At 36.4% G+C, this 69,753-nt stretch overlaps 8 protein-coding genes, 1 long non-coding RNA gene and 1 other non-coding gene across 13 annotated transcripts; 3 read left to right on the forward strand and 7 right to left on the reverse strand.

The window, feature by feature from the left end:
• Window positions 1–4,457: 4,457 nt before the first annotated feature.
• Window positions 4,458–6,618, reverse strand: LOC137718804 (uncharacterized). Its single transcript, XM_068458340.1, has 2 exons — window positions 6,338–6,618; window positions 4,458–5,222 (listed from the first exon to the last, which is right to left on the reverse strand). The coding sequence occupies exons 1-2, from the start codon at window positions 6,503–6,505 to the stop codon at window positions 4,680–4,682; spliced, it is 711 nt and encodes a 236-aa protein (XP_068314441.1). The 5' UTR covers window positions 6,506–6,618; the 3' UTR covers window positions 4,458–4,679.
• Window positions 6,619–19,630: 13,012 nt separating this feature from the next.
• On the forward strand, window positions 19,631–20,421 carry LOC137718734 (protein SMALL AUXIN UP-REGULATED RNA 51-like). The gene has a single exon (XM_068458273.1). It carries the CDS (start codon window positions 19,739–19,741, stop codon window positions 20,258–20,260), a length of 522 nt encoding a protein of 173 aa, XP_068314374.1. The 5' UTR covers window positions 19,631–19,738; the 3' UTR covers window positions 20,261–20,421.
• Window positions 20,422–23,409: 2,988 nt separating this feature from the next.
• LOC137718573 (uncharacterized) lies at window positions 23,410–24,451 on the reverse strand. Its single transcript, XR_011065900.1, has 3 exons — window positions 24,229–24,451; window positions 24,004–24,135; window positions 23,410–23,644 (listed from the first exon to the last, which is right to left on the reverse strand). It is a non-coding gene; the product is annotated as an uncharacterized lncRNA (long non-coding RNA).
• Window positions 24,452–25,330: 879 nt separating this feature from the next.
• On the forward strand, window positions 25,331–26,926 carry LOC137718556 (uncharacterized). Its single transcript, XM_068458109.1, has 3 exons — window positions 25,331–25,520; window positions 25,734–25,977; window positions 26,436–26,926. The coding sequence occupies exons 1-3, from the start codon at window positions 25,449–25,451 to the stop codon at window positions 26,783–26,785; spliced, it is 666 nt and encodes a 221-aa protein (XP_068314210.1). The 5' UTR covers window positions 25,331–25,448; the 3' UTR covers window positions 26,786–26,926.
• A 729-nt stretch (window positions 26,927–27,655) lies between these two features.
• On the reverse strand, window positions 27,656–27,781 carry LOC137718914 (small nucleolar RNA snoR77). Its single transcript, XR_011065993.1, has one exon. It is a non-coding gene; the product is annotated as a small nucleolar RNA snoR77 (small nucleolar RNA).
• A 1,471-nt stretch (window positions 27,782–29,252) lies between these two features.
• LOC137718816 (L-arabinokinase-like) lies at window positions 29,253–37,563 on the forward strand. Of its 3 annotated transcripts, none has more exons than XM_068458353.1 (29): window positions 29,253–29,699; window positions 29,798–29,905; window positions 30,664–30,732; window positions 30,897–30,980; window positions 31,108–31,184; window positions 31,347–31,413; window positions 31,610–31,667; window positions 31,785–31,852; window positions 31,939–32,001; window positions 32,108–32,161; window positions 32,256–32,358; window positions 32,438–32,547; window positions 32,975–33,094; window positions 33,181–33,237; window positions 33,439–33,605; window positions 33,686–33,848; window positions 34,140–34,223; window positions 34,443–34,568; window positions 34,811–34,941; window positions 35,015–35,096; window positions 35,298–35,385; window positions 35,478–35,521; window positions 35,604–35,699; window positions 35,797–35,873; window positions 35,992–36,192; window positions 36,476–36,641; window positions 36,746–36,817; window positions 36,962–37,165; window positions 37,279–37,563. In XM_068458353.1, the coding sequence occupies exons 1-29, from the start codon at window positions 29,268–29,270 to the stop codon at window positions 37,402–37,404; spliced, it is 3,297 nt and encodes a 1,098-aa protein (XP_068314454.1). In that variant the 5' UTR covers window positions 29,253–29,267; the 3' UTR covers window positions 37,405–37,563. The 3 variants fall into 3 exon arrangements, with proteins under 3 accessions (XP_068314454.1, XP_068314455.1, XP_068314456.1); XM_068458354.1 differs by having other exon boundaries at window positions 34,443–34,562; XM_068458355.1 differs by having other exon boundaries at window positions 33,439–33,599; window positions 34,443–34,562.
• Window positions 37,564–37,833: 270 nt separating this feature from the next.
• LOC137718818 (AIG2-like protein D) lies at window positions 37,834–39,547 on the reverse strand. The gene is made up of 5 exons (XM_068458356.1): window positions 39,315–39,547; window positions 39,125–39,197; window positions 38,919–39,011; window positions 38,407–38,490; window positions 37,834–38,171 (listed from the first exon to the last, which is right to left on the reverse strand). Exons 1-5 carry the CDS (start codon window positions 39,470–39,472, stop codon window positions 38,028–38,030), a joined length of 552 nt encoding a protein of 183 aa, XP_068314457.1. The 5' UTR covers window positions 39,473–39,547; the 3' UTR covers window positions 37,834–38,027.
• Window positions 39,548–40,034: 487 nt separating this feature from the next.
• On the reverse strand, window positions 40,035–42,396 carry LOC137717422 (proteasome subunit beta type-6). Its single transcript, XM_068456788.1, has 8 exons — window positions 42,202–42,396; window positions 42,027–42,103; window positions 41,871–41,926; window positions 41,706–41,778; window positions 41,482–41,593; window positions 40,906–40,979; window positions 40,507–40,581; window positions 40,035–40,379 (listed from the first exon to the last, which is right to left on the reverse strand). The coding sequence occupies exons 1-8, from the start codon at window positions 42,311–42,313 to the stop codon at window positions 40,248–40,250; spliced, it is 711 nt and encodes a 236-aa protein (XP_068312889.1). The 5' UTR covers window positions 42,314–42,396; the 3' UTR covers window positions 40,035–40,247.
• Window positions 42,397–44,247: 1,851 nt separating this feature from the next.
• LOC137717424 (gamma-glutamylcyclotransferase 2-1-like) lies at window positions 44,248–46,851 on the reverse strand. 2 transcript variants are annotated; one of them, XM_068456789.1, is made up of 9 exons: window positions 46,598–46,851; window positions 46,065–46,188; window positions 45,869–45,945; window positions 45,713–45,769; window positions 45,472–45,528; window positions 45,301–45,347; window positions 45,088–45,159; window positions 44,909–44,988; window positions 44,248–44,755 (listed from the first exon to the last, which is right to left on the reverse strand). In XM_068456789.1, the coding sequence occupies exons 2-9, from the start codon at window positions 46,171–46,173 to the stop codon at window positions 44,577–44,579; spliced, it is 678 nt and encodes a 225-aa protein (XP_068312890.1). In that variant the 5' UTR covers window positions 46,174–46,188; window positions 46,598–46,851; the 3' UTR covers window positions 44,248–44,576. The 2 variants fall into 2 exon arrangements, with proteins under 2 accessions (XP_068312890.1, XP_068312891.1); XM_068456790.1 differs by having other exon boundaries at window positions 46,065–46,197.
• A 16,166-nt stretch (window positions 46,852–63,017) lies between these two features.
• LOC137716854 (L10-interacting MYB domain-containing protein-like) lies at window positions 63,018–64,271 on the reverse strand. The gene is made up of 2 exons (XM_068456218.1): window positions 63,845–64,271; window positions 63,018–63,769 (listed from the first exon to the last, which is right to left on the reverse strand). The coding sequence occupies exons 1-2, from the start codon at window positions 64,175–64,177 to the stop codon at window positions 63,194–63,196; spliced, it is 909 nt and encodes a 302-aa protein (XP_068312319.1). The 5' UTR covers window positions 64,178–64,271; the 3' UTR covers window positions 63,018–63,193.
• Between the last annotated feature and the right edge of the window lie 5,482 nt (window positions 64,272–69,753).

Raw genomic sequence — 69,753 nt, forward strand, 5'->3', positions numbered from 1 at the left:
TTCTTGCACCACCATATACCCAGACTTCACCGAATATACTTCATTTCTTGTATAATGCCACACCAATCGATCCGGTCATCCAAACCGACTAAGTGGCATACATAAAATTGTCCGAGCTTCAACTTCATTGAAACATAACTCAGCCACCTCCCGCTTCCACTGACCCCCAGTGTCCACTAAATCGGCAACAAGAGTGGGCATCTCCTCATGACGTGAGATGGAACGAAAAGTCCTTGGTATAGGCAACCACGGGTCTTTTCCAATTTGAATACACCTTCCATCCCCCACCCTCCATCGTACACCCGCCTTCAAAACTTTCCTTCCTTGTAAAAGCCCTTTCCAACCCCAAGATGTACCTCTCCCTACTGGTGCATCCATAAATGACGAAGAAGGAAAATATTTAGCTTGAAGTACTCGAGCCAAAATTGAGTCAGGATTACATATGAGCCGCCACCCCACCTTAGCTAACATAGCTAAATTGAAATCAATAATCTCCTTAAACCCAAGACCACCAAACACCTTCTTTTTTGCAACTTTATTCCAAGCCATCCAATGGATACCCTTTCTTGTCCTCTAGTCCCTCCACCAAGATCTTGCAATAATTTGTTCAATTTCCTTTGCTAATTGGATAGGTAATTGAAAACATGACATAGTATATATTGGCAGAGCAGCCGTAACACTTTTAATCATAATCTCTTTCCTAGCCACCGACAAAAATTGTTCTGCCCAGCCATTGATTCGCTCATCCAATCTATTTCGTACTTCTTCGAACATTTTTTTCTTCGATGCTCCAAAGTCTGCTTGAATCCCCAAATACTTCCCAAAACCTTCCCGGCGCTTAATCCCCAAAAACTGTGATAATTGATCTTTCAATCTCTTCGAACATCCCATGCTAAAATGCACTGAGCTTTTATTCATATTAATGAATTGTCCTGACCCCATCGCATATTGTTGGAGCAGCATCTTGACCGTAAGAGCCTCACACTCCGTAGCTCAACAAAACAGTACTGAGTCATCGGCAAATAAGACATGAGACAAAGGATCGGCCCCCACACTTACAGATATACCACGTAGTCGTCCCATCCTCTCTTCATTATGGAGCAAGGAAGAGAACCCTTCTGCACAAATAAGGAATAGAAAAAGTGACAGCGGATCGCCTTGTCTAATTCCCCGTCGAGGCTTAATATAACCCATGGGCTCACCATTGACAACCACGCTATAAGAGACCGTTTTCACACAGGCCATCACCCATTGGCAAAATGTATCATCAAAACCCAACTTCAGTAGCACTGCATTCAAAAAAGCCAATTCAACCCGATCATAAGCTTTTGCCATGTCCAATTTCATTGCCAAATAGTCAACACCTACCTCAGTCCCATGTTGCATAGAATGAAGAAGTTCATGCACGACTAGAATATTATCAGAAATTTGTCTACCCGCCACAAATGCTGATTGATTCTGACTAATAACTTTGGGAAGCACTCTCTTCAATTTATTTGTTAAAACTTTAGAAATTATTTTATACACCACATTTCAAAGCGAAATTGGACAAAATTGGGACATTTTCCGGGGATTATCTACTTTCGGGATAAGCATAATATTAGTATGATTCACTTCATCTAACATTCTTCCTGAAACAAAAAAAGACTTGACCATACCAAGAACCACACCACCAACTGTCTACCAGTGATGATGGAAAAAGCCCGCATTAAAAAACCGTCTGGGCCTAGTGATTTCGTAGGATAAATCTGATAAAGAGCAGATTCAATCTCCGCTGACTAGGGCAATCAACATAATATTATCCACCTCACCCACCCTAGTCGGCACACAGTGCAAAATTTCCCCAAAATGCGAAAGTCGATCCACGGTGAATAGAGAAGTAAAATAATCAACGGCAATGCCATTGATTTGGTTCACATCCGTACACCATGTCCCATCATCCGCTTCTAGTCCTCGAATCATATTCCTCCTACAACGTTTCAACGTTTGAGCATGAAAAAACTGAGTGTTCTTATCAACATCTCTCAACCACTGTACTCGAGATTTCGTGCGTCAAAAAATTTCCTCCCTTCGCAATGCCTTAGTAAGCTCTTCTTCCAAACCTCAAATCCGGCTACCATCAAACACCGGTTGTTGATACGCATCACGGATTTCTTCTTTCAACCGGCAAATCACCTTTTGTTCATTACACCCCTCTTTTTTCTGCCATGTCACTAACCCATGCTTAACCTTTCAAAGAGTGTGCATGATATGAGAACCTCCACGTAAATCGCCCCAGCATGCACGCACAACCTCCTCATTGACAATTATTAATATGTGGAGGCGTGTTTCTTAAGATGAGAACAAGAAAAATGATAACTTATTACAATGTGAAGTTTATTTCTAGACATAACTAGTCTCAAGTTGGGACCAGAAATTTTATGACTTTAAGAAAGTTTATTTCTTTATAGAAGATTACTTTAGAGATGTTTAACTGTGAGATATAAAGAGTAGTTTATTCTTACTTAAATTAGGGTTAAATAAGAAAATCCTAATTTAGTTGAAAATAATATCCTAATAAGAAATTAAAGTAAAACAACAAACTTGACTCTGCCAAAACCAGCTCGGGACAATTAGTCCAACTTTCTTGGTTTTAGTCGTCCAGTGGTTGGGAATTCTCTCCAAATCAAAAAATTGTTCACTAAAGATCATATACCCACTTGTTATACATGATTGTTCTCGGCAATGAAACATTATATCGCTTCTGTCAAAAATTTGACAACCTTCCGGCTAACAAACACAGCTTTCTTGTAAACACAGCTTGTTGAGCTACTTGATAAAGCTTCACGTCGGAAAGTTCATCAGAACAAATAAAATATAAACTCATTAGCTACCAATGAATCACTTTTTCAATAAAAATCCTTTCTTAATTGTAATTTTACACAACTAAAAGTCTAAAAATCTCGACCTGCATCACTTCTTAGGAATAAAAATGAATACATTTGTGATTTTCGTGAGATTATATTAATCAAGAACTCCACAAGTTTGTGGAAATCTCACTTGATTTGTGGTTCCATTTATGAGATTATAGGGATTGTAATCGAGATTTACAAAGGCATCTTAGCATTCTCATAGTCATATTTGTGTGATTCGTTAGTGTCAAAAATTAACTTATAACGTGTCATGTGAAATACGGATCTAAAATTTATTCCCAATCTCTTGACGTGCCATGTGAAATACAGATCTTAGCCTCCTCGTGATCACCTTCGTGTGATTCACTGTGGTAAAAGAATTTCTTGTTTTGATTCTTAGGTTTTTTTTTTTTTACCTAACAGGATCCTATTAGAATTCTTTTGGTGAGAATTCTGGAGATTTGTAAATCGTGTTCGTTTATCGTACATCGTGCGATAAGTTTTTATCAGGTACTGTTTGTATTTAATTTAAATAAAAATATTTAAAATAATTTCTGATCGCACGATATACGATAAACGGATATAATTCATAAATTTTTGAAATTCTCATAAAAAGGATTTGACAAGAATTCGGATTTTTTTATGACGACTACAAACGAAGTCATTCTAGCTAGTAGCCTAGCCTATTATATATACTAATCATCTGTCTGTACAAGAAATGATGACTGATTGAAGTGGACATGACAAGAGCTATAGATGGGACGATGAATGACTAGTTGGAAAGATCCGAGATGCTTGTCCCATATCGTGGGATTATGCAAAGCTATTCTGATGCTCTTATCCTTTATATTTCCTGGATTTGTCTGTAAATTCTTTGGAGGAATTTTAGCGAAAAATTCTATGTATTATTTAATTTAACGAAAAATTATATTTTTATATTAAAATATTAATTCTAATACTATTTATTTTATTTTTGTTTATCTTTATCATTAAAATTCATAGTTTTTAAATTTTTTTCATTATTTTTCTTTTCTTTTAAATGAGATAAACTTACACATAGCTTTAATGATATCAGTGTACATAATTTAGTACTCATGTAGTTGAGCTAGATATATGTAATATATAGGCTATCTGTCGTCTTGATATGTATTTAATGATAATGTTTTTCCTATTTATTACATATAATTAGCGAAAACAATTAAATTATAGCCATTTTTTATTTAAAGAATACAACTTTAGTTAAATTTTGATAGCTTCTCAAGCTGAACTTGTACCCCAACAAATAGTATTTGAACTCTTTCAAATCGACAGTTTTTCTAAATTTGCACCTTTTTCAAAAGGTAATAAATGAGATCATTTGCATCAGCCTTGACCTTTACATTATTTAATTTCTCGATCAATTTATATGTTTCAAAAGGATCAATTAATTTATATGATTATGTATCGGCTAAAGAGAAATTTTTTATTATGATCAGAACACAGATAGTACATCACATGTTTTTATATAAGTTGTGGAAAATTGTATTTTTTAAGTTATTAACTTTTTTAACACATATAACCTACCATTTGTATTGTGATACGTGATGTATCACTTCGTATTCCGATCACATTAAAAAATCTCTCCTAACAAAAACTAAAATGAATAACAATATGGAATTCGTTAATATTTCATATCAAGGGGATCATCAAACTTCAAAGTTGATAATTCTTGGATTTAATTTCTACAATTTCTTCAGCATGATTGAACCATTCATGCACCAAACATTTTCACTTTGGACTATGCCGAATTCATACAAATTCATCCCTATTTTCATTACCAATATCCATTTTTCTCTTCTCAGTGCTACTACTAAACACAAAGTCCAAATTGTAAAGCACGGGAACCATTGTGACAGAACACAAAAACACCAAAACCGGTCCAAATATCCATAGCACAAGAGGCAGTGCTGCATAAAACAACCTGTTCCCCGCAGTGTTTAACAAGTAACCCTTTTCTAAAAGCTCAGACACATACTCTGGAGTCACCAAGGACATGGGGTCTTGTGGAGTGTTAATTAGGATGTTCACTTGGTTTATGAACCTGATTGAAAGCGAGTGACACATGAATGAGAAGAGGAAAATTGTGAGTAGGGTAACGTATTTTAAAGCAACCATGAATTCCCCGTGAGCTCCGTAAACAGTGTCATTGAGCGGTTTCTTCACACTGTATGTGCTGCTGATCACGGCTGCTAGGCCGGAGCATAAGAGGATTGATGTAGTGGCCATTAGGGTTGATCCCATGATCGTGTTACGGAGGGTTTGGACGGCCAGGATGTTCTTCTTTTCATTGTCCTGTCAAGGATGAGGGAAATAAAAAAAAAAAAAAATAGATATCATTTTAGAGTAGTGATCGACAATTTAAAACTATTGACTGCTCATTATCTTACATGTTATATGTGCTAATATTAGACTGTTAAGTTTACACTACATACTAAAATAAGAGGAACTGTATCGGTAATCAGGACTGACAATTGACGCAATAATATCATAACGTTGGTAAAAGATCAACTTTATCAATAATCAAGTTGCAACCACATAATATAAATATTTTCCAATGATTATTTTTTTTTTTTTATACCAACGATTTACTCTATGCTAAATTTATTTATGCTACCAAAAAAAGAACCCAACTTAAGTGCAGAAAAATACACTTTTGTTTTTTTAACAAATAATATTATCTACACTAAAGGGGTGAGGATGTGGATTAAGCCTTATAATAGGCTAGCAATAATGTGGCTCAAATTTACCTTTAACAAGAATCGAACATAAAACCTCTTACTTACAAGTAAAGAGAAATATCAAGTAACGAAAAGTACATTATTTTAACCATCTTAACTAAATATAAATCTGCTTCAATGATTAATGCTTAGTTACTGACTGTTTCACGTTACCATAAATTGCCATGTGGATACAGCATTACTAATGTTGGAGCTGACGTGTGATACAATATATAGAAGCTGAGTGGGTTCTTGAAGTGGAAGAAAGGTGATGCAATATATAGAAGCTGAGTGGGTCCTTGAAGTGGAAGAAAGGATATACGTATGGTGGCATGCAATTAATCTCACTTATCCAATATATGTTGTTAGTCACTTTGATTTCCCTAATTACCATGTCATATACTTCCGGTACCATAAAATAAAAGTGAACTATGTGATGCTCGAGAAAGCACTTCTAAATAGTTTTTACTTTTTTACTTTTTACTTTTGGCTAAAAATGATAAACCAAATCTCCACCAATAAGTCACCTTGTGTACGTTCTGTTGGTTACATCTCACGTTGGATTAATGAAATATGCAGGGATGTTCTTTATGTTAGAGCAAATTAAAATTCACCCCCTTCTCCACCATAATTTAGCACAGAATGCAAAATATAAATGCGTACCTTAGAATGCAAGATATAAATGCGTACCTTCATCATTGCCGAGACCCAAAATCGTCGTCCGCTGGTGTTTATGCCGATGATGGTTGATCGTGGGTCAGTCCGAACTTTATGCCATAACCAAGCATGATAAGAAACAGTTATGAGAAACCCTAGTGGTACAAGAATGACATCCAAGTAGCATTTTCTCCATTCCATCTCTCTCTCTCTCTCTCTCTCTCTCTCTCTCTCTCTGCGCCTTTGTTTGTTTAGGGCTTTGGCTGCTCCTTAGGTAGCTCTTATAATAATATTAACTTTCTCTCCACTTTGGTTCTTGAGGAGCTATATATATAATAAGTTTACAGAAGGAAATGAATGTGGACTTGATTAAATACGTAATGCAGTGCACAAACCTGGAAAAATAAAATAAAATAAAATAAAATAAAAAATCCATGGCCAACAAGGACAAAAACGAACAATATCAAAGCAGGGAAAGCAGACCCCCCACTTTATTGCTAAATTACAGGCATGAGCCTAGTGTGGATGTGCTTTATTTTCCAATCTGCAAACCTCCTTTTTCCCTTGTGTTTCTTTATTGGCTTTTTTCTTTTTAATTATTGGCTTTCTTTTTCCATTGAATTTTTTTTTAGAACCCGATACGCCAATTTGGTGGGATATATTGTCCATATACGTTTCTTTTATGGCTGATCATCAACTGCTGAGGTATGTCAATTATGATGGTATTAAGTTGGACGCAATTGCGTAATTGTTGCTTGAAAAAACAGAAATACATGTCACAAAGACAACTAAATTGGTTCAGAAGTTGTAGTAGCAACATGTCTCAACTCCTTGCATATGTGACTGAATATGTAGTAGTAACATGGCTCAACTCCTTGCATGCTATCTTTGTATGTTTTGCGTTTTGAAGTAATAAGTTCCATTTGCTTAAAAGGCCTAAACAATGAGCACCAACTATTCTTGGCATGCATCCCAATAAAACTAGGGCAACTCAACTGCTTGATGATGAGACTGGATATTTTCGGATTTGTGTATACAATTCTCAAGTGGATTTTTCGTCAAATTGTAAATTAATTTTCTGTACCACACAAAATAAGAAGGGTGTTAATGATATTTAGACCCAAATGCAGGACTAACATAAAGAGTGGAGGGGCAGCACAAGATTGTGAGAGTCTGACAAGGCGCAGGAAAGAAAAGAAATGATAAATTGTGAAGTAACGAAGGAAGAAAGAGCACGCCTTCTTCATGAGTCGAGAGGAACTGTGCACGCACTGCCCACTAATTTCAGGGATAGATTAATGTTTTATAGAGAAATCCGTTTTCTTTTCGGAGTAGGATTTTTTTTTTTTTTCCTCTAAATTTCTCTCCCTTTTAGTTTCCTCTTATTTGAACAAATTTAGACACGTTAACATCTGATTTTGACTTCTTTATAGAAAAAAAAAATAAAAGAAGAAAGGAAGAGAGGAGGGAACATGAGGGGAGGAATTTAGAGGGGACATATATCTACTACTCCTATTCCTTTCAACTTTGATACGTAAGGTCTACTTTTTAACCATGATCATAACATATGCTGATTCACATCAAGGATCATTGTTGGTCATATATAACAAGCTAACAATTAATACTACGGGTGCAATTTGGACGGATTGGAAGGTCAACCCAATCCTAATCCAACTTTTACAATTTGGGATTGGGTACGGGTTGGGTTTTAATCGGATTCATTCAGACTCAGGTTTAATCGAGTTTGGGTTTACTTGGGTTGGGTTTGGGTTACCCAACTTTTTCAAGTTTTAATCGGGTTCATGCAAAGTTTGAATTAAAATACAAGAAATACCAAAGCTAGTACCAAAAGAAAAGAAAAAAAAAAAGAGAGAGGAACACTTCATTGTCCAAGGCTAGTACCCAACTCAAGTCTTGTCATTCGAAGCTCTTGCAGAAAAACAAGGCTAGTACCCAACCGGACATAGATTACAAGCTTCCTTCGAGAAAAAATCAAAGTGTGGCTGCCAAAAAAACAATTGCTTTCTGCAACTCCATGCACTTTTCTATCATAATCCATCAAAAGTCATTAGTGAATCCTCCACGAAGGTGCAAAGGTCGTTGAGAAGCATGTTGCACAGCTCAACCCAATCGGGTTTGGTTAATCAGGTTTGGTTGGGTTGAGTTGGGTTGCGCAAATGATCAACCCAACTCAACCCAATCAATGAACGGGTTGAAATTGGATTGGGTTCGGATGAGTTATAACTAAAAAAAAAATCCGCTTGTTCGAGTTTAAAGTCGGGTTGAACATGGACGGGCTTGAGTTGGCCCAACCCAAGTTGCACCCTTCACTAATACTGATCCTTTTCTGTTGGATTGCTGAATGTTAATAATTGTTGGCCCATTTTTACCACTGGTAATCAATCAAAATAAAATAAAAAATTAGTCGCATGATCACTGATATTAAATACTAATCTTATAGTGATATTGCTGTGTAGAAAAACATGAATGATACGCTGAGAAAAGGAGTAGTGCTAAAGTATGATTAGGACATTCCCAATTGCATTATATTAGCTGGTCTAAAAGGAAAAGGCTAGGTTGAATTGTTTATGGATGTCCTGTTCCATTTGGTGAACGAAGCTCTCACTCACTTTGTCAAAATGTGATTGTCTGTTTGTCCTTTTTCCAGTCTTATTTAGCAAGGAGCTGTCCAAACATTAGTAGTGGGATATGAGCATGATCAACTTAGGATAATAAAAAGATATTCAAAAAGCATCATCTGCATGCATAGACACCAAAATAAAAACCTCCGAATCCTTGCTGCACCAAAATTATGCAACCTACATTACAAAAGCAAAAATTGAAATGAATTGCATCTATATATGGAATTCGTTTTCTGATGAAGACCAGAAAGATGTCAAATCAATGAAATATGTAATGGGGAGCGTTAAATAGTGGGGGTGGCCAACAAGTATTGGTTATGTGGCTTCTGTCATCCACATAAGACCACTGCATATGTACAAGTAGTGCTCTCAGGGTACACAACATTGGAAGAAGCATTCAAATAAATCTACAGGTTCCTAGCACTCCTGCACTGAAAAGAAACCTAACCTCAGAGACTTTTGTTAGTTTCTTCTCATAGTTATCTTTCAATTTCCATAGTTTGTACATGTAGATAACCATTAATATATTTAGTGCTCCAATACATATTTACCTAACTTGGGATCATGGTTTTGTTGGCATGGGTTGACTTTTCTGTATTTTACTGATTCGAACAGTGTCTGTTAGAAATTACATGCTCTATTTTTGTAATTAAGTTTCATTAATTACCTCTGTTATTGGACACCCAGTTACAATTTAGCAGTGTTTAGCTTCAAAGTTTGATAAGATTGACAGATGTGGACGTACCCATTTAAAAAGAATATGCTACTTGAAGATTCTTAAAATTCTTATTCATGTGTGGTAGTTAAATTTCTAGAAGTTTTATCAGAATTTTTATGGATTATATTCCGAAAGGGTTGTAACTTGTAAAACAAGCCATGCCAGAAGATAATTTTATATCTGAATTCTGAACCAATCCTTGTAAACTTGTCTTAGTTTTTGTTAGCATAACATATATATACAAGTAAAGAAGTTAATAAGATATGTCTTGGGATCAGCTACCTAAAATCCATAGCAGATGTTCTTAGGGATCAATCATGACCATGACAATAGCATTCTGCTGGTTATTCGGATTCTCTGATACCTTTAAACTTCATATTGGCTATATATGCATAAGGGGTATAAACCAACTTTTTAATCGTACAATTGTCAATCGTGAGATTTAAATTTAGAATCTCTAATGGTTATTACTTGCTAAGCTAAATAGCATCTTCCACCGAAGATTCAAGTACGCATGAAAATTTGATTTGACTACTTATACTTGTCGCCAGTTCATTACATGTGGCAAGCATTTACATATTGAATAGTTAGTTTACTTTTTAAATACGTAACAAACATTTATTGGAAAAATGACGCCATAAAAATTATATCTTGGTTGCAAAAGAGAATCTCATACGTAGGCACTGGTGGAACTAGTTAAAGCTTAGGAGACCATATGAACCTTCTCACAATTCGAAATGTTGTATTAATATATGCGTATTAATATATGCTAGAGATTGATGTAGCTTGGCTTTTATATTTATAGTTGACCCTCCTCACAAATGTAATTTACTCATGGTTGAGGGTTCAACACTTAATTTCATTCTTTGCCTCTTAATCAAATAAATGATATATAAGTTTATGTCCTCATACTATTTCCAATTATCTTAATCAAATAAATGATATATAAGTTTATGTCCTCATACTATTTCCAATTATTTTTATTCGAATTCGCACCAAGGTGCATATAGGTATGATTGTTTTTCGTCATTGTTATAAAGCATCATCTCCTATAATGTGATTAATTAAATCATACCGATATCAAGGTTGGCAATTTGGAACATTTTTTATGCTAGATAGGTTGATACTTATGATCATGTTCTAAGTAATTTTCATATATAAGCTCAATTATCATAATTTTATAGTCACTTAAAACTGACACTCCTTAACAGAACTTTTGATTCCACCACTGTACGTAGGATGCTCTATTAAAGTTAAACCATGTGTTGTGTGCGACTCATTTTACACATATAGCCTTCATCATACTTCTAATATCTTGTTACTAGACACGCCATCTTCCACCAACAATTTGGCGAACTAAAATTTGTTACCTGCATGATATGGTACGTGGGTTTTATATATTCCAAAAGGGTTGTAGCTTGTAAAACAAGAGATGCCAGAATAGAATCCTATATCTGAATTATGAACCAACCCTTGTAATCCTGTCTTAGTTCTTGTTAATATAACATATATGTAAAGACGTTAATAAGATATGCCAGATATGCCTTGTGATCAGCTACCCAAAATCCACACCAAATGTTCTTAGGGATCAATCATGACTATGACAATGGCTTTTTGTTGGTTATTCAGATTCTCTGATGCCTTAAAATTTCATATTGGTTAATATGCATGAGGGAGACAATCCTTTTTTTTTTAATTTTTTTATCTTACAATTGTAACTGTGAGATTTAAATTTAGAATCTCTTGTAACAAAATAGATGATTACTAGACTAATGGTTGTTACTTGTTGGGCTAACAAGCATCTTCCACTGAAGATTTAGTATTCATGTCGATATGATTTGACTAGCCACTGACGCTTGTCGCCAATTCACTACAAGTGGCAAGCACCTATTGAATAATTGGTTTACATTTTAAACACGTAGAAAACATTTATTGAATGAGTGACGCCATTAAAACTATATCCTAATTCCAAGAGAGAATCTCTCGTACGTAGAATACCTTATTAGGAGGATTAAATCACGTACATTGTGCGACTTATTTTACTTGTATAGCCTTCATCATACTACTAATCATTATAATGCCTTGTTTAGTTACAAAATTACTCTACTAGACTCGCCATCCTCCACCAACAATTTGGCAGACTAAAATTTTGTGACCTACATCCTATGGTACGTGGGTTTTATCTAGTTTCCAGCCCAAACTGTATTTTGGGCCGTACAAAGGTTTTATCTTAGTTTTCAGCCCATACTTCATCTTATTATTAGGGCTTCGATCTTTATAATTAGAGGAGGGCAAATTGATTTATACGCTTGCCTTTTGGTCATGAAAACAACAGAAACAAACATGGAGCTTAGCAACTGAAATCAGAACCCAAGTTTGGGGGTGACTGAGTTTTTACCTGCAGATGAAGGAGTCTTGGACGAATGCCCCTGGATCTGTGAAGATTGGGTGTTGATGCATGTCTCTTGTTGTTGATCAGAGAACCCTCGAAGAAAAAATAGTTGCATGTGTTAATTCTTTTGTTTTTCCATGAAACTCGTAAAAAATGGAACTCAATGGTAGCAAGGAGAGATATTTACCTTTGAGGATTTCGTGTTTCGCAGCAGAGATCCAGCAATGGTGATGAACTTTCAGACTGGGACCGAAGGAAATAGGAGGCATGTTTTGAATTAATCAGATTTTTAAATTTAGTTTATTATTTATAAACTAATAATGAAGAAAAATTTGTTAATTAAATAATGATTATGGTATACGATAAGTTTTTTTTTTTTTTTTTCCTTTTATTTTGTAAATTAATTTAAATGATTTAGCTCTCTACATCAGATGCTAGGCATAAAAATATAATATGAATACTGTTACTAAGAAAATAAGGAGGCGCGGCTAGGTTTTCCAGAGTTTCTAGAGAGAGACAGGCCTAGGATTCCTATATAATCAGAAATGAGGGAAACGAGGCTGTGTTGAAATGGTGAGATAAAGAGCCATTTGGCTCTGGGCTGGAGGCTAGAGAGTGACCAGGATGGGTTTCAAGGTTTTGAATGAGGTGACATTAGGGTTTCAGTTCATTGTTATTTTATTTTTTCTTTTATTGTTTTTTTTTATTTCTATTTTTCTTTTTCTTAGGTTATTTTCTTTCTCTTTGATAGTAGTTTTACGTTTTATTTTAGGATTTCATATTTTTGTTTCTTTTGTTTTATTTATTTTCCACACCTTGACAAAGTGTGAAATAAGTTTGGGGGTGAGAAATAAAATTTTAGGATTTTAATTTTTGTGTCAAGTTAAAATTTTTTCATTCTTTTTAAGTTAATATCTATAGATTAATTTCAACGTTAGATAATCTCATAGTAGAGTCTTTTCTATTTATCGTTATTTAGACACTAGTTCATGAGTTATACTTTGATAATTTGCACATTCACATCAACATGATTTGTGGGGAGTGAGATTAGAACACTTGCTTTTCAACTAAGTTAATTTTGAATTTTTGTTGTAAATAAAGTAAAGTTAGTTATTATCCTATAAAAAGTAATAATTGTTCCACCCGAGGTTTTGCTTAGTAACCGGGTCAGTTCTGTCTAATTAGCAGTGATTCTCGCGTCAAACAGTAGAGTTTTGGCATGGAACATAGTGGTTAGTTGGTTTCGTAGTTTTTCTAGCTCAAGTTAGTAAGTTCTTAGGGGTGTTCTACACCTAGTTCCCTAAGGCCCTTGTGGTTTGGGAGTTATTGACCTAAAACTTGCTACATGGGTTGGATCAAAAGCTTAAGTGAACCGACATTGCACGACCACTACTATTACTGGAAAAAAAAAATGGAAAGAAGAAAAAATAAAATAGTTATATTTGAATTTAGTATGTGTGAAATAAGGGTTTTAGTCGAGTCTCCTTAACTATGTTGATTCACTTTACACCAAAGGAAGTTCATGAATTCTTTTCTAATTGATTCTAAATAGGTTAGACTCTGTGATGGGATTAGTTGGAACTTTTGGAAAGATGTTCTAATTTTTAACGTTTTCTATGGATTGCAACTTGGAGGTGAAATTTTGTGTCTTAGTTACTTTTGTTTAAGTTTTTAGTTTGTTAGTTTTTTTTTTTTTTTTTTTTTTTTGAGTTTTGTTTTGCTTGAGGACAAGCAAAAATCTAAGTTTGGCGGTATTTTGATAAGTCGATTTCATATTATATATTTTACCTCATTCTTAGTATATTTTGGTAATTATTTTGGTAGAATTTTGATATTTTGCTTTATATTTTCAACATAGGACATTCGACTTCTTCTGGAGCGAAACATACTCAAATCGACGAATTTTGGAGTGATTCAAATTGAAAGACGTTCGCGTGTCGCTTGGTGTGTTTGTGTCAAAATTTTAGCAATTTCTATCAAGCGGTTATTTTTTGGTAATGGAATAAAGAAGCTGTGTGTAGTTCTGGAAAATAACGTTTTTGGGCTTAAATGCAGTTTTTGGAGCCCAAGATAATCTCAAATGGGTTCTTGGCCTTCTGGAGAAGTGTTCAGAGTAGTCCAAGCTATAAATCTAGCATTTTGGGTCAATTTTGGAGCTGATATGGGTCTAAAACGTGGTTGTGAAGGATTTTGGGAGAAATTCCAAGTTAATTTAGGATTATGTTTTCTAATTTATTTCAATTTATTTTGTTTCCTAGTCTTATTCTAAGACCCTTTACTAGGAGGATTTAATTAGAGTAGTATAAATTAGCCTTTTTGGCCTGCTGTAGGGTTTTTCTTCTTTATACAATTTTTGGAGAGAAGATTTTGACGGAGGGTTGTTCCTAAAATTGACTAAGTCTTCTTGTAATTAATATGTGTAGCTTCTTAGGATGGACGACACGTCTTAAGGGTTATATGGTTTTTCAAAAGGTTTTCACAGAACTTAATGAGTCTTGCATGTTCACATTCGATTTGGACACCACAAACGGGTTGCATGTTAAATATACATTCTATGTTGGAGGTTTCAAGTAGGATATACTCTAGGAAAACCTAACATTCAAAATATGCATGTGTAATTCATAAGTAATTAGAAGAACTACATAGGGTTGTTAGGATGACGGCGTAATCCTACCACTTTCTCACTTTGAATTCTAAAAATTGTTTCCTTTTTCCTTCTTTAAAACTGCAGATTTTAGTTAACCTTTTTAATTAAATTCGTTTTTCTTAATTTAGGTCATTAAATCACCCTTTTCAAAAACTTTGCTCTAATTAATTAGTTGAGAATTGATTTCGCGTTAATCTATTTAAATTAATCCCTGTAGAGAACGATCTTGCTTGAGCCAATTATACTTCAATAACCTTATTTCTTTTGCAAGTATTTTAAGTGTTTTTAACCCTTTTTGCGAGGTGGTAAAATTCATATCACCTCCCATGCGCAGGGTGCTAGCTATTCTCAGGGGAGATTTCCGTTTTTTGTTATATAAAAATTGATCAAACACTTAAAGCTGTCATACTTTCAACGAACTTCAAACCCTCTTTTACTGTGCATATATGTTGATGGAGAATCGAATTTAAGACCTCAAGGGTGCAGAGAACTACATGTTGGATGATAACCACTTAAATTACAAGCCTATTTTCCTTCATCAGACATTTATTAGCAAAGATCCACATTGATTGCCAGTGTCGTTGAAGAACCAAGTTCCCAGAAGGTTAGAAGAACAAGCGAAAGTACAGAGGGATGACCATGAGCAGGGCACATGAGCTCTCCAAGGTTGGTTTTTCGTACAGTGGCACAATTAAGCTGAACCAGCCAATATATAAGTGAAACAATTAGATTGGTCAAAAAAGTATAAAAATAAAACGATGTGATTGGATTAATTAATGAGAAGCATGAAGCGCGGCCCATACGAGTGGGAGCAAAAAGATGAGCCTCATGCGCCTGGAAATTGGATGGATTGATTGAAACAGACTTCTGAATCAAAAACGGAAGCTACAGTTAATGATTGCTAAAGCCCTAAGTTAATTATTTGATTAAATTGCCTATCCATTGTCACTATAACAATAATAATCTAAAGTGTAAACGCAAATTCTGAAAGTTGATGGGGAGTGGGATCTTATTATTTTAAAGGGTTTACATTCTTGGTGCAGTATGAAAATAAATTATATATAAAAATCAAAGTCATTATATTATGAGAAAAGGGGATTATATTATGCTAATTTGCAGATGCAGGTACATTCTGGGGTTCTAGAATATAGTAGCCAGCTAATTAGAAATAAATTATGGATCAAGCCAGCTAGTTAATTAACTACCTAGCTGGGTTAATTGGAATATAATGCAAAGCTCTCTAAGAAAGGTCAAGAAGTTTTATAAATTAATTAAATTGTGCGCGTGGTAGGAAAATGATCAGATGTCGGTTTAATCATTGGATGCTATTATTCCTGGATTTGTATGATTTGAGGAGGGCTTTATATTATGCATTCTCTCTAAAGTTGAATAACATAAAAGAAAAGAGATAACAGACGAATCTTTATTGAATTAAATCGTGAGAAATTGGTGAGTTCTTATTTGTTTAATTCATCACCATATTGTTTTGAGTACTAACCCTAAGCTGGCTTTTGAACTATGAGAAAGAATACAAGAGAGGAAATAAGTAGGTCTGCCAAACTTGGAAGGCACAAGGTTGACCACGCCAAATCAACTTTGTCATGCACTGAAAATGTTAATTAGGAAGATAATTTAGATTATGTTTTGCGAGAAACTTTTTGGTGTAATGGTAATAGTGGCCAATGTTATGAGTTTCGCTAAGTAGTACTATTTTTCTGTTCTTATGATCCCTTCTTGAATTTTGTAGGAGTCGTTTCATAAACATTTCATTTTTAGTTATTAATTTTTGTTTTTAGTTTTCACTTTTTAAACAAAAATGAAATCTTGTTATGTGACTACTTTCAGTTTTCATAAAAAATGAAAACTGAAAACTCAATGCCAAATTTTAAAAACTCTAGAAAGCAGTTTCAATTTTCATTTTCTTGAAAACCAAAAGTAGTTATTAAACAAGATTTCAATTTTCAGATTTCAAAAAGGTGAAAAGAAAAACTAAAAACTAAAAACGAAATGCTATCAAATGGCCCCTTAATTACTCGTATAAGAACTCAGGGTAAGTACAGGTCTGTTTATTACTCTTCTTCGATCTAATTTTTTGTTTAAAAAAAAAAAGAAGATGAATATAGCTAATTTTGTAATACTCTTTAGTATAAAAACCAAAAAGTGGATCAAAGAAGGTTACCAAACAACTCCTAACACACGCGCGCGCGCGCGCACACACACACACATATATATATATATATATATATAAACAAACAAATATAACACTCGAGGTAAGAGAGATGGTTCGACTAGGGCCGTCTCTGAGATTTAGGAGGCCCTGTGCGAAATTTGTAAAAGGGGCCCTTCTTAAGATAGTTTTAAGTTTTTTTTAAGAAAAAGAATGACAATGTATTGATACTAGAAAACATTCACTTAAATCAAAACAAAGCTACTTAGTACTACAGTCTAGTGGTATTCCTCTTCACTTGTAAGTGAAAGGTCATAGGTTCAATTCTCGCCAAAGGCGAATTTGAACCACATTATTGTTAGCACATTGTGATGCTTAGCTTACTCCACCACCCCCTTAGTATAATATAGTTTGTTAAAAAAAAATATATATATTCAAAACAAACTTAAGTACTCACTGATTGCATGTTTACATATGTCCTTAATGATAAGTAAAAAGAGTTACCAACATAACCTTCACTAAATAATCAAAAGCTGTTTTATCTTAAACAACCAAACATGAAGAAAAAAACTTCAAAACTCTAACTTTAAAGTTTCACTTGAATATATAACATTGTTATATAATAAGATTAACAAACTGTCATTTTTAGGGTGTTATTATTGATGCTCAAAATATCTCATTATACTCCAAGTTTTTATATTTAGAGAAAAAAAAAAAAACTCTTATAAGGAGTGCACAACGAGGTTTTAAAATGCTAACAAAAGTAATTTTTTAAATATAAAACATTATTATATGATGTTCGATTATAAAAATTAGGGGCCCCTTCAAATTTAAGACTCTATGCAATTGCACATTTCGCTCCCCCTTAAAATCCCCTCTAGGCTCGACAATCATTTGAGATCGAAGCAAGTTGTTCTCGACCTAAGCAAAGTGTTTGAATACCGTAGGACAAATTTAAAGGAAAAAAAACAAAAACCTCTTAAATTGTAGATTAGTAGTGCGGATCACGTTATACTTGCAATATTATTTTCCAATAATGATATGTGCTTGCTTAATCTTACTATAATATACATTTGTCCTACTATAATATATGTTTGTACCTCTCAATGATCACGCTCCTTTGCTTCACCATGCGAATTACGCAAAGTTAACTAAGCTCACGCACACTACGTAAGAAGAAAATAGCTAGGAATATTCAAATGCTAACCAGCCGTTTGTCTAGTGTTGTACTTCTTTTTTCGACACTCAAAATAATCGTATGCACGTACTTAATTATTTCTCTAATATTAAAAGATTATTTCTCTAATGTTAAAAGATGTCACAGGTAGCCACTTAGTACTATAGTCTAGTGAGATTTCTCTTTACTTGTAAATGAGAGATCTTAAGTTCGATTCTCGGTAAAGGCGAATTTGAACCACATTATTGGTAACCCATTGTGAGGCTAAACTCACCCCCTCATCATTGGTGTAGATAATATCGTTTGTTGAAAAAAAAGAGGCCACATGTACTATGGTCTAGTGAGATTTCTCTTTACTTGTAAATGAGAGATCTTAAGTTCGATTATCGGTAAATGCGAGTTTGAACCACATTATTGGTAACCCATTGTGAGGCTAAACCCACCCCCTGATCATTAGTGTAGATAATATCGTTTGTTGAAAAAAAAAGAGGCCACATGTTGGTCTTAGAGTAGTTGTATTTCAAAGAGGCCTCAAGTGTTTTGAGTCGAATTCTCCTTCTTTGTCAGTAAAGAGAAAAATAAATTTAAAAAGGAAGCAGGAACGAATAATTGAGCATCTTTTAGGTTTAGACTCGTTACCTTTTTCATCATTCATTTGAAAAAAGTGGAGTACTTAACTTAACTATCTTCGCTTCAGATCACAGATCATGCCATTATGCCTTTCATTTTCCTTGAACATAAGAAAATAATTAATAAAAATAATCACATGAGCTGATCTTCAAGTCTTGACGTCTGAAATATAACTTGATTTGAGACCACCGCAACTGTAAAATCCTAAGAATTAAAGAAGTAAAAATATCTTAGCCAAAAAAGTAAGTTTAATGTTACGAGTTCCCGTGAGTGTTGGTATTAGTCATGCTCGTTTCTCACACTCTGATAAATTGCTATTTTACTCCTCGTATTCAGTTGAGTTCATATACATATATACCTAATTTTAAAACTCAAACATGTATTGGTGCGAAAATGTAAACCCTAAAAGCTACAATCGGAGACAATGACAGAGATCAGTCTTCACGTATTTAACTGATGCATAAAATATAGGAGTGCTATTCAAACTCTTTTCAAAGGCAAAATTACTTTATAGTATTCAAATACTATCACGTGTATAACAAATTACTTTATATGTTATAATACGAGTAGATGGTTGGCAAGTTTATGTTTTAGAGTATAATTTTAATAAAAAACCATACATATTTTTAGAACAAATAGGCTGATTTTATGATGAGGCAGATTTTAAATTATGGTATTACAAGTATGAACGATTACAAATATTACATATGTAAATCAACTTGAACTTGCTCACGAGAGAGTTTGAATAGTATTCCTATTGGTGCATACATAATTGCACGTTACGAGAATAGCCCATCTCAATCAGTCCCGAGACCCTAAAGCTTCTGTGTATATACGAAACTGTCAACCTTTTGATAGGTTTGTTACATAACTTTATATAATATATATATATATATCGAATTAGTTTATAGAGAAAAATGTACATTAAATATTAATCTTAAGGTCCTCAACCACTATAAATTGAAAGCACGGGCCTTCTCAAACGGACAAAAAGCAAGCAATTTCACAAAGCACTTTCACAAAAAGCTAGCCATCTACATTGACAGTTTGGTTCAGTAACAATGAACACCACCATGGATTCAAAGAAATCTAACAAGATCAGAGACATTGTCAGGCTCCGACAGATTCTCAAGAAGTGGAGAAAGATTGCTAACTCATCAAATGCAATCTCCGGCACCACCGCCGCCACCACTGCAACTAGCAGCAGCAAGAGCATCAAGTTTTTGAAGAGGACACTTTCTCTGTCTGAAAAAACAACGACTTCATTTGACGCATCAAACAATGCTGCTGTCCCCAAAGGCTACCTTGCTGTCTGTGTTGGGGAAGAGCTCAAGAGGTTTGTCATCCCAACTGACTACTTGGGTCGGCCGGCTTTCCACATTCTGTTGAGGGAGGCGGAGGAGGAGTTCGGGTTTCAGCAGACCGGCGTTCTGAGGATTCCATGTGAGGTTTCTGTGTTTGAAGGTATTCTGAAGATGGTGGAGGAAGACAAGGACATGTTCTTCAATAATATGGGAGGCTGCTCATCATCTGAAGACCAGCTCAACTTTTCTCACCACCCAGAAAGCCCAATGTGCAGATAGGGTTTTGAACCTTTATTTTTCCTACCTTTTCTTTTACTCCTCAAGATCTTATCTTTCAGATGAGAAGGAGGTGAAAGAGATTTGAAGTTGAGTTATGTAAATTATCCTCTGATGCATTTTGTCAGGCATCCAATTCCAATTCAACATCTGATTTTCTGAGACATCTAATCTACTATTTTGGTAGCAGAACTGCATATAGTAATATACTTACAGATTATATACATAGTGTAGCGTTAATGAATTAGTAAGATAATATGACACTAATCGCTCGTCCGGACACCCCATCCAAGCAGTCATAGTCAATAATCTAAGATCTTGATATCAGAAAATGCATATACTAAAGTACGTAAAATCCCAACATTAAAAAGTAAAAATGAAAAATGAAGAGTTGTTAGAAAGCTATGTCAATCAAGATTTGAAAAACTGATGAGGTTTCAAAACCCTAAAATTTCCAAAAGTTCTCCACTAAATCAGATGACAAAGTCAATTAACGACATAAGCAGCTGGCCAATGTTTGCAAGAAATAACATCATCCATTAGATTTAGAAATCAAAAGGTATCCGATTAAAAAAATGAAATATGTTGAAAAAAGAGAGAGCTTCATTCAAAAGAAAAAGAGGCTTGGTCAACATTTCTCCTGGTGACCCCAATGAAAATGTTTAACCATGTCTGCCATGACAGTTTCATGAACTTTGAAAATGCCCGTAGTACTATTAAGTACTATTAACACCTAAAGTGTTGCCCTATTATAAGAGCCTCTAGATTTTCGGTACTTTCATCTTTGTTGTCAGCTAACCACTCGTCTGAATTTGCGATGCACCTGTATAAAAACTTATAAGAAAATGTTAACATCAATTGTATACGCATGTATAAAATGTTTCTAATTAATGATTTATGAAACTCACAAACCAAACCGCCAAAATCAACCATACACGTACATGAGTTGTTGGCCGTAGCATTTTAATAATCTGCAAGCTATGGTATCCTATGTCTTTGATGCAGAAAGTCAGAAACAAAGTGACTAGTTTAAAGACTTTTGATGCATAAAAACAATACTATATTGCAGGCATTTGCACTTACATCAAGTAATAAACACCGAAAATCTCACTTTGACAGATTTTATTTCCACAGTTTGTTCACTGACCATCACATGCATTCTTCTGTTTCAAACTTGAGGAAGCAAAACCATGTGTCATTGGTTACTAATCAAGCAAAGGAAATGTAAAAAAATCTGCAGTAAGATCTTGTAAAACGGAGAGGATCACATGATGTCTGTAGTGAGTAAGTCCCTTTTGTCCAATTTGCAAGTCTCAAAAGCCTAAATAAATCACGTGAAATGCGGCTGAAATAGTTGTTGGCTCTGGGGTCAGTATTTCGAGAAATTTTTTATTGTGACAGGAATATGAGCGGTACATTACATGTTTTTATATAAATGGTGTGAAATTTTATTTTTTAAGTTATTAACTTTTTAACACATATATCTCACCATTTCTATAATGACATGTGATGTATTACTTCGTGTACCAATCACACTAAAAAATCTCTCTAGCATTTCATGAAAACCTGCGGCTAGAATTGTAAGTTCCAATAATGTCTTAGAAAACCCTGAATCCGAACCACGAAGAAAGACTTTTATGTCAAGTGTACATTGCTATCGTATCATGTCAATGATACGAAAATATGTGTAAATTTTTATTTATATAATTTTATATTATTAATGCAAAATGTAACGATAAAAGTATATTTATGTCAAATAAATTACTATGCCAAATACTAATATTTCCTACAAGTTCCATTCCATGGAGATACAACAAACACCCATTTGACATTTGTACATGGAACCAGAATTTAACCAATCACCAAGTGATTATATATTAATAGTCCTCAGAGATTATATAGTCCTGGTACTTGCAACTTAGGAAAATATATTTAAAACATTAGTAATATATGTGTGTCACTGAACAGAGGTAGTACCGTTGCTAGTCTCACTGAAAATTGCACAAAGTAGATTGTTTAGTTAGGACTCGTTGGGTGCTTAAAATTAAATTAAATAATTTACATTATTTTAGGTATGTTGAAGTAAAAGGGAAGAAATCTTAAAGTCTGATCTCTTATAATCTCTAAAAATGAAAAATTACCTCAACCTTCCCATATGCCTTGATCCCATATTCTTTGAACTGTATGAGTTATCCGATCTAATATTAGGTATCGAATAAGCACTTGGCTTTGTGATATTAATATCCTTTAACTTTTTTGAATACATTCAGTGGCAGAAAAATGGAGAAGAGCGAGAGGAAGAAGATGGAGTCGTTGCTCCAACTCCTTGATTCACATAATGAATCACATCACACATGAGGAGTGCGGGTGCATGGCATAGTAGCCGTTGCAGCCCTACTCACTCAGCTTAAATAGCACGCGTGACGCGTGCAATGTACATGACTCACTTAAATTTCTATTTGATATGCCAGATGGCATTCATCTAGCATGTTAGCTAATTCTAATCACAGCCGTTCAGTTACAACTTAAGAACACAAATGGAAAACTTGCAGAAGGATCAAACCATTCTTCTTCAATCCTCAGTAGCAATGCTTACAGTCCAACATTTTATCCATGTATAATCCATTCATCTTTACATGGTTAATTATCTTGGAGGAAAACTTTAACTTTAATCTGATTGCTATCTTGAGTGCTACTACAAGAATAAATTAATACATTGTTTAGTCCTCTTATTACGTACATTTTCTATCACATCCTAATCCACATGGTAAGATATTGTCCGCTTTGGGCCATACTCTCATGGATTTGTTATTGGGCTTCCACCCAAAATACGTCTTACTATAGGAAGATGGGTATGTACATATAAGGCACATCACCTCCTCTCATCCGAACGATGTGGGATCTTATATTTTCCTCAATTTCTACTACCTTAAAACTTAACAGATTATTTCTTAAAAGTGGCACTGCGCAATAAGCCTAAAAATATTGTGAACTCAGGCCTACTAAGGCATTCAGGTATTTGATTTTTCAGTGGTGGATGGTAGGAATGTTCTCAATTTATATGGACAAGAAAAACCTGGAAAATGGTTTTCTAATTTTCACTTGTAAATTGTAATATTGCTTCCTCTCAAACAAAACTACACACAAGGAAAAAAGATGAGAACCTGAATAATGAACATAAGCTGTTCAAACTCAAAGTTGGAGGAATCAATCACTCATATCACATTTATATATTGGCGAGCAGAGAAGAGAATTCAACTCGAAACTTCAGGTGCGTGTTTGATACAAGAAATTGGAGGCTTAAAAAGACACCTCCTCACCATCACTGTAATTTGGGAATGTGACACATTTGAAAACCTTGCACTTTGAACACAACACCTGACCAATCTGCACCCCCCAAAGAAAATATGGTTCATTAGAAATAAAAAAAAAAAAAACCGACAACTCGAAGTTTTATAAAGAAACACTTCGAGAATTGAATTAGAGAAAAACACCTTCATCTATCCACATATCATCTTAATGATTCTTAGTTGTAAAACCCTTTCTTCTTTTTCAAGTTAGTTGGATTTTTTTTCTAGCCTATTGCGTTTGAAGTGTTCTTCTAAAGTGTACTTTTTTTTTTTCAGGGGTATGTGAAAAACCCTAAAAATTAAGCACCAAAAAGCAAATATTTTACTTAATCTCCATAAAAATCAAACATCTAACAACAAATTATTGGGTTTTGTGAGGAGGAGTTGAAAACTCACAGCTCTGCAAGATGGGCATCGCCGGTAGATTCGCCTGGTCTCGGATTTCACGTTCGTTTTCTGCCCTTTGCAGAAGTCGCAGAGCAGCCACCCTCTCCCGTTGCAATCCTCGCACAGAATTGCCACGTCAGCCTTGGAAAAAACTGGAACCGAATCAGTCGGAGTGTTCGAAAAGTCTGCAGTTGCAGGAAAACGACTTGCAGTTTAAGACTTTCACTGGCTTACCTCTTGTTGTTGTTGCTGTTGTTGTTGGATGATGGGTGAGCAATTAGCGGGCTTGAAGAAACGACTTGTCGTTGGCGGAGGGGACGGAGAAGTACGTAGAGAAGTGAGGTTCCAGGGGGCGAAGGACGTCATCGTCGCCGCCATTGGGATTGGATTGGTGGTGAGATTTTGTACATACAGGGGAAAGTTAAGTGGCGCGCTGCTATTCTTCCCGTTATCCGAATAGCAGAGGTGTAGTCTTACGTGTCTACCAAAATTACAAGATTGCCACTCCCCCAATGCAAACAAAAATTTAAATTGTTTTGTAACATAATTGTAAACTGCTCTAATATACTAAAAAACATTTGGAACATAACAAGGAGATGGATACACTACGTTAGATACCACAATGCACTCACAACGGGTGGAACGATCGCGTGCCTAAGTGATTTCATTTCTTATAAGTGTCTTAGTGTATGCGAAAGTCGTACGCAAGAATTTTTTCTATAAAAAGATAGATCGAAAGAAATATTTCTCCTTCATTATTTGTATATTAATAAGCTTCATATTTATCTTGTCAAAATAAATTTGAATATTGTTTTTGGTTTGAGAGTAGGGAGACCTTTGAGAGAAGGGATCCCTTATTTTACTATAAAAATGGGGACTAGTTGTGGAGCTCAAAATTCATCATTGCAAAGTATTAGTCAAATCGGAAATATTTGAGAGAGTTTTAAGAAATTGACGAGCACTTTGGTCTAAGAAAAATATTAATATTTCATCGTGATAATTAAATAGACAAATAGTTTCAGATTGAATTGAAATTTTGCAACGATGATCTATGAATCGAGACTTACCAAAATAAACAATTGAGATCGTTAAAGTTCGATATGAAGTAAATCCCACAATTAATCCTCATTTTTTAAATAAAATGAAGGCTCTTCTCTTAAAGGATCTGTTGAAAGTAGTAATTCAAATTGTTTGACAATACCAATTTGGGCCTTGCCAATACATTGGGCTAGCATTGGAGGCATCGATCTGGGCCTTCTCCGTTTGTTATGGGCGGGAAGTGTTCCTATTAGTGAAGAAAGATATTGGAAGAAGGTTGAAGAAGCACCCAGAAGAAACCACCCACCATAACCAAGACCAAATAAATAAACCCAAAACGAAGAAGCAGACGGTGCGAAACACGGGAAGCCGACGGCGAGAGAGAGATTCAAATTAGGGTTTTTGAATTTGCAGAGATGAAGCGCAAAGACTTTGTAGAATTAGACGACGACGACGACTTCTCTCCTTTCTCAAAATCCAGGAGATTGGTACGCTCTCTCCGCTCCGAATTTCTCTTTGTTTTCGTTTCAGTTCCCAATCTCCCAGCAATTTAGGGTTTCTTTCCTCGCCTTTTGCAATTCTCAACAATTCGTTACTAAAATTTGTCGTTATGGTTATGGACTCTGTTACCCACTTTCTGTTTGAGAAATTGCTAAAGTTTTTTAATGTAATTTTCGATTTTTGTTGTGGAAATTTTGAAGGATGGTGGGTTGTTTGGAACGGTAAATGAAGACCAAAGTAGTGCAGCTCAGGTGTTTGAAGAAATGCCGACACCAGAAACCAGTGTTGTGATGCAAACAGATGATTTGCCAACGGAACCTTTGCCTTCTGGGGATGAGAAAGCTCTTGTGCTCTATAACCCCGCGAATACGCGGTTTTTCAAAGCACCTGATTCGCGGGATTTCTCTGTCATTGTGAATTCGGACTTGATTCCGGGTTTAAGAGGTAAGGCTCTTGGATCTATGTATTGTTATTACTGTTTAACAACTTTGATTTGGATATGTGGCAAATCATTGTCATCATATAATCTAATTTCAAGTTATTATTTCAACTTTGAATGGTTTTTGGGCTGCCCAGAAGCATTCGTCGTAGGACGAATGAATTGAAAAGTGATTAAATGTGCTTGTGATCTTTTTGTAATAGTATGTGTTTGTGATCTCTTCGCAATGTCTGTTCATATTATCAACAACCTTTTGATGGAGATGACTTGGTGGCAGCTATGTTTGTTTAATTCTGTTTTGATGTAATCGTAGATCGAAGTTCTCATATTTCGATTCAGATAAATTTAAAAATGGTGGCTTGTTTTCGGTTTAGAATGAATGACTACTTTTAGTATCTGTCTGACCTTTACATGAAACTGGTCTGTTAGTCGTGCCTTTTACTAACCGAATTGTTTCTGGCAGATCATATTTATTCGTGGGGATATTCAAAGTCACTGAAGCCGGTAGAGGATCGTGGGTCGGAAGAGGAAAACAAAGATGTTTCAAATGGGTGTATGGCTGTTGTTCCCTGGGTTGCACCCAACTTCCCACCATCTTCACGAGATGTGACACAGATTGCAAGTCAGTCGGAGCCCATGGAAGTTGAAATGATGGACACAGATGATAACAGATTCAATGGGGCGGAAGCGTCTGGGTTCAGTGGAACGATGATGGAAGGATCGAGTGGGGTACAAAACTGGCATCAGCAACAGCAGCTGCATTGGATGGAGCCACAACTCCTCCTGAACAATTATACTCCCGTCACTTGGTAACTAACAAGTTGTACATCGTAAGTCCCAGTTCTTACCAGACACCTAATCCCAGTCTAGTATTTTGTTCAAACTGAATGACATCTGCCACTTCTGGGGAAATTTTATAAATTTACCATGGAAACTGAGTTCCATCCTTGCTTAGTTTTTGGTGATCCGCAGTTTAGAAATTTGTTTTGTTCCGTAACTTTCAAATTAATTGAATTTCACATAAATCATATAGTATAGCTCAATTTTGTTCAAGGTTCTAAAAAACGCTAGACGCTAGTCGAGCGGCGGGCTAGCGCCTAGTCCCTAGGCGGATTCTAGGCGGGCGCCTAGACAGATTTAGGTAAATTTCTTATATATCTTGTAAATAAATGCATATTGACACTTACAAAAAATTAAACTTGTATGAAATTCATAGATAAAATAATAAAATGCAAAAAAAGGTATCCAACGAGTCTAAAATTTAAAAACATATTAAACATATATGTTATAAAATCAAAGTGAGAAGTATTGTAGGATGACACATGTACAATAGGAGGAAAATAAAGAAATATAGTAATGTAGATAGGTTTTTTTTTTTTTTTAATTTCAAAAAAATAAAAAAAACTCTTAGCCTCCTAGCCGGCCTAGAGCCGCCTCGCTCGCCTAGGCGGCAACCTAGAGCCTAACCAATTTGCAAGAAAACGTCTTGGATCATCACCGCCTAGCTTAGGCCGTTTTTTAGAACATTAATTTTGTTCAATTTCTACACAACTCACCTTGTTTATGCCCTCAATTCTCATAATAAATCCAAAGAATGAGTGCTGAAGGAAACAACAAGAGTGCGAAAATCGCTTCCTATGGAAAAACCCGAGATGTTGGAGAACTTAGAAAACAAGTTTAAGGAATGTACTGATGCCTACTAGACCAGCTTCAAAGATAGAAATCTCAGCAAATCTGAAGAGCAAAAGCAAATCGATATACGAGCAGTTAAACGCCTCCCAAGCTATCGTCATCGCAAGGGGGCTGCCTGAATTACCACTCGAATCCAATACCAAAATCTTTAAATTAAAAAATAAATGAAACAAATTAAATTCAAGATAATATATGTATCAACCTCATCAGAAAAAAATCGCCAGAATGCAATAAAGACGTGGTGAAATTGGGAGAAAAGGTTGAGAGGTTGATGTAGGGAAGCTGCATTCATCTCTATGGCACTGTTGTAAATAAGCCAAAGAGCCAAACTCCAGCCCCATAAAAATCAAAATTCGATTCGCCTTAATTCAAAGTTCACAATATCCAATCTGGAAAACGTAAACCCAGAAACCCTAACCCTTAAACATAAAAAAAATAAAAATAAAAAAACGGAAAGAAAGAATCGAATTGCAATTGGCGATTCGGCGCAAGTCGAAAACCATAAACCCTAGGTTCTGTAGGCTGAGGGAATTGTAGGGTTAAATGAGTGACCGATATATATACACTGAGGAGGAGACCCGCGGGGATTTGAAATTACAAATTTGTACATCGGCCCAAACCAATTTCTCCTCCATTTTTCCTGGGCTGGACTCGAATTTTACGAAAGACAAATGGGCTTGACCCACAACCGTTTTGATGAAGTAAAAAACCCACAACATGGAACAAAGGACAAACATGTACTTGAAGACTGATTTTATTTCCTTTTGTAGAGGTTTTTACACAAATAGTCTATGATATTGATCAAATTCTTTATTTTAGTCTCTTACTTTTAAAATTGATCAATGTCGTCCCTGAAATTTAACCTAGCATCAATATAGTCCATGCCATCTAATTCCTTTTTGGCACGTTTGGTGGACCAGACAAGATATGATTTGGTATTTGGATCGGTTAGGCTATTGGATAGGTTGTGCTTTTTATCTATTGCTCGTTGTAGAATAGCTTAAGCTTAAACATCGCAACCACAACTATGACCGACGATCGTTAACTGTGACCCACCGGCTCACCAACCCGCATTGCGGCCGACCCACGATGATCAACCCCGACGTTCACAACTCATGACTTCCACCTGCATTTAGATCGAACCTCACAAATCGCAACCCACACATCATCATCCACAATGCTGCTCATGAGCCCGTGATTTCCACCAGCAATCAGAACTGAGATTATAGAAAAAGGCGCGCAATTTTCACTGCAACCAAACTGAAGGTGCTCCGTGTGAAGCTACTACGTCGACACCTTGCAACAATCGATATTATTTATACTCTTAAGCGGCTACAATGGAATTTGTTAAAATAACAACACACGAACACAATAAACAACTGTGTTAGTATATATCTGTGTCATATAAATTATCCCTCCCGTTTACTAGGCCTATTATTTACGTATATACACACCACTCCGACCATGGATGGTTGCTTGAGATTCCCTCCCAACAAATTGGGCCTCAATTTGGAAAAATAATTCTCAAAAAGTAAATTCGAACAAACCAGTGTGTCCAGATTCTTCGGAATATGGAACTGTTTCGGATTATCTTACATTGGGAATGGCGAAGATCAGAGTCTGTTCAACTGACGTGGCATTGCCGTGTCTTACCCAACCTAGCCGCAGAGCTGACGTGCGGAAGAGGATAAACATTAAAACGGCAACATCCCGCTGTCAATCCATTCCTAATCCTGAAACGTCACCGTCTCGATCGTCTTATCCTATTCCTAATTACGTCATTACCCAAACAACTTCCAAGTACTCGGCACTGCAATCAATCACACAGTTCTTCCTCCTCCTCTATAATTGGATTCTCTTCTCCTCCTTCGCCACAGACACCAACTGCTATTTTCTAGAGAGAGAAAGAGAAGAGGAGAGAGAGAGAATGAGGATTGACGAAGAGGGCGAAGGAGTGTCGGCGTCCAGGAACCACCTGGTTTTTGCCTACTACGTCACCGGTCACGGCTTCGGCCACGCCACCCGAGTCGTCGAGGTCGACTTTTCTCACGCCGATCAATTTTTTTTTTTGGTTCAAGTTTGAATGTCGATTATCCGTTGGCTGCTGATCAGCGCCGCATGCTGTGAGTGTAGGTTGCGCGGCACCTGATTCTCGCCGGCCACGATGTGCACGTCGTCACCGGAGCTCCTGACTTCGTTTTCACTTCCGAGATACAATCGCCTCGCCTCTTCATCCGCAAGGTAAGACTTTTACTGTTTTACAGTCTCGCAATTTGCATGTCTGCCGATGATAATTCTTCATCAAAATTATAAGAGAAAATTATAACAATGATGTTTTAACTAAAAATTCATGATTATTGGTTATTTAACTTGTCGAAACCTAAAACTTACGTCAAAATTAGAATTTTCCTTAAATGAGAAAAATTGTAGTAGCGGTGCCTTAATTTTAGTTCAATTGGAGAAATAGTTCTTAATTTTTTTGAAGTAATGTTTCCTCGGCTTTAATCAAATTATAGTAATAATCTTTCCAACATAATAATTCAGATGGAATTCTGACAGAGTTGATGAAATGACTATATTGCACATGTTAGATGAGTTAATGGACAAATGATCGACTTTTTAGTTGAGAATCAAATTATAGTAATAATCTTTCCAACATAATAATTCAGATGGAATTCTGACAGAGTTGACGAAATGACTATATTGCACATGTTAGATGAGTTAATGGACAAATGATCGACTTTTTAGTTGAGAGACCATTGCTTCAATTGAGTTAAAGTTGAGGATCATTTTTACAATTTTTTCAAATCTTAAATTTGTAGAATTATGTCTGTTTTTTATTTTTTTTTAGCTTGAAATGATTACTGTAGCAGTAATTTTAGTAATGTATATCATTAATGGTAAACAAAATTATGATAATTTCTATGATTTTTCATAATTTTAGCTTGAAATTAGTAAAGTTGAAATTTTGGTAATTTATGGAATGATGTGGATATTAGGTTCTTCTGGACTGTGGAGCTGTGCAAGCAGATGCTTTAACAGTCGATCGTCTTGCTTCCTTAGCTAAGGTAACGATTAATTTTTATTTTTTGTTTTTGTTGATTATATTTTTTTATTTTATTTCGGCAATGAAGTTGTGTTGCTTTTCATTTTTGGTTTTCGGATTGTTACTAAATATTGGACTATTTTTTAACTTCTTGGTGTTTACTTTCCATTTTCTTCGCTGTGTTAGTATTCTGAGACAGCTGTGGCGCCTCGGGCTTCAATCTTGAAAACGGAAGTGGAGTGGCTAACCTCCATCAAGGCTGACCTAGTGGTACTTAAATTGCTGCTTCTGTTGTTTTATTGTGATTCAGTTGAGATTGAATCAAATGGAACTTCTGTGTTTATACTTTGTGTGAAGATCTTGGCTCTGATAGTTTGTTCTGCCTGTACAAGAACAGGTCTCAGATGTTGTTCCTGTTGCATGCCGTGCAGCCGCTGATGCTGGAATTCGCTCTGTTTGTGTCACTAACTTTAGGTATATTGTTATCGTTAGCATTCTTTTTTACTCAACCTCTCATAATTTTTAAATGTAAATACATATCCTGAATTAATATGTCAAGTTATGAGTTTTGATGATTTTGAGTTGTCCAACTACTTCAACTCTTTGTAACTCTATGCTCATCCTTTCTCTATACAGTTGGGACTTCATCTATGCAGAATATGTCATGGCTGCTGGAAGTAATCATCGTTCAATCGTTTGGCAGGTGACCTTCCTGTGCTTCAGATGGAATTATTTACTTTAAAAGATGTAGTAATTTGTTCATTGCATCTCTTCCGCTCTCTCCATTTGATATGGTCCAGTCTGTGTCTCTATAATGTAGCATGTGAAACATACTGATAACAAGTTCTTATGGGTTCTTGATGTTTGCTGTGTTAAAATTTTCTCTGTGTTGAATATAGATAGCAGAAGATTATTCTCACTGCGAGTTCCTCATCCGCCTCCCAGGATACTGCCCAAGTATGTTGCTTTCTATCCCTGGACAGTGACTTCCTTGTCTTTAAATATTATCTTTCTCTCTTTGGTTCAGGGGATTGTTTACTAATTTGTCTGATATCATTTTTTATGACTTTGCAGTGCCTGCTTTCCGTGATGCAGTTGATGTACCTCTAGTTGTGAGGAGGTTTCGCAGATCCCGCAAAGAGGTTTTGGTTTAAAGATCCTTAGCAAATCACTTTCATCGCTTGATTTGATTGATTGGATCAGTTGTTCATTATTTTCCTGGTTGTAGGTGAGGGAGGAGCTTGGAATTGGAGACGATGTAAAACTTGTCATCCTCAACTTTGGTGGACAGGTAACATTGATATTTTAGTCTTTGATTCTAAAGAATCACCGCTTCAAATGTTTATTAAAATACCACTATTGCTAATTGTACCTATATTTTTTCTCTCTATCTGCAGCCAGCAGGCTGGAAGTTGAAGGAAGAGTTTTTGCCTCCTGGATGGCTGTGCCTGGTATTTTCATCGCATTGTTCCATGTTTTTGCTTGTCTGAAAGTGCTTAATGATGATCTTCATAGTGAAAAAGGTTTTTTTGTTTTTTGGTTCAGGTTTGTGGTGGTTCTGACACCCAGGAACTTCCACCAAATTTCATAAAACTGGCAAAAGATGCTTATACACCTGATTTTATGGCAGCATCTGACTGTATGCTTGGTAGGTTTGAAACTATTTTGGCGGGAAGCTTATGTTGAATGGATAGAGATTGAAATTTTTTCGGTTCATTTTATTTCAGGAAAAATTGGATATGGCACTGTGAGTGAAGCTCTTTCATACAAATTACCATTTGTCTTTGTACGCAGAGATTATTTCAATGAAGAACCTTTCTTGAGAAATATGCTTGAGGTACGAACGATCCACTTTGTTATAATAATTTTTATTTTGTTTGGTTAAACAGTATCATCTTCCTCTCGTACCTCCTTGAAATTTACTAGCAATGATGTACAGACACTACACATGTCGTTTCACAATGCATATGTGATAACTTCTCCAGCCCCTCTCTTCCCCTCCACTTCTGTAGTCAACTGATTTTTCTCTTCTATCTACTTTTGACTCAAAAAATTAGTGTCAATTATTAAAGAACATATTAAGTCATTTTTATTTTGTTGAAGTCTGTGACCCAAAGATGATCCTGATTTTCCGATAGCAAACATGATTAAAAATCTGATACGTGTTTACCATTTGTTATTTATTTCAACTGCTTCTCCTTTCTCTCCTATATTCTTGTCAAGAATCTGATACTAGTTGGGTTTATAATAATTTCTTATAACAGTATTATCAAGGTGGCGTTGAGATGATTAGGAGGGACTTGCTCACTGGTCATTGGAAACCTTACCTTGAGCGTGCAATCAGTTTGAAACCATGCTATGAAGGCGGCATCAATGGTGGTGAGGTACCTTCTTTGTTTCTGGAATCGTATGATTAGATATACACTTGCATTTCGCATCTGTGTGGTAATGTACAATTTGAAAATTATAGGTGGCAGCTCACATCCTGCAAGAGACGGCTATTGGGAAAAACTACGCTTCAGATAAGGTAATTGAACTTTAACTGCTATTTTTTTTTTTCTATTTTTTTAAATCGACTTGTAGATTTCATAGAACTTCAATACCAAATAGTTTGTTAGCACTAGTCATATACAATTTCACAGGGTGTGGAAACTGATAAGCCAAACTGTGCAAAATCTACTATATTTCAGTCATATAAAAATCCCACTTTTCTCTCACTAACATGTAGCTAAGTGGGGCAAGAAGATTGCGTGATGCCATAATTCTTGGGTATCAACTTCAAAGGGCACCTGGACGAGATATGGCAATTCCTGAATGGTATGCAAATGCTGAAAGTGAACTTGGAATTGGATCACCTACTTGTGGAATGAGTGAAAATGGCTCCCCAATGTACTCGTGAGTTGTATCTTCTATTACTACTGTTGTTAAGAATTAATAGGATGCTTATTCTAACATCACTGCAAATCTACTTTTAGATGCACTGAAGATTTTGAGATTCTTCATGGAGATCTTCATGGTCTTTCAGATACGATGACTTTTTTGAAGAGCCTGGCGGAACTAGATTCTGTTTATGACTCTGAAAAAACTACTGAGAAGCGCCGGGAGCGCAAGGCTGCAGCTGGACTCTTCAACTGGGAGGTCTCACTTAGTTCAACTCAATCTCATAGCCTGTCTTAGGTTTTCAAGTTTTTCAACAATTCCACATGGTTGATGTAGATGACATATAAACTGATACATGTATAGTTACATCACAAGTCATAACTTGTTAGATATGCATTTGTATTGGCAATTTAAGATTAACTAAACACCTTGCCAGTGTTGTTTAGGAGTTTGGCTTAGGAAGAATTATAGATGTATTCATAGTTTCAGAAGCTGAACCGTTTTTCCAATGATTTTACTGAGTAATTGTATTTGATTTTTGGGACACAGGAAGAAATTTTTGTAGCTAGAGCACCTGGACGGTTAGACGTAATGGGAGGGATTGCTGACTATTCAGGAAGCCTAGTCTTGCAGGTTTGTCTCTGTATTTCATGGATATTAGTTATTCTGTCTGCAAAGCGTACTATTGCCACTGGGCAGAGTGTATCATGTATGCACACTCACTGGTGCACAGACACATACACTTCTGTGTACACCTATTGTTGAAACAGAAGCCTAGTATAAAAACAGGACTCATGGGACAAAAACCTTGTCTTTCCTCCTGATGGTTTCTTTTGATGTTCTCTCTCACAGATGCCCATAAAAGAAGCCTGCCATGTTGCTGTTCAACGGAATCATCCAAGTAAACATAGGCTCTGGAAACATGCCCTGGCCCGGCAGCAGGGACAAAACCCGACGCCTGTCCTGCAAATTGTAAGTGTAAGAATTAAGAGTCAATATGCCGTTTAAGTGTTGGAAGCGGGGTTGTCTTCATCTTTGGGGTAGTGAGGAAAGGTTAGAATGTAGATATAGTTTCTCCTATTGGCATGATATAAACTTTGGTTGCTATTTTTCAAAGTTATCCCGACAGCCTAATGAAGGAAGCCTGTGTGGAAATACCTTCTCTCAGAAATAGAAATAAAAATAATTATCGTTACCATTTTCATAATTGGTTGTATCAGGTCTCATATGGTTCAGAGTTAAGCAACCGTAGCCCAACGTTTGACATGGATCTATCTGATTTTATGGATGGAGATAAGCCAATGTCATATGAGAATGCAAAGAAATACTTTTCACAAGATCCATCCCAAAAGTGGGTCAATCTTCCATCTTTAATTTGTCTGTATCTGTAACTTTGTGAACTACTGACATGGTTTCAATTTTAGGTGGGCAGCATATGTTGCAGGTGTCATTCTGGTTTTAATGACAGAACTAGGTGTACGTTTTGAGGATAGCATCAGTTTGCTGGTATGAGTTGGCATTTCGTTTAACATGTTGATTTAGTCCTATCAACTAGCTCAAAACTTTGTATTATAGTGCTTCGCTGTTCTATACTTTATTGTGCGCTGTTCAGTTGATATGTATAGTTTACTCTTCAGTTGCTTAAATTAGCTGATTGTCGTATACTATGACCATAATGTTGACTTCGCCGCTTGCAATAACATACAGGTTTCCTCCTCCGTCCCAGAAGGCAAAGGTGTCTCTTCTTCTGCTTCTGTGGAAGTCGCTACCATGTCTGCCATAGCTGCTGCCCATGGTACTTCCATTATTCAACTTAGGCTTTTTAGCCGTCTATTTGTACTTTCAACATATGACAAAATGTCTAAAACCGACCCCTTTATTTTGTAGGATTAAGCATCAGTCCCAGAGATCTTGCTTTGCTTTGCCAAAAGGTTACCCCCTCAACAGTAATCAGCATACTACTGCTTTTCTTTTGAAATTACATTAATGTTGATTTTTCTAAGTGTATGTTAGGTGGAGAATCATATTGTTGGAGCCCCATGCGGTGTCATGGACCAGATGACATCTGCATGTGGCGAAGCAAACAAGCTTCTTGCAATGGTGTGCCAGGTATCCGCTGTTGATGTTGCAGAAAACAACTCTGCTGCTGCATTTTATGTATCAAAAAACTGTGTCAAGTGTTTTTTTTGTTTTGTTCTCCCTACAGCCTGCTGAGGTTCTTGGACTTGTAGAAATTCCTGGCCATGTCAGATTTTGGGGAATTGATTCAGGAATAAGACACAGGTAGAAGATCAACGGCCTATCGTCTTACATATTACCAAAATCATAAGTTTTTATATGGCCTTCAGAATCCTCAAATAAGGAATTGTGCTTAAGCCTTGCGATTTTACTTCTTGGATAGTGTCGGAGGTGCAGATTATGGATCTGTTCGAATAGGTGCCTTTATGGGTCGGAAGATGATAAAGTGTGCAGCTTCTACGATTTTGTCCCGGTCATCATCAACTGCAAATGGGACAAACGGTGATGAGTTGGAGGATGATGGTTTTGAACTACTTGAAGCTGAAGCCTCATTAAATTACTTGTGCAGCCTGTCACCTCACAGGTAATGTTTTCTATGGGACTTTTAAGTAACTTGTTAATAATTAAGGTGCACTTACCGGCCAAAAGACAAAGGCGACGTTTTCAGCTAAATACTTTTACGTTTATATTAAGGGAACTGTTATTAGCACTCCAAAAATCTTATTCTACACTCCTCACAAGTGTATTTTTCTTTCTAATTATAGAAAGTTTGGAGTGTCAAATGAGATTTTAGGAGTGCTAATAACAATCCCCCTGTATTAATCCTGTAATAGTTTTTCAATATATTTTCGTAACTTGAACTTCAGATATGAGGCTCTTTATGTTAAGGTGCTTCCTGAGACTATACTTGGTGAAACTTTTCTTGAGAAGTATGATGATCACAACGATCCAGTTACAGTAATTGATCCAAAATGTAACTACGTAGTAAGATCACCTGCTAGACATCCTATATATGAAAATTTCCGGGTTAAGGTTAGTGCCGGAATTTTATATGACGATGCTTGTGTTTCTTGTTATTCTTATTATGGACTATGATTCGATCATCTAAGTTATTTTGGTATTTACTTGACTTGAAGACATTCAAGGCACTGCTAACATCTGCAAATTCAGATGATCAGCTTACAGCTCTTGGAGAATTACTGTATCAGGTATGTACAAATTTCTGAATTTGCATGATCGTTGAAGAAAACGTGAAATTCATGATATGATTATTTGCATATAGGTCCATGTCACGGACAAATCTCTGGCTATTTGTTGGCTAACCAGTACCTGAACATAATCTTCTTTTACAGTGCCACTACAGCTATAGTGCTTGCGGACTTGGCTCCGACGGAACAAACCGGCTTGTACGGTTGGTACAAGCGATGCAAAATGCTAAATCGTCTAAATCCGACGATGGGACATTATACGGAGCCAAGATTACAGGCGGAGGTTCTGGCGGAACGGTTTGTGTAGTCGGAAGGAATTCTCTGCAGAGCAGCCAACAAATTTTGGAGGTAATTCTATCAGGAAAAATGTATCTTGTCTTAAACGTTACTGCAGTAGCTAATAGATTTTCCCTTTTTATTCCTGTGGATTACTGGGGTGCTGTTGATTTTGATCTATGCAGATTCAGCAGAGGTACAAAGATGCAACAGGGTATCTGCCATTTATTTTCGAGGGCTCGTCGCCCGGTGCCGGAAAATTCGGGTATCTAAGAATACGCCGCCGCGTCTCCCTCGATCCAAATGAGTAATGTATTGGAGTATAAATTGTCTAGTGATTTGGCTTAAACTTAAGCCTTCTATTCAAGGATCACATTTGGTACAACTCTCCTGTGGACGTATTGGCAGGATAACAATATTATTTATTCCAAGCCCAAATAATATTATAAAATATTTGATTTCGACTCTAATGTAGATTATATTATATATACTAATAATTTTTTAAGTCTCGGGAGGTTTCACTTCACACCTCGACGCTTTCGCCCAAGTGGGGTTGCCTATAAAAACGTCTTTGACTTCGCCTTTTAAAATATTGATGTATATTAAAAGCACGGATATGAAATATTTTTCTTTTGTTTCCAACCAGCAATTCGTATAAGTTTGGTGCAACATTGCATTGGAAACATATAATTCCGATCAGGCAAGGAAAAAAGTTGAATACTTCCAATATCATCCAAACCTTGAGCCAAAAGAAACTTAACAATTAATCGAAGCTCCATAAAACTTGTAGATGCTGGTAACAAATACTTGTCCTTGGTAAAAGCTTCAAACAACTACAGAAAGTTACTTCAATTATTACGAAATACGATGAATACGGATCATAGAATGACAGATACGGTTTATACGGATCAGTATCTACAAACTGAACCTAGAATTATGACACTGGTGGATTCTCGCGATCCTGCTGAAAGAAGGACTCGTATGTTGCAACCCTCGGCTTTGCTTCAGGCAGCTCCAGCCCTTCCATAAAACCGGAAGTCATCTCGACGAAATCTTTCATGTGTAATTGTTTCCATTCCTTCCCATTTTAAAGGGATCAAAGCAACCAAGAAAGTGAGACGCAAGTGAATTAGGATTCTAACAATAAACAATGTTGGTAGAGAGCTAACTTCTAGTCTTCTACTTAACGAAAAAAACTATACGCATCCATATTATCGATACTCAAACACATAGGAGTCTTCTTCCGTTTTGTTTACTTAATTTTGTTTTTGATTCTCCTAAGAAGTAGAACAGCGAAGGGTGAAAGAGTTTACCTCAAAATTCCAATCTCCATACAAGTTTGGATCATTTTTGTTGCTCCAAACATAAGCCTGAGCTGGAAAACTCTCAGAGCTATCCTGCAGAAAGAAAAATTGCCACCCTCCCATTAAATCCACAAACTTCTTGAGAAAAAAGGCGTACACCAACGTTTCTTAACAAAAGGCACCAAAGATCACACCAAGATATTTCCCAAATTTGGTGAGAGCTGACGAAAAATGGCTTGCTTCCGTCGCATAAAATGCATCAAAATTGCAAATTTTTAGAGCTTCCCAATCCTACCCAGTACACCAATTGATAGCGTATAGCCAAAGCTTAAGCCTTTCCCAAACATTGTCTTCAATATGACATTTCCACAGCATACTAATATGTAGGTAAATGGTTTTTTTTTCTTCTTCTGATTAACGCGGTATTCTAAACTAGTCTAATATGCGGAAAGACGATACAACTGAAGGTGAAAACGGTGGGTTATTAGAATTATAGAGTGCAAGTGAGTGAAAGGGAATACCATCAAGGAGACCTCAACAGAGCTCCTCTCATACTCCACATCCTCAAATTCATCTAAAATATGCAATTCAGGATCTGTTATTTCCAATAACACCTGCTTAAACAAAACTTGATTCATTATTATTCTTATTTAATAAAAAATAATTCACAATTTACGTGATTAATTATTATGTCATCTAATAAACTTGATTACGAATTAGAACTTGCCTTGCCAGCAACTTTTTTATTCTCGACCGGAAGAATCGCCGGATAAACTCTTCCTTTGATGCTATACCTATCACTGATCATTAATAATTACCTAATCATTCACAAATTTCAATTCTTTTGCAATTTTTTTTTATATAATTAACAATAAAAACAGATAATTAAGTTGAGAGAGAGAGAGAGAGAGACTGACTAGCCATTGAGAATGGCAGGGGAGGATTGAGGGACACGATTTAAGAGGACTCGGCAGACATCCTCCGCCATGAGGCTGCCGTACACGAACACCTTGTGAAGGCTATGCGACTGACCACCACCGTTCGCCACCACTGAGCTCATCGCACCACCACTCATCTCTCTCTCTGCGACTCTCTCCTCTCTCTCTCTATTGGAATATCTTTTGTGTGGAATTCATTCCGAGTTGGAACCATACGACGTGTATTTTTATTTTTTATTTTTTTTGAGTGACGACGATTTTTTATTTTTTTTTAGTGACGACTTGTAATTTAGTGGTCAATTTTTCTAGGCCGTGTCTCTACCCGATTCGCCAAAAACGACCTCTCAAATATTCATCAATTTTATTGAATTTTTACATGCCTTTCCGAATTTATACGATGAAATTATGTTTTACGCATGTTACATTCCTTGGTAAAACTTCTTTAAGATCCGAGTCCTGTAAACTCATAGTGCAACAACTAAATGCTATTAACTACTTGAGCTATGAGTCGATTGCGGATAACATAACACACTAATGTGATACTTTCACGTTTCCAATACAGGCATGTTACAGGGGATTTATACTGCGTATTCCATTGTCAATTGAAGTTGTTTCATAAAAACAGGAGAAACAAGGTTTGTACTTTCGATGAGAATAAGGTAATGGCGGAAAATAACACAAAGAAGACGAGACAATGCATGAGCTACAATAGTTACGGTGTAAGCATTTCTAGCTCCAAGTACTTCATGTTTTTTCTTAAAATCTCTGTCCAAGTTGAACCAACATACAACTAAATCACAAAAGATGAGCAACTTTTCCAAGATGGAGCTGAACACAATATTCCTCTCCGTAAACAAGTTCAAAGAAACTAATAGAAAGTTGCCAGACTCGTGTCAGTTCGCAGCAACATCATCATATGTTCATTGGCTCGGGACTAGCAGTGTTCAATATGTCCAACAATGAGTTCTGAGGCTCCAACTCCTCATGCCAGAGTGGAAGTTTGTCGCCAGGATAGTAGTTTCTTGTCACTCCCTCAGAATTTATCTGCAAAACCGCACAAACGATAAGGAAAGTAAGGGACTTAGCCAATCTATGGTCTAGTATGTTGGAAACAAAAATAAAGATACGATTGCTTAGTCACAAATAAAGTTGAGGGGAAACAAGAACTTACAACTACAGTACGGACAACACCCCCACTGGCACCATCTCGTGCAATGGCGAGGGAAACAGCCTTAACCACCAATTGCTGCAATGATGCCACCAAAGAGTCGTTAACTATAAACCTCAAAGTCAAACTTTACATAACAATAGCAATCTTTTATTTGTCACAGCAAATGCCTGAATGATATCATCACCAGCTACATATTATATATGTTGGAGCACTAAAATGAAAGTTTTAGTACTGATTTCCTTTCCAAGGGTCAAAGCTTGCTTGCGATGTTGTGGCATTTAAGTTAATTATTGATGCACAATAGTGACCAGGTCAAGTGCCATGTAAACTTAGAACTTTTCATGACCAGTATGTTCTAAGTACTAAAATTTTCAAGTTCAAACATTAAGAGATACATACCTCAGCTTCGTCCTTGGTCATTCCTTCTTTCCATGCTTGATCGAAAAATCCATACAAGTAACTGGAGCCAGATCCTACAAAGTAAAATATTATGTTAAGCCAAACTCGTGGGCAAAACTATCAAACTGAACCTTTTCAGAAGGCAAAATCACATTTAAAACTTCCAAAACATGATGTGGAAGCCAATCGCAATGACGTAGGGATGATAGGAATATGATATCTGAACATAACCCTTTTTGGGGCCAGTAAATATAAGTCGTTGGTCCCTCCAGTTATAGTCATTAACCCTAAGATGAATTCTTGGCACGTACTTGAGGCACATCCAGCATTACCAATTGATTGCATACATTACTAAACCCGACTTGATATTGTCCATAAAGTAAAACTTGAAACCAAGTCATACGTTACTAAAAATCCTATTTCAACCAAACAAATCCGATGACTTTCTTTGGTATAAGCAGCAAAATTTACATCCCACAAAACATACAGAAACATCTAAAGCGCACGTCATTACCCAATCACAAGCGGGAAACAGAAATTCAATTATGAAGTAAGAAATACTCTAGCATAGCATACCTCCAATGGCAAAGGGCAGCTCTAGCAGTGTGCCACCAAGAGGAATCCCATAAATCTTACCGCCTTCGTACTTGTCCCACCCGCCAACAATCAGACCAGTTTCCAACATATTCTACCAAGTTCAAAACATCATGGTAAAAACACAAACACCACAAAACTACAAACGAAATCTCACACCACAATACCAACAAACAAGAAACTACAACAGCAAACAAAAACCCAACCTTGTTACCATAGGACAGCAGCCTGACGAGGTTTGCACAAACTTTGACGGTCGCAGGTTGTCCAAGCTGAATTCTGTGCAAGCACAAACCCATCAGAAACAAAAATCAAAGGAGAATCGTAAAAAAGTAAAAGAATTGCAGGAAAAAAACGAAGGAAACACTGACGTGTGCTGATGAAGGAAGTAACGAACGTAATCGGAAACAACCTGGGAATCGGCAGCCTGCGAATCCCAAAAGGGTAAAACGTTGGAATAATCGGAATTTTTTTAAGAAATTGTAGGAAATTGAACAGAAAGGAGGGAAATTTGACGAGATGGGTACCGATCCAGAGCGGCAGACGTAGACATTGTCGGTGAGCTGGGTGATTTTGTCGGAGGCGCGATTGGCCACGTATACTCCTGCAAGAATCAAAAGGCGATTTGGGCGAGTGTTGAAAGAGAAAAATCAACTTAGGGTTTTGGTGGAGGAGAGAGAGCGAGAGAATGAGGAGATTTACCGGTGCTGGTACGAGAGTCGGCGCCAAGGACGACACCTCCGTCGTAGGTGACGCCGATGATGGTGGTACCCATAGAGTGAGGGGCGTTGTGATCCATGTCGGAAGAAGCCATAACGATTCAAAGGTTGGGTTTTTCAGAGGAAATTGAATCTGCAAGGAGACGGAGCGGAGGGGTTTTTGTTAAGCTGACTTACTGCACGAGTTCTTTGGATTTTAGATATTAATGGAATTTTGGGTCTTTCGGCCCAAGAGAATGTTACATTTGGGCTTCAAAATCTTCATGGAGGCTCTCCACCTTTATCATCTCCAAGGATGTAAAATTTTTTAGGGCCCGTTTGCTAACGTTTTGTAAAACACATTTTCGTTTTGCAAATATAAAAATAGTTGGAAAATGACAGAGAGCCAATACGAGAACGAAAAACGACAGTCATTCACTCATAGTCCTGGATTGTCTATCGATAAGAAGAGACGAGTGCAGAACTAAAAGTACTTTCTGACCGCTCAAGCCAGTTGGTAGACTTACATTTGGGCTTCAAAATCTTCATGGAGGCTCTCCACCTTTATTATCTCCAAGGATGTAAAAGTTTTTAGGGCCTGTTTGCTAACGTTTTGTAAAACAGTTTTTCGTTTTGCAAGTATAAAAATAGTTGAAAAATGCGTTTTGTGAACCCAGGATCTATTTGGATAATATATGGTTGTTTTTGGGACGAATAGATGGACTTGGAGAGAGCCCGCTAAAGAATGAGATTGGGCCTACAAGCCAACCCAATGAACCCAGATGACAGAGCGCCAATACGAGAATGAAAAACGACAGTCATCAACAGTCACTCATAGCCCTGGATTGTCTATCGATAAGAAGAGACGAGTGCAGAACTAAAAGTACTTTCTGACCGCTCAAGCCAGTTGGTAGACTTGACAACTTTCTAGTACAAAGTTTCGGAGACAAGTCTTTCCACGCATCAACATCTACAAGAACAGGTGCATATGAAAGGACATAAATACTGTCAGACCTCTTGGGTAAAATGCTTTTCCAACACCCTATCGATGCGCTAGTTAGTGCCAACTCGAGAAATTGTGCAAGTAGTTGTGTAGATGTTACTTCCTCTCTACGTGCCTGGTGAATAATGGAGAAATAAACTACAGGCCGCATCTATGTATTTGCGCCATTTAATGACACAATTCCGAAGGATCTTGTGGCCATATCTTCTTTAGGAGTTTTTAGACCTAAGAGGCAATGGTTTTACTGCACTACCTGTCCTCAGTGCCCTTTCCAACCTTCAAACGTTACAGTTGGATAATTGCACAAACCTTCAGGCGATCTCCGATATACCAACAAATTTGAAAATCCTGGAAGCGGATGGGTGCATTGCATCTGAATCACTCCCCCGAACTCACTGAGATTCTAGGCCTGGATAACTCGTCTCTCTCTTATGTATGCATGCATGCATGTATTAGTTGCTCATACAAATCTTGCTCCTCATAGTATAGGGGTGGAGTGCGAGCGGAAATGGTAACCTTTTTCTTCCTGGACTTTGGTGGTTTAGGCGTGTCGAACCTAAGGAAGAAATCGATGAATATACGGTTGACTCTGTTTCCAGGTCGTTATTCAAGTGAAAACAAGGAAGGCGGAAATCATAAGGCGGCAAAACCAGTTGCTGACTCGTACGATGAGAATCGATTTCACAAAATAATAGTAGGAAGGACGCCGGAAGCTTCAAGCGCTGTACTGGTATCCGATGTGTCGTCAACCGGAACCCATCGGAACTGCAAATTGGCACCAGTTGGACTTCCCACTTGAACGTTGTGATGTGTGGTTACGTTTCTTGGCAGGGGTTTGGTGTTGCACTTGCGCAGATGAAGCTTGAACTACGAAAGTAAGGTCCAACTCCACATTGTTTCGATCTACAAAACGAAATGTATGTACGTACATCCTCCGATCACGTCGCGGATTGAAGATTCAGACGGGAAGGAAATTGTTGGTGAGATTGCTGAGAAGCAGAGACATAACATTGTAAAATAAACGGAAATGCGTATTTAAGCTGGGAATTGGAAATAAAAGCACCACCATCATTGTATCATTCCTTTCATTTAAGTAACAGTTACATCCCACATAGTTTGAAAGGGTAAGAAGTAAAAAATAGGGGAAAGAACAGCGGTTAGTTTATCCTCGTAATAATCCTGGAACATATTCCGAACCATGAATTTTGCCGCACTCAAACCTAAACTTTTCTAAGGCCTCTGAAAAATATGCTTAACCAAAATAAGAAACTAAGAAAAAAAAGTCCGGAATAATAAGCCAAAAGAATCTTAAACTTAAACTAGGGAGATCGATATAATGGGGTTAGCACTCTGTAGCTTCCATCTGTGTTCAGAGGTTACGAGTCCATGGCGATGGCTTCCGGGAGCGGATGCAGTTGGAGAGCCGGGATGTTGGACTTGAGCGGAAGGTTGGTTGGCCCGGCCAATTTCTTCTCCATCGGAAATCCTTTACCGGCTATTCCAAGAACCTTCCTCACCTCATTTGCTAGCTTTATCACATAGTCCTCTTCATGGCCTGTTCATGTCAGCAATTCGTTAATCAAACGTTTTTCTTGAAGAAACAAGCATCCAAACGTAATTAATGAACGAACTAGGACAAATTCGGTCATGGACCTCATGCATATAACCTTGATTCATAACAAGGAATTCGAACGATGAGTTTGCTCACCTATATCGAACAAAGCCTTCTCCAACAGAAAGAGATAGTCTCTATTGTTTCCGCAGGGCCCAACAGCAGTTGCAATTTGCCTGAAAGGGGAAAAAACTTATCAGAAGCTGTAAAAACTATTTTGGAAACATTGTTACAACAATCAACATCAAACGAAGAAGAAATGAAATCTGCAATACCTTGCCATGTTCTCCAGTGGAGCAGGACCCAGATAATACTTGTTCGATTCTTTGTCTGGAGTCGACGTGAAACTGCAATATCATGAACAAGTTCGGTTAGGGATACTTTGCACGTCCACAGTATTCCCCTCTCTTACATTATAATAGAGCAATTTTACATAAGATGAATGATATGTCAAGCGGGAAATGAGAGATCGACAACCAGTGACTTACACAATAACTCCTGTCAAAAATGGCTCAGACTGGGAGAACTCCCCTTCCTGTAGTGTACACAGAAAGCACATGTTATGACAAGCAGTACAAAACAATACCTAAAATCCCAAATATAAATTAAACTGGCTAGTCCGGGCATGAAGGTGGGAGTAATATTCAAACTACTCTTACCTTGTAAAAGTCGACGAGAGCCTTTGAATCATACTCGCATTCTCTCCTTTCCAAGTACTGCAAATGAAAAGGAAATGTATAAGTATGGCTATTAGATAGCGTGTTTCATAAACCAAAACGCCAACTAAAAATGCCAATTCTATCTCAGGCCATACTTTTTTCCTACTCTAGCAAGTGTAATCAACACAATTAACCGAAAATATGCCACCACGATGGCAAATGTACTTTTGAAGAAGCATACCTCCATTGTCAGTTTCTCCCTTTCCGGCCCTCCGCGTACAGAATACGCAGCACCCCACTGTTGGACGAGATCGAATGTCAGAACGAAACACTAATTGAACCAACCATACAACAAAAGCTCAAAAATAATTGAATGTTCAATTAGATGGTTACTTACGCAAATAGCTCCTTCTTGGTACTCCAAAGTGCAAGTCCGAGCAGGGTGCTCAGGGGTACCTCTGTGATCTATGCAGGCTTCAGAATTGAAAAACAATATGACCACTATCAGTGACAGTCAAATGACATGTAACGGATCGAAAAGTAGAACAATATAGCCAATTTCTTCCTCAACAACAGAGATTAGAGAGACATACCAAGATCAAATACACGCCGGTAGTCCTTGATGTAACCTATCACCTTCTCGTCGTACTCGAATCCGGGGTTCCACACAAGTGAACCATATCCAAAGACCCAGAATACCATGGTTGCGTTTGACCACTGCAAAAGCTAGATTGGTGTAAAAATCCAAAGCTCTGATACAGCAAACCCCAATGATGCCTCACTTTATAAAATTAATAATACTAAAATTAAAAAGCTTCAAACTTTATTTTCTTTTTCAGAAAAAAGTTGACTTGATAAATGCATAAATCGTTGAAAATGCGGATAAATGCATAAATCATTGAAAATGAGCTAGAGGAATTGATTTTCTCCATATTTGGGAATTTTCCCAAAAGTGAAACATCAAGTTCGAACTTTTCCAATGTTCCCCTTTTTCCCATTTTCCCAGCAACCAAACAGAAATTGAAAATCACAGCATCAAATAGCAACGAAAAAAATGAGAAAAATCACCGGCATTGTCATCCAACCAAAAAGAAATTCAAGATTTACAGAGGAATCGAGAGCTTACAACGAAGATTGAAGAAATTTTCCCGAGAAAAAAAGACGAGATGAAGTGTTTGGAGAAACCCCTGGGGCGAACTGATTCGATCGATCGAGAAAGCGAGAAGAAATCGACGGTGGTCGTTTGAAATTGCGGTGGCAGGAAAGAGAGAAACGAAAAGAGATTGGAAGCTAAACGCCGCGTTTAGGGTTTAGCTTCTGGATTTGGGGCTTTTGTTTCTCTCTCTCTCTTCGCCTTGTCTCTCTCTCTCTCTTCTGGGTTTCGCTCGATGAAGGAGGGAGACGAGAGCCCTCCGTATTTATGAAGCAGAAAACCCGCGTGAGTGTGGAGTGCGTGATTTGCCACGTGAGCTAGAGTTGTCGTTGAGTTTGTGGTATCGATTTTGTATCATGTGCATCCATCACATCATCTCATCCATGCAACTACTGTTTTTTTTTTCTTCTTTGTTATTTATTTATTTACTTATACTGTTGTTTTTTTAGTCAAACATTTTTTGGAAGAAGCATTAGATATGTACTTCTTGCATAAAACACTAGATATGGGTTTCTTGCAATAAACACTTAAAATGTTTTTGAAATGACTAAAAACGCTTTCTAAGAAAATGCTTTTGAGTTCCAAAAGAACTTGAAGTGATTGCTCCAAGAAGCACCGGTTATGTGTTTCTTCCAAAAAGAATTTGATTCATTTACGTTTTTACTAAAGATTAGTTCCAAAAACATTTTCATGTGCTTTCAGTAATTTTAAAAACATTTACAAACAAGCATAAGGTTGTTTGTTATGGCAATAAATAATGATTTTACGCATTCTTCTAACCTCGTACACATTTTTTTTATTTTTAGACACTAAATTAAATAAATTAAGATATATCAACCGATAATATTAAATAAAAAATATGTGAAAGGTAAAAAAAGAATACGCGAGTAGCAAACAACATTGTAAAATAAAAATCTAATTAAAATAATAGGGTAAGGTAAAAAAAAAAACAAGTGACTAAAAGGGTTAGGACAAAGTCCAAGTTTCTAAATGTCAATATTTTAATTCAAGGTTGGAATCAAACATGTTGACTGATTAAAAAGTCCATAATGGCTATAGAAGGTCCATAATGGGTAACTAAGGATGGTTTGAAAGGGTATAATTCTCTAAGAAAAAAAGGTTGCGCTCTTTATTTTTTTATTGAAATGGTTGTGACCTCTTTCAATAATTTTCTATTCATTTCACAACTTATATTTAGGTAACGAAGTCCAAAGTTAACCTCAAAAGAAAGTTCAAAATTAGTCATGCAAATGCCTAGTTGTCACATCCCCACCACTTTCCGGGCCCGTTCCACCACCGTAGCACGATATTATCCGTTTTGGGCCCCGACCACGCCCTCACGGTTTTGTTTCTGGGAACTCACACGAGAACTTCCCGATGGGTCACCCATCTTGGGAATGCTCTCGCGCGCTACTCGCTTAACTTCGGAGTTCCCATGGAACCCGAAGCCAGTGAGCTCCCAAAAGGCCTCGTGCTAGGTAGGGATGGGAATAAACATTTAAGGATCACCCCCTGGGCGATGTGGGATGTCACAATCCACCCCCCTTAGGGGCCCGACGTCCTCGTCGGCACACCACGGCCAGGGTTAGGCTCTGATACCAAATTGTCACATCCCCGCCCGGGGCAGACCATTTCCCGGGCCCGCTCCACCACCGTAGCACGATATTGTCAGCTTTAGGCCCCCACCACGCCCTCACGGTTTTGTTTCTGGGAACTCACACGAGAATTTCCCGATGGGTCACCCATCCTGGGAATGCTCTCGCGCTACTCGCTTAACTTCGGAGTTCCCATGGAACCCGAAGCTAGTGAGCTCCCAAAAGGCCTCGTGCTAGGTAGGGATGAGAATAAACATTTAAGGATCACCCCCTGGGTGATGTGGGATGTCACACTAGTTCATTGTTATTATTAAAAATATTAAGCTATCTTTATGGGATGAATACCTTAAACTCATTTTTATATATGTAAATGGAAAATCAGTCGTGTAAATTTTGCTACCACAACATCATATGAAATTACAAGAATCTTTTGTAGTCCATTCATTATCTTATCTTTATATCTTCCAACTTGCATGTATTAAGCATATCACCAGTGATCATCCTGAGCCGGGATCAAACTCTCCAAATTTTGCTACCACATCATATAAAATTATAAGAATCTTTTGCAATCCATTCACTATCTTATTTTATCTTCTATATCTTTATATTCACATTTTTTGAAATAAAAATAAAAGATTACCAAATCAGTATGTTTTCTTTTCCAATTATTATACTTAAAAACACAATTTTTTATTATTTTTGTATCTTGAAATAAACAAATCATTAATTACACTTTTTATTGCCAAAAATTAGGTAATTGTTCAAAATTTGCATCCATATTCCATACCATACATGTCCATCTCATCCAACCACGTCGTATGTCCACATACATAACCATGACGTTTGTCCACATAAATAACCATGATTTATTGCCACAGTTTGGTGCAACGTAAAACTGAAAAGCAACTAGTTAGGTTCATTGAACCTGGACAGCTTTACACAGCTGTTATCGTTTTCCGCGTTGTGGAATTACGGTGGAATTACGGCTTTAATTGCCGGTCCAGTTACCCGAGAAATCGTGTCACACAAGTCATCAACTTGACAAAACAACTTATTTGGTTCAATGAACCTGGACGCTAATTCGGCGCTTAAAGAGAACCCTACAGCTCTATCGAGATGGTGGGGTTAGGCAAGGAAGGGGATTCCCGAATCCGAGGTACAGTGGGGATTCTGATTCCTTTGTCACTTGGACGTCGGACCTTCTGTTGCGTCAATATTCCAAATTGAGTTTGCTGCTTTTCTTGTGTAGGATTCCAACAAGGAACGGTGAGACGATCAGATGTGGTGTGATGATTGAAGTGGCTGCTGAGCCAACGATCTTTGGGAGGCTTCCGTTCAAGGGAAGAAAATGTTTCGAAGGTTTCTATCTGTCTATCTACCCACCATTTCTATAGGAATATGTGGTGTATCATCTCGTGTGACGATCACATTAAAAAATCTCTTAAAGATATGGGGTGATAGATCGTTGTACTCATTCATATTTGTGACTTGCTGTTGAGTAATAGTTGGAACTATTGAGTTTTGCATGAAAAATGCGGGTGAATCTGTGATTGCGCGCAAGCATACTTTGCATGTCAGACTCATGAGTTGTGCATGCATATAAAGTGGACGTATATGAGTTTTTGAATGCACGAGTATTTATCGAGTCTTGTTGCTAATGAAGAATAAACAAGTAGTGCATGTTCTTTTTGTCTTGGTAGTAGTTTGGGCGCGATTGGCTTGCTTGTACTCAACAATACACACACGCACACGCACACGTACTTGTCAGTCTACAAATTGGGATAAATGTAATTTTAAATTTGTGTGTATGTTTTTCAAGTCATTGTATAATGTAAGTCTAAATAATACGGTTAAATATTAGGGGGTTCTCCATTTTAATCCTTGATAAAGATTGAAATTCAATTAAAACCTTATGTTAGATTATATATTCATTAAGATTTAATGCCTTTTTTTGTTTCCATAATGCCCATATCAAATATTTGGCTTAATTTTGCCCCATATAGTTTGGGATTGATTATTGTTTGACTTTCTCAATTGATTAACATACCTCATCTAGACGTCCAAAAAACTATTAGTGATACGTTGCAAGAATTAAACAAATACCTAATTTAAATTATTCATTATCATCATCCAAAGCATAAAGGAAATAAAAATACCCAAATCATATATTATACATAATCAAATGCACTAAAATCATGTCCTAATGTGCTTAAATCATAGTATATAGTCGAATGCACATAAATCATAGTACCAAGTCAAATGCACCTAAACTATGGTACCTACTACAATGCACTCATTAGTAGAAAAAGCAGCTTGAGCGATGAAAAAAAATTTCGTCGCCCAAGTGGCACTTGCGCGATGAAAAAATAAATTCATCGTGCAAAAATGGTAGGATAGAAAAAAAAAAAAAAAAAAAACTTTCTGAAACAAAAACATTCATCGCATAAGAATACTTCACGTGACGAACACGTGTGGTTGTCGCGCAAGAAAAAACGGGAAAATTTTTTTTGCTGCCAAGTGTTTACACGATGAAAATTTTCAGCGCTAAGTTTCACTGAAACAGTCAGATACCCTTCAACCGCTCCCATTTATAATGCATTTTGCGTGACAAACCACTTCGTCGTGTAAAGTGTTACGGGTTCTATATAAACACTTTAAGAGCCCTAGTTTTCAAAGGTTTTGTTTCAAGGGCAATGGCCGATTCAGTTCCTAATTCAACGAAAAGTTGCGTGGAAGAAGGCTCTCGTGAAGGGAAGGGTAAAAAAGAAATTTACTGTTGAATTAGTTGTTTTAATATTTGATATGGATGAAATTATTTATTACTTACAAAATTTTGTGGTAGAAAAAGATATAAGGAAAGGTGTGTTGCGAATAGAGATGTACCATCGTAAGCGAGTGCCCTACTTTGAAGACAAAAGTAAGGTTGATGCGTACACTGAACTTAGGTTTCATATTAGGGGTTTGGTTTGGAGCCAATGTTTTGCTGAGTTTGAGTCTTGGAAAATGGTGCCTGAGGAGTTTAAGAAGTCCATGGTGGGGGAGTTATCGGTAAGTTTGTATTAAAGAATATATAATTATTTTTGTTAAAAAGTAGGATTTTTTAAATTACTAATTTATTGTTATTGACATTAATATATGTTTATTGGGATGTTGATGAAACCGATGAGAAGCATCAAAATTATATGGACGACCTATTCAAGATGCATTTCTGGTAGTGGAAGTTCGATGTGTTGTGGGATGCGGAGCGTGGGGGAGTTCTTGATGCCCCGGAGGAGGAGGATTGAAGTTTTTTTTTTTATTTTTTTTTTATTTTTATGAAATAAGGTTTATTTGGACTTTATATTTGACTTTAATTAATAAATTTATGTTATATAGATGACTATTAATATTTACATTAGTTATAATATTTATTTGGGATAATAAATTAGTTTTATTAATTATTTTGGTAATGTTTAATTAGGTTTGAGTTTTTTATTTAGATTAAAATAAAAATTTACATTAGTTAAAAAGAAAATAGAAAAAATGATTTTATTTTTTATTTTTAAATATGCATGTTGCACAACCAACAAAGTATTTGTCATGCAACTTGTTTACATTAATAAATTATAATGTAAATGAAAAAAATAAAAAAATATGTAGACTTGCGCGACGAACACCGTATTCGTCACACAAAATCATTAGAGCAAAAGTAATCTTTATTATCTCGATTCAGCTGCAGAGGCAGAAACTGTTGTAAAATTGCAGAATCCACCTCTGCACCTCCTCCCCATTCGTTTTTCTTCAATATGGCATCTGTCACTTCCATTTTCTCTCAATTTCATCATCTAATACTCCTTCCATCTTCTTCTCTAGGTTGATCGAGCTATCTCGGTGTGTCTGGTAAGTGTTTTTATTTTGTTAGGGTAAAAATATTAATGTAAATTCATATTAACGCCATGAAATTCGTTTTCTATAGGGATATTGTGTGTGATTAGCGATTGGTGGAGAACGATTTTGAAGGTATTTTCTTCATTTTATTTTTAAAAAATATAAAATTAATTAAATTATGTTGAAATTATGTTGTGAAATTATATTTATATTATGTTGTTAAATTTGTACATGACATACAAATATGTGTTGTGATGTATGGAGTTAATTGTAATTAACTTCGTACTTGTTTTTTTTTAGTAAAACTTAGTTTCCCCGTTCAAGGATTAGTTGGATTTCGCGCATGGATGCGAAAGCATGACTACGGTCCAATTGATTCTTGAATTGTCCTATTATTTGGACAGTTTGGGAATGCACAGTTATGGCGCGTAGTTTATGGTTGAAGGATTAGGTTTTGGTTGTGGGAATTTTGGTGTCATCTCTGTATGTTCTTCGGGTGATACATAGGAATTTCATATCTACATCATCCATTTGAAGAATTGTATCAAGATGCTACCGAAATTCCTCCACGTCGAAATCTAATATGATGTAGCCGTAATTTACGTGACATAACTTTGCATTCCTGAATAGGATAGGGCCCTTACTGGAGGGATAAGGTGACAATATCATTTGTATGAAGTTGTTGTGATTGTTGTACTGTTATTGTGGTTGCAGGAATTATGGACAGAATGTGGATACAAAACCTGAATAGATGCGTGAACGAATATTTGGATGGAATCGAGGATTTTATTGACTTTGCACGTGCACACAACCCAAGTGCAACTAGAATCCAATGTCCATGTAGGAGGTGTAACAACACGTTAAGGGACACAATTGAAAATATTCGATTTGTTTTAGTAAGGAATGGAATGGTAGAGACCTATAATACTTGAAACTATCATGGGGAACAATTAGACAATGCTTCGTCTTCAAACGCCACAAGAGTGGGCAATGTGGATCCTAATGAACAAGTCATGGATATTATAAATGATGCTTTTCCATTTGCATCAACAAATACTAATCAGGAAGGGGAAGATAACGTGCATACACCAATGGACAGTGCAGAGTTCAAATAATATGAACAATTATTAAAAATGCCAACCAAGAGTTATACCCAGGGTGCGAGAGCTTTTCAATTCTCATGGTCATTGTGGAACTAATGCATGAAAAAAATTGAGTATCGTATGTCGAATCAGTGTTTCGATTACTTTTTGGAGGTTTTCAAGAGAATGCGTCCAAAGGATAATTCTTTGCCGAAAGACTAAAGACATGCGCAAAAGGTGTTGAATGGTTTTGGATTGGGTTATGAAAAATTCATGCTTGTAAAACAATTGCATTTTATTCTATAAAAAGAATAAAGCATTGGATAAATGCCCTATATGCAATGAGTCAATGTTCAAAATGACATCTCATAATAGAACGACTAAGATCCCATAAAAAGTCATGTGTTACCTGCCTTTGAAACCTAGGTTGCAGTGATTGTATAGGTCGACACATACTATCGTAGACATTAGATGACATAAGGAAAAAACGGGTAGACGACGATGTGATTAGTTATCATGTAGATGAGGAGGCATAGAAAGAGTTCGATCGAACGTTCCACAAGTTTGCTGCCGATCCTTGTAATGTTAGATTGAGACTTGCCACTGACAGATTCAATTCGTTCGGGGTTCTAAACCAACACCACAGCACTTGGCAGATTTTCGTATTTCCATATAATTTGCCACCTTGGAAATGCATGAAAAAATAATACATGATGATGACTCTTTTGATAACTGATGATCCTGGTAGGTCTCGATGTTTACTTAAGGTCGTTGGTTGATGAGCTAAAGGATTTATAGACAAACGGTGTGCGCACATACGATCAGTGTACTGGGAAGAAGTTCACTTTGCGAGCAACAATTATGTGGATTGTGAATAATTTTCCCGCATATGCAATGGTTTCTGGGTGGAGCACTAGGGGTTATATGGCATGCCCTATATACAAGGATAATGTAACATCTGGTTGACACGCCGGAAAAATTTATTACCTTGGTCATTGGAGATGGTTGCCATGAGACCAGGAGTGGAGGGAAAATGATAAAGAGTTCGATGGGAAAATAGAGTCTCGCCTCAGACCTAGAGAATGGTCTGGTGATCAGATTTTGGAACAGCTTAACAGTTTGGATTTTGCTTCATTCGGGAAAATAGTGATTAGGACTAGACCTTCTACACATATGAAATGGACGCACAAGTCTATGTTTTTTGAGCTCCCGTATTAGTCGAAACTAAAATTGAGACATAACCACGATGTTATGCATGTTGAGAAAAATGTATTTGACAAATTAGTGGGCACCATTCTAGATATCGAGGGCAAGACAAAGGACACGATCAAAACTCGTCTTGATTTGGAACGAATGGGAATGAATAGGGATAGTGATAAAGCCATAAGGGATCTTGCATTTTTTTTCCATGAAATAGAATGACAAAAAAGAGTTTTTAAACTTTCTATTGTCTGTAAAGTTCCCGATAGGTATGCTATTATTCATTACAATGTCCAAGGTTTGGGAAATGTTATAACTTTAGGGGGGGTTCTGCCGAAGTTTTGGTATAATTTGTAGTGTTTGTTTAACTTTTTTTTATATTTTTTTCAGTAAAAAAAAAAAAATACTCGGGGACCTTATCGCCAGTTGAAGACAGTGAAGGTCACCCGGGTGACCAACGGACGTATCACAATTGGCATCGGGCTGCACCAACGGCAGAGCAGTATAGCACATTGGCCCACGACATTGGTCACGTCGTTCATACATATTGCCCTATGGGATGGAAGTCTTGGAAGGCGATGCTAGATGAGGTGATGACGAAGGTGTGCAATTATTTGTCGGTAAGTATCCTGACTTTTTATTACTTTTTTCCTTTAAAGTTTATATATTTATATTAATTAATGTATGTAATTAATTTGTTACATTGCAAACGAACTACAATTTCAACGACATCAACGACAATATGTTGGCGTACGTCAACAAGCTTTTCGCTGAACAGTACAGGCAGTGGAAAGGCGACCTGCACCAATATTTTTAGACATTTTCGTAGGTCGCTCTTGAGGAGAGTTACCTGAAGGAGTTTGAGGACAGGGAAGAAAATTGGGTGTGGCTCTGCAGTCATTTTCAAGAGCCCGACTGTGGTATTTTTTTTTTTTTTTTTAGGTCTAAAAGTATTATATGTTTCTTATTAATGTTTATCGATTTTTTTTATATTTCATTTAAATTACAACTAATACGTTCATTTTGTGTATAACAGAAGAAGGCGAGAGCCAACAAGATCAATCGGGAGAAGAAGACTATTTTTCACCATTCGGGTTTGAAGCCCTTCTCATATAGGATGGAGGCACGGCGGCAAGTAATGATAAAGATTTTCATATTCAATTTTTAATATGTTAGTAATATTAATTTTTTTTTTGTACTAACATTTTTCTTATCTTGTTTTATTCAGGGGGGGTTCAACCTGGGGATGAGTTGGTCGAGTCCCTTCATGTAAGTATTCTTCAATTGTAATCACTATCTTACACATTCAAGTATCATGATTATTATTTCAATGTTATTATTAATATTTCATGCTATATTACACAGGTGACGATGATGGAGAAGAGGCGATTGGTTCGTCAGGAGTTCGCCTCCCAGCTTTCTCGTAAGACTTCGATCGAGTCCGTGGATCCCCCCAAGGATGCAGGGTTTCAGATCCTTATAGACATCTTAGATCAGACTTTTAGGAGGAGGCCAATGAGGTATTGTTGGGGGATGAGGAATGCCCGATGGTGGGAACTTAGAGCCTCTTCATCCTCGCAGTCAAAGGGCGATGTGACAACTTTGACAGCAGAGGTAGCCGGCCTTAGGACCGAGCTCGCCTCGTATAAGAGCCAGATGTCACTGATTGTAAAAACCCTTAATGAGTCAGGCATTCGTCTCTTTGATATTTGTACCCCGTCAATGTTCGAGCCCCTCCAATCCGAGCATGCCCAGAACTCTACCCCTTCGACCTCTAAGCTTGTCCTCAACCTTGAGGCCTTCTTGCCCCAAGCTTTCTAGCCACCTGCGAATGATGACCTCGTAAATTATTCCACCTTATTTTCTTAGTTTTTTACTCCCTTACTTTTTAAACTTTTTCCTTGTACATACATTTTATTTTTATTTTAAATAAATTATGTTTCTCTTCATTACATTTTTTAATAGAAATTTAATTTTATTATTTTATTAAAAAATTAAAACCATAAAGAAAAAATAAATTAAATTTTTTTTTTTTTTGCACGACGAATACCTTTGTCTTGCATAATTTTTTGCGACTAATTCGTTTTCGTCGTGCAAGAATAACATGTCATCGCGCAAAGTTTTTAGAGACGAAGATTAGTCATCCCATATATGTATCCTGGCATTTTGTGCGACGAATATATTTGTTCCTAAAAATTTGGTGTGACGAAGGTGAAACCGTCGCGCATTCTTCTCCACGACTAATGTGTTTATTCGTCATGCGAAGTCTTTCTTCATGATCTTTGTGCGATGGATTCTGCACGATGAAGTTTTCGTCGCGTAGATGTTTTTGCAATGGAAATATGCTTTACACGACCAATTTGTGTTCGTCGGCCTAAATGTTAAACGTAGTAGTGACCTAAATCACAGTATTTAGTCGAGTGCACCAAAATATGTAATCATAGTATCTATTTGAATGCACCTACATCATAGTACCTACACGAATGCACCTAAATCATAGTACCTACACGAATGCACCTAAATCATAGTACCTACATGAATGCGGTACACAAATGCAGCTAAGTCATAGTACCTATATGAATGCACCTAAATAATAGTATTTAGTCGAATGCATCTAAATATTCGTACCTTAAGTTCCATGGTAAAAAACAAGTGATGGCATTACAATATACTATATACATAGCCATCTTAATTTTAGAAAATGAATTACTAATTTCTAGAATATGAACTAAAATTAGTTTGAAATTGGAATGAGAATTAAATAAATAAAAAAATTAAAAAAACCTATTGCATAGTATCATATATATTATACATCCTCAAAACAAAGCTATAATAAATGACGTCCTATGATTTTTAAAAATAAAAAAATAAAAAAAATGGTCTTAGTTACAAACATTCACAAAAGGGTATAATTGGAAAAATAAAACAGAAACCAACAAAGAAATAAGTGACAACCTAATGTGGAATAATGTAGGCTGACGTAGCTATTTGCCCAGAGACTTAATTGAATTGTTAATATTGCATAGGGTATTATCCTAAACTAAATCTTTTTCAAGAATTAATATCTAGTTTTCTATAAATATCATCAAATTATGATATTGACCTAACTAAATGTGGCAACATATTATTGGAGGTGTTGGATATTATGGTTGTCACATCAATCATCAACAAGACGGAAAAATCATATTAATGCACGGTCCTTAAAGTCAAGGACAACATTTTTTATTTTTATTATCAATCTCAAACTGAGATGTTAGGTCAATCTAACAAACCAATTTTAACTAAAATCCTGTAATAATATAATAGTATTTCCAACAAACTAACTAAGAGAGGACCTTTTGGCTATTTCAAGATGAAACAAAGCAAAACTCAAAAGTGTCAAGTCCAGGTCCAAATAACGCAATGAACAGTTTCTCGCTAGATTTAGTGATGTAGGAGAGAGAAGTTATTTTTCTTCTATGCAGTTCCTATTGATATGTCTCCCTTCGAAAGTAACAATATTGTAGATTGGTTGTTGGCTGGCGGATGCGTCAAGGTCTAATATCTGGGGAGCAACAACAGAGCGATGAGATTCTTCAGCTTCTGAGTGGGAAAGCATCTAGGTCCTCAAATATGGATTGACACACAGCGGAGTGACAGACCGATCGACGGAGCGATGATATACTTCGACATTGAGTGATGGGGTTTCTTCGATTTCCGCGAGTCAGCTTCTGAAGTTTATGGTTGTCAACTATTGGGTTGATTATGGAAGAGATAAGGGAGAAGGAAAGGTGAGAAAGAGTACTTCACGTGAGAAAATTTAAAAATTTATAGAGAGCTTCACATGTCCAATAGCTTAACTAAAGGATACCTTTGTTACCATTTTTCATCATATTCTGGACTTTATTTTTTAATTCTTAAATAGAAAATGAAAAAGTTATCTCTCAGTTAAGTACAGAACAAATGTTAAAATATTAGTAAAGAGACACAATAAAGATACAAAAATGGACACATCAGACCCTTGGCTATAAAAAATTAAAGGTGTTGGATTCTTAAATAATAAAATACTATAGTGTTTGTTAAAATAGAGAGCCGCTGGGAATGATAAGTTAAATTCACTAGCTAAATTGTTAAAAAAAAAAAAAAAAATTCACTTGCTAATTTAGTTTTTTTGACACTACTCAATAGCTAAAGTAACAAAAATTTAACATTTGTTGTTGGAGATGCTCTAAGGCTATCTCCAACCCAAGGTTGGAAAACCTCAAAATTTAGCCCTGCATTTTCAACCAGTCATCTATATATATGAGGTTAATTAGTTTTTTTTCTCCAACAGTAAGAGACCTATAATTCTCACCATCAACTTTATAATTTGTTAAATTTTTTTATTTCATTGAATTTTTTTTTCTAATAATTTTGGAATTAGTTTTTGTATAATCTATCTTGTTTATTTTTACAAACATTTTGATATAAAAAAGATTCAAACTTTGAAAAAAAAAATGTTGGTGTATTTTCGAGTGGGATTCATATGATGAACAAATGGATGAGTATTTATAGAGTTTTGGTGTTAGATCTGATTGAGATTAATTAATAACACTGTTCTAAAAATCTCCACTTAGCGCCGCCTGGGCACTAGGCGGCTGGTCACCGTCTCAATTAATGCCTAGATGTTTGAAAATTAAGAAAGAGCGCTTAGACATACTGAGGCACCCGCCTAGCCTACCAAGATTCGCCTAGGTTGCGACTCACTTAGACAAAAAATAGATAAATTTCATTTTGCATTTTATTTTTTTCAATAAATTGTAAGAGACTTGTTGAATACTTAAATGAACACACATTATATACTTGTTTTCCATGTTTTCATTATGTTCCAATGACACACCCTAACCAGATCGAGGTGTGACTGGCCACCCGGGCCCCTACCACATCCCGGGCTTGACTCCACCGTAGCACGATATTGTTCGCTTTGGGCCCCGACCACGCCCTCACAGTTTTGTTTCTGGGAACTCACGAGCAACTTCCCAGGGGGGCATGGTCGGGGCCCAAAGCGGACAATATCGTGCTACGATGGAATCAAGCCCGGGATGTGGTGGGGGCCCAGGTCGAGATGTGACATCCAATAACTCATAATATATATGTCATTCTATTTTGTAGTTTATGATGAAATTATATATATTTTAAGTATAAATAGACACTTATTTACACGACATATAATAGATTTAATTAAATCCGCTTAGGCGCTCGCTTGGCTGCTTAGGCGCTAGGCCCCAGCCCGCCGCCCGACTAACACCTAATGTCTTTTAGAACCTTGATTAATAATATTATTTTGACCGTTGGATTTTTATTTGAGCTGTTAGATTTTTTTTATTGTCAAATGGATGAGTATTTATAACCGTCGAAAAAAATTTAAAACTGACAGTTGGATTGCAACGGTAAAAAACATTAAATAACCGTTGGAATCTGATGTAGTTGGGCACACCATATCGGATCAAAACTCAGGAGCACGTGTCAGCCATTTGATGCCAACATGGCTATTATTTGGGTAGCAAAAGAGATGTTTGTCGTTTGCTCGCCTGCAAACAACCTGTCTGCTATATTGCATCCAATGCACGAGCCCCAACCTTGTCTGGTCACTTCCTTCCCTCATCCATCAAGGAGGGAGAGGGACGGATAACAGACCCAAATTCCGACCCACAAGCACAAAATTCCATTTTTTCCAACCCAAAATACTTCCTTGGAGATGTTTTGGGCTTAATTTTTGGTGTAGGATTCTCTCCCCCTTTTCTCCCTCCCATCCCCTCCCCTTCTATTTGAACTATCACGATTAAGTCACTTCAATATCTTTTAATTTTTTTTTTTTATAGAGAACAAAAGACAAAATGAAAAGTATGAGATGAAAAGATAGAAGGATACATGAATAAGAGAGGAGAGAATCTACCCCTCAAATTTTGAGTTCCCTTTCCCATCCCCTTGAAGACAGACAAGGATTGTCTGCCTTCCCACTTCCGATGCCCTTCCGTTCCCTCCTGCTCGTATGGTCACGGTTAAGCCACGTCAACATTTTATATTACTATTTATTTTTGTCTTATTATCTCTATAAAAAAAATAATATAAAATATTGACGTGACTTAACCGTGACCATATAAAACAAGAATGCACGAAAAGGCACCGAAAGTGGAAGCACGGACAATCCTTGTCCCTTGAAGACAACCTAAGGACAGCAATGAATTCATTAAAATTAAAATGTTAACCATGACCAATGGATTTACTATTTAGGCGGCCAGCCTTTTCATCCTCACAAGGCCCACCCATTCATCAAGTCAACTTGTATCAGCCGATTGTTTCATTTTTATCTCGTTTCACACGTTTTATTAATTAATTAATTAAATTAATTAAATGACGCTACAACGCTAATTAATGTCTAGGGGCAAAATCATCTTTTCACACTAACGTTACAAATAATTCGGGACGGGCTGTCACAATAATTCTCACCATCAACTTTATAATTTGTTAAATTTTTCTATTTCATTGACTTTTTTTTGCTAATAATTTTGGAATTAGTTTTTGTATAGTCTATCTTGTTTATTTTTACAAACATTTTGATATAAAAAAGATTCAAATTTTGAAAAAAAAAATGTTGGTGTATTTTTTAGTGGGATTCATATGATGAACAAATGGATGAGTATTTATAGAGTTTTGGTGTTAGATCTGATTGGGATTGATTAATAACACTATTCTAAAAATCTCCGCCTAGGTGCTAGGCGGCTGGCCACAGCCCCGATTAATGCCTAGATGTTTGAAAATTAAGAAAGAGCGCCTAGACTTAGGGCTGGTTTGGTATTGCTGTGCTTTGAAAAAAAGCTGCTGTGAGAATAAGTGGCTGTGCTGTGAGAATAAGCGGCTGTGAAATAAAGCCAGCAAAGTGTTTGGTAAACTTTTTTGTAAAAGTGCTTTTGGAAACAAAAAGCAGTATCATAGTGTTTGGTAAACTTTTTTGTAAAACAGCTGTGACTGTGTGAAATGACCAAAAAGGGTATATTACTAGATGTGCTATTAATTTAATTTTCTTAACAAATAAAAGTGAATTACTAAATATATTTTATTTTTAGAAGAAAAATATTTATAAACTTTATCTTAAATATTAATTAGTATGACAAACTACTTTAATAGAAATATTTTAGAGTGAATAGCTAGGATTCATTAGTACAATATTGTTAATGTACTTGAAAGTAGTCTAATTAGATGCATTCATCAAACTTGTTGCTATTCTATTTCTTAATGCCTCTATCTCATGTGATCCTTCAACTTGATAATTTTGATATTCATCATCATCATCATCACTACTATCGCTTTCTTCACAAAAGTCCCTGGGGTCATCAAAATGACGATCACGTTCAGAATGCCTCCGTATGTAGTTATGAAGAGCCATTGTAGCAATGACAATCTTCACTTGCTTATTGAACGGGTAATTAGGCATATCCCTTAAAATTGCCCATCTTTTCTTCCATACCCCAAAAGTTCGTTCAATGATGCTCCTAAGAGAAGAATGTCTGTGGTTGAATACCTCTTTGTGACCCGTTGGTTCGGCACCCCTACGAAAGTCCGGGAGGTGATATCTTTCACCTTTATATGGTCCCAAATAACCTCTCATTTGTGGATACCCCGCATCTACCAAGTAATATTTTCCTGACAATTGAAAATTTGTTTTGTATTGTAATAATTATACAAAGCAAGTATGTAAAATGTTATAATAAGAGTATGAAGATTACCATTTGGAGGCTCAGAAAAGTTTAAATTTGGATTCCGTAGCACGGATAGAAAAACCCTTGTATCATGTGCAGTGCCTTCCCATCCGGCACAAGCAAATGTGAATTGCATGTCAAAATTACATGCAGCCATAACATTTTGAGTCGGTATTCCTTTCCTACCAATGTATGGAACTTGATCCGGAGGTGGTATTGAAGCCTCAACATGCACTCCATCTATGGCACCAATACAATCCTAAAAATAATAATATAAAAGAAAATTGTCAACCTACACTTATAGTTTGCAAATAAGTTAGAATACGAGTCAAATTTTACCTTAAAATAAGGCATGTATCTTGTATCTCTCCTTATTTCTGGGGGAATGCCACGAAACTCCGAATCCATTGGTTTGATAATATCTATTGCCATCTTACATACGATATCCAACATAGCACCAAAATATCTACTAACAGTCTCACCAGAATGTTGAAATCTCTCTTGAGCTAATCTATTTTTTACACCATGTCCCAACATATGCAAGAACATTCCTAATATTTCAGTTGCATTCATTTTCCTTGAACCTTTCAATCCATAATTAGTTTGCAAGTCATTGGATAACCTATAAAAGACATCTTTGTTCATCCTAAACATTCTATAGCATCGCACATCATTTCCTTGCAGTACTTCCATCAACCAAATATTACCTGTATGGGAAGAATTCATACATGGAGTTTTGTGGACATATTTTAAATAATATGTTTCAACAGCTCTCGCTACAGCGCATATAATTAGACCATCCTCCAACTCCTCAACATCATCATCAGAGGTGTTCATATTGAATATACCTGTAACCTAACACATAATTCAACATTCCACAAGTCATAATCCAACAACCACTAAGAAGTCATAATCCGACATTCAAGAACAAGTCAATCCAACGTTTAACAAGAAATCATAATCCGACATTCAAGAACAAGTCAATCCAACGTTTAACAAGAAATCATAATCCAACATTCAATAAACACAAAATACAAGCCACATTCAACACATAGTCTTAATGCAAAGTACAAACTACACAAAGTTCTAATTCATAGTTATAGCTTCTTATTGTTCTTTGTTGAACATATATTTCAACCAAGTGAGCTGAACTTCAGGATCTTGTATCGTAGTAAACACCTCTCGCTTCTCTGCAGAACAAAATAAACATGTAGCAAACAACCATAACTCGCTAGGTGGCTCACAACCAGGCAATTGTGCAACAACCGCTAACACTTCTGGAATACTACTACCTATATGCAGCGACCTCATCAATGAGTTTGCAGAACTCCTAGTTTCATAAGCTTCAACAAGACGGTCAATTTGACCACAAAGTTTTGCAGCCCCTCCAATTTTTTTCTCCTTCTTATCAACCTTCTTCTTTTGCAATTCTCCTTGGTTAGCCGCTCTTTTTTTTCCCTTCCTACTTGCTTGCCTTAGATCCTGCATAGTCTCAGTTTCTTCCTCCTCATATGAATCAATTTGTCCTACAGATTCCTCTCTTGACTCTGGTGGTAGTACTCCAGATGAAGGTGCCCAGGCATGTTCACCGGTAGCAATTGTACTCAAGAACATCCTATCTAACTTGTCCTCCATCTCAGGACTAATGCCTTTTTTTCGCAATTTTCCATATTCTTTGTTTATCTACAAGTACGAAAGAATATGGTTAATACATATTGCATGATATCATAATACATATTAAAAGATAAATACACAAACCTGAATTTTATTGTTCCACCACTCCTCAGAGGCATCAACGGTACCCTTGCTTGAATTCCACCCTAAGCCAGTTTCTTTACCAACTAATTCTTTCCACAACTTCCACTCATTTTTAAGTGCATCCCACTTATTTTTCAGTTGCTTTTTTTCATAATCATGCCCTGTCTCTGCCTTGAAGTTAGCTCTAATATTTGCATATCCTTCTTTGTCAAAGTGAGTGCCCGGACGATGTCCGGCCTCAACCTCCTTGATGCAAAGATCACAAAATATTGATATATTGTGCGCATTCCATGTAGCTACAGGATTTGACGAAGATGCCCCCTTCTTTGCCATCGATACCAACTACTGATTTGTATATATACATATATATATATATATATTAAAACACGAACAAATGATATTGTAATATAACCAAGAAATAACCGATAAATGATCCACATACAACTACAAATACATTACATCACAAAAAATAACCAAGAAATAACCACATACACTACATACATATAAATACACACATACACTACATACATATGTATATATAAATACACTACATGATCCACATACACTACATACATATAAATACACACATATATATATAAATATATCAAGAAATAACCAATAAATATCTTCTTATCTTGGATCCTATTTATTTGTATTTAGATTGGAATTTTGTCAATGTCAAGTTTAACTCTTGTTTACTTTTCATCACAAAATTCTAATTCTTATTTGTAATTGGTAAAAAGAAAGGGCTCACGTATGGAACAAAGATGACCGTGGCATGTAACAAAACCAAATGGATCGTCGAGGATTGCCCCAAGACCTCCACCCAATGCAGAACTATATATTATACAACATATATATTGTAATTTTTTTTTTTTTAATTTCTTAGTGCCTTTTAACTGATGAGCTTACTAGCGTTTGTGTCATCCATCTACATTTACGGTTAATTAAAAATTAACATTTTGTGTTATGGATGATCCATCGATCGATCGATGAATGATTTGTTTGTACTATATAGATCGAATTGACAATCTCACGGTAATTAATGAAAATCTTAGATTGGTCTTAATTGATTAGTTTTGATTGTGTAGCTATGTCCTGGGTATGAAATGAAATGCTTAAAGGAATTTAATTCGCACCACTGTTACTACCAGTAGACATTGATCGAGCAGGAGGTAGGAAGCAGGGAGTGCACTGCACTCAAAGAAATATAACATGCTTGTGCCAGCAAAGTCAAGCTTTTCGGCCAACTTTTGTGTTCGATATACTTTTGCCTAATTACTCCATGCAACTAATGAAAACAAATTACTTGAGCTTAATTATAAGATAATCCTATGTTTTAATGTTAGTGTGTGGTGGTTTCCAATCCACTACTAGTCCGTCATGATTTCTTTTTCCGCAGTCATTTAGCTAAAAACACATGCAGGACCACTCACAGCTCCCACAAAGTGAAATCGCCATCATTACTAGCTAACAATTTAGCTCCTATAGAATAGGTTCTATAAAACTTATAGAATTCCTTCTTCAGTATCTCTCCAAATTAAGAGTAAATTGTTTGGTTGTCTTCTCTTTGATGTTAGACCTACGCCAATTACAAGAAGCTTGCGGCTATATGTTTGAGTAAGGAATTTATAAGTCCTAAGAAATTGAAACTAAGTTATAAAGAAAGGGACTACAAAATGTTAGATATATACAAAATGGATCACATGACTCTTTTTATTTCACATGATGGATGAATATACATGACTACAACAAGATTGGTAGTACTCTCTCTATAAACACTCATGCACATATATAGCTGGTCAAAAGTATAATAATTACTCTTCCTCATACTTCCTTGCCTGATATGCAGGTGCGTCTACATACTGACAGAAGAAGAACTTGTGTTCCACCAGGCTTCAAATTTCACCCGACAGAAGAAGAACTTGTGGGTTACTACCTGAAAAGAAAGATCAACTCACTACATATTGACCTAGATGTCATCGTTGACATTGACCTATACAAAATCGAACCATGGGACATACAACGTACTTAGAACCAACTTAATTTTAACATTTGCAGCTTGACTTCGAAATGGCATAAATAGATATGGTCCTAAGGGCGTTTTTGTGTTCATACTATATTTATATTTACAAATTTTGGATATGGCAACGTGTAGAAAGAAAACAACATTGGAAAAATGCGCGGTATGCTTGTTGGTAGCAAAATCAAAACAAAACAGATAGAAACAACATAAACACAAATGCTACTCTCTGTCATCACTCATCAATGGCTAAACAAAAGAGTTTTTATTGACATCTCATAAGATTATGAGCATATTCAGTCATTCTGAGAACTATGTATATGTATTGTGTGGTACAGCGAGATGCAGGTTAGGTTACAGTGAACAGAACAAGTGGTACTTCTTCAGTCACAAAGACAAGAAGTACCCGACTGGAACGCGGACAAATAGAGCCACAGCTGCTGGATTCTGGAAGGCAACAGGAAGAGACAAGGCAGTGCTTTCAAAGGACAACATTATAGGAATGAGGAAGACCCTGGTGTTCTACAAGGGACGGGCACCTAACAGCAACAAAACCGACTGGATCATACATGAATATCGACTCCAAACTTCTGAACATGCACCCCCTCAGGCAAGTTCTTCAACATCGTCTATCCATTAACTTGTTATTTAATTTTCCTCAATTGATCCCAGCATTTGACAATACTCATTAATAATTCTCTGAAAACTTTATTGTTAAAGAGAAATGCCGTCATTACACGTGAATGAGAGTGTGAGTGGTGTGTGTGTTTTATTGGTCAATAATAGACAACCAATGAACCCCAAAAGATTAAACTGTTAATTAATGAGCTAACAATGCATTAGCTAACAAGTCAGAATGTGTGAGGCCTTGTGATCATACTTTTAACAGTATGACCATACTTTTAACAGTAATAGCATTAGCTGAAACGTTACCAGTTCATGTTTTTTTTTTCCAATTAGCATTATGTTGTTCACTTTGTTTATTACAATCTGATTGCACCAAAAGACGGCCTTCAGGAGTGCACAAACTACTGAAAGTAGGAAACTCTTCTCAGAATTTAGACCGTACCACAAAAAAGATAATGCAGACAGCATGAGAACACACTGAGAAAAACCAGAAACCAAGCAATCATGGAACAATGGACAGAAACACATCAAATATCACAAAGAATTAACACATGTCTTACAATCTCCGCCAAAGAAAAAAAGGGCTAATAATGTTTCAGTTATTAGTGAAAGGGAAAATACAATGGCATCATGTAAAAAAAAATTCAGCTTTCCAGCAAAAACCAAAGAGAGTAATAATAAAATTTATTATAACTTGTGCTATTATATTATATCAAGGAAAACAAACCAGAATTTTGGAGAATATAAACCCTCTGACTTCTTGGCTGCGATCTTCAATCCTGCGATCTTCTAATGTGTCACCTGCAACATAAACCCGGAACTTCTGAGGAATATTTTGACCCAAAAAACACATGACAAATCAGAAGCACATGACAAATCGAGAGCACAGTTCACAGATTAGAAGCAGAGCAAAGCAAATTATCCCTGACATATACCCAAATCAGAAGCAGACCTTCTTCAAAGCAAATTAGCCCTGACATATACCCAAATCAGAATCAGAAGCAGACCTTTTTTGTTTCCTCCACAAACCCTAATTTTTTCCCCAATTAATTTTTTCCCAATTAATTTTTTCCACAAACCATATCACCCTTCCCCAATTAATTTTTCCCCACCCTCCATCCCGACACCCATTCCCTCATCCCTTTGCTCTTCCCACCCCTCTTTCCCTAATCTCCGCATCCCTAATTTGAAAAATCCAAACAAATAAATGAGAAGCTTACCTGGAGAACGAGAACGAGTTCGCTAGTTTTTGGAACGACGGAACGAGAGAACGAGAGAGAGCCTGAGGTTCGGGTTATGCGAGAGAGCTCTGAGGTGAAGAGCGTGCGAGAGAGTTCTGGAGGAAAGGCGAGAGCGTCGGTGAAGGTGAAAATTTTGGAGAGAGTTCTGGAGGAAAGGCGAGACCCTCGGGGCAGTTTTGGGTTATGGTATAATTCATTAAACCTAGACACTGTTCACCCGTGTCTGGTGAAAATAAGCTGCTTTTGGAAGCTACAAATTGCAGCTTCTTGTCATCTCTTGATTTTGGGCTTTTTTTCACCCTCAACTTTGAAAAAAAACTGCTTTTTAAAGTTTACCAAACACCAAAAATTTTCATAGCTTTTTTTCATAGTAGCTTTTTTTTTAAGCACCTCAATCCCAAACAGGCCCTTAATGTTTTTTACCGTTGCAATCTAACAATCAATTTTAAATTTTTTTTCAACTGTTATAAATACTCATCCATTTGACAATAAAAAATATATAACAGCTCAAATAAAAATCCAACGGTCAAAATAATATTATTAATCTAGGTTCTAAAAGATGCTGGGAGCTAGTCGGGCGGCGGGTTAGGGCTAAGCGCCTAGGCGGCCAGGCGGGGTCAAGGCGGGGCTCCTAGGTGGACTAGGCGGATTTAATTAAATCTATTATATGTCGTGTAAATAAGTGTCTATTTATACTTAAAATATATATATATATATATATAATTTCATCATAAACTACAAAATACAATGACATATATATTATGAGTTATTGGAACATAATGAAAACATGGGAAACAAGCATATAATGTGTGTTCATTTAAGTATTCAACAAGTCTCTTACAATTTATTGAAAAAAATAAAATGCAAAATGAAAGTTATTTACTTTCTTTTTAAGTGAGCCGCAACCTAGGGGAATCTTGGTGGGCTAGGCAGGTGCCTCAGTAAAAATAATCGTTGGAATCTGATGTAGCTGGGCACGCCATATCGGATCAAAACTTAGGAGCACATGTCAGCCATTTGATGCCAACGTGGCTATTATTTGGGCAGCAAAAGAGATGTTTGTCGTTCGCTCGCCTGCAGACAATCTGTCTACTATATTGCATTTGATGCACGAGCCCCGACCTCATCTGGTCAGTTCCTTCCCTCATCCATCAGGGAAAGAGAGGGGGGGGATAACATACCCAAATTCTGTCCTACAAACACAAAATTCCATTTTCCCAGCCCAAAATACTTCCTTGGAGATGTTTTGGGCTCAAATTTTGGTGTAGGATTCTCTTCTCATTTTTTCCCTCCAATCCTCTCTCATTCTATTTGAACCGTCATGATTAAGTTACTTCAATATCTTATAATTCTTTTTATAGAGAATAAAAAACAAAATGAAAAGTATGAGATGAAACGATAGAAGGATACAAGAACAAGAGAGGAGAGAGTCTACCGCTCAAATTTTGAGTTCCCTTTCCCATCCCCTTGAAGACAGCCTAAGGACAGCAATGAATTCATTACAATTAAAATGTCAACCATGACCAATGGATTTAATATTTAGGCAGCCAGCCTTTTCATCCTCACAAGGGCCACCCATTCATCAAGTCAACTTTTATCAGCCGATTGTTTCATTTTTATCTCGTTTCACACGTTTTATTTATTTATTTATTTATTTATTAATTAATTAAATGAGATTTCAAATCATTGAAGAGCATTACAATTACATTCAAGTGCCATTGATTGAGACTCTAGTTTTTGTCCTAGTTAAGTCACCAACTAGAAACACTTATAAAACGTTCTATTTAGGGAAAAAAAAATTGATATCAACACTTTAAACTGTGATCATGCACGTTCAAAGTGAAAAATATAAAAAGAAAAGAAAAGTGCATAATGACTGTTTTTAATCTTAAATTGACGGTTGTTTTGTCATATTCACCAGCATCGAGCTCTTGATCTCCAACAACTTCACCAACATTTCAACATTTGCGATAAAGTCCGGCCATAATCAAGATGGATACATGGAAGCCGGAGATAAG

The sequence above is a fragment of the Pyrus communis genome, chromosome 15, assembly GCF_963583255.1.
Source record: "Pyrus communis chromosome 15, drPyrComm1.1, whole genome shotgun sequence".
In the NCBI taxonomy this organism is placed as follows: Eukaryota; Viridiplantae; Streptophyta; class Magnoliopsida; order Rosales; family Rosaceae; genus Pyrus; species Pyrus communis.

Bases quoted from the DNA above. Each gene is read 5' to 3' on its own strand.
- LOC137718804 (XM_068458340.1), bottom strand. From the start codon at position 6,505: ATGGAATGGAGAAAATGCTACTTGGATGTCATTCTTGTACCACTAGGG. The intron at 5,223-6,337 runs GTACGCATTTAT...CATCCTTGACAG, and splicing joins GGGTCTCGGCAATGATGAAG to GACAATGAAAAGAAGAACAT.
- LOC137718734 (XM_068458273.1), top strand. From the start codon at position 19,739: ATGAACACCACCATGGATTCAAAGAAATCTAACAAGATCAGAGACATT.
- LOC137718556 (XM_068458109.1), top strand. From the start codon at position 25,449: ATGAAGCGCAAAGACTTTGTAGAATTAGACGACGACGACGACTTCTCT. The intron at 25,521-25,733 runs GTACGCTCTCTC...GAAATTTTGAAG, and splicing joins TCTCAAAATCCAGGAGATTG to GATGGTGGGTTGTTTGGAAC. The intron at 25,978-26,435 runs GTAAGGCTCTTG...TGTTTCTGGCAG, and splicing joins CTTGATTCCGGGTTTAAGAG to ATCATATTTATTCGTGGGGA.
- LOC137718816 (XM_068458353.1), top strand. From the start codon at position 29,268: ATGGCGAAGATCAGAGTCTGTTCAACTGACGTGGCATTGCCGTGTCTT. The intron at 29,906-30,663 runs GTAAGACTTTTA...TGTGGATATTAG, and splicing joins CTCGCCTCTTCATCCGCAAG to GTTCTTCTGGACTGTGGAGC. The intron at 35,386-35,477 runs GTACTTCCATTA...TTTATTTTGTAG, and splicing joins TGCCATAGCTGCTGCCCATG to GATTAAGCATCAGTCCCAGA.
- LOC137718818 (XM_068458356.1), bottom strand. From the start codon at position 39,472: ATGAGTGGTGGTGCGATGAGCTCAGTGGTGGCGAACGGTGGTGGTCAG. The intron at 39,012-39,124 runs GCAAGTTCTAAT...TTGTTTAAGCAG, and splicing joins ATAAAAAAGTTGCTGGCAAG to GTGTTATTGGAAATAACAGA. The intron at 38,172-38,406 runs GTAAACTCTTTC...TAAAATGGGAAG, and splicing joins ATGGAGATTGGAATTTTGAG to GAATGGAAACAATTACACAT.
- LOC137717422 (XM_068456788.1), bottom strand. From the start codon at position 42,313: ATGGCTTCTTCCGACATGGATCACAACGCCCCTCACTCTATGGGTACC. The intron at 41,779-41,870 runs GTCAGTGTTTCC...GTGCTTGCACAG, and splicing joins TACTTCCTTCATCAGCACAC to AATTCAGCTTGGACAACCTG. The intron at 40,980-41,481 runs GTATGCTATGCT...TTTACTTTGTAG, and splicing joins GCTGCCCTTTGCCATTGGAG to GATCTGGCTCCAGTTACTTG.
- LOC137717424 (XM_068456789.1), bottom strand. From the start codon at position 46,173: ATGGTATTCTGGGTCTTTGGATATGGTTCACTTGTGTGGAACCCCGGA. The intron at 45,946-46,064 runs GTATGTCTCTCT...TCAATTCTGAAG, and splicing joins CCGGCGTGTATTTGATCTTG to CCTGCATAGATCACAGAGGT. The intron at 45,348-45,471 runs GTAAGAGTAGTT...TGTACACTACAG, and splicing joins CTCTCGTCGACTTTTACAAG to GAAGGGGAGTTCTCCCAGTC.
- LOC137716854 (XM_068456218.1), bottom strand. From the start codon at position 64,177: ATGGCAAAGAAGGGGGCATCTTCGTCAAATCCTGTAGCTACATGGAAT. The intron at 63,770-63,844 runs GTTTGTGTATTT...TCGTACTTGTAG, and splicing joins GGTGGAACAATAAAATTCAG to ATAAACAAAGAATATGGAAA.